The sequence below is a fragment of the Pygocentrus nattereri genome, chromosome 5 (assembly GCF_015220715.1).
Source record: "Pygocentrus nattereri isolate fPygNat1 chromosome 5, fPygNat1.pri, whole genome shotgun sequence".
NCBI lineage: Eukaryota > Metazoa > Chordata > Actinopteri > Characiformes > Serrasalmidae > Pygocentrus > Pygocentrus nattereri.
Genome location: NC_051215.1, coordinates 23,720,417 through 23,788,111, shown reverse-complemented (window position 1 = coordinate 23,788,111; position 67,695 = coordinate 23,720,417). Strand labels below are relative to the sequence as shown.

General features: G+C 40.1%; 1 protein-coding gene across 1 annotated transcript; it reads left to right on the top strand.

The window, feature by feature from the left end:
* Positions 1–7,353: 7,353 nt before the first annotated feature.
* bmp5 (bone morphogenetic protein 5) lies at positions 7,354–54,055 on the top strand. The gene is made up of 7 exons (XM_017694137.2): positions 7,354–8,267; positions 22,818–23,010; positions 45,210–45,358; positions 49,639–49,836; positions 50,312–50,388; positions 50,529–50,639; positions 51,893–54,055. The coding sequence occupies exons 1-7, from the start codon at positions 7,823–7,825 to the stop codon at positions 52,040–52,042; spliced, it is 1,323 nt and encodes a 440-aa protein (XP_017549626.1). The 5' UTR covers positions 7,354–7,822; the 3' UTR covers positions 52,043–54,055.
* The last annotated feature ends 13,640 nt before the right edge of the window (positions 54,056–67,695 follow it).

The window sequence follows — 67,695 nt, the reverse complement described above, 5'->3', positions numbered from 1 at the left end:
GGGAGATGAAGATGCTGAGATTTTCGTTGGGAGTGACAAGGCTGGACACGATTAGAAATGAGCAGATCAGAGGGACAGTGAAGGTGGAGCAGTTTGGAGATAAAGCCAGAGAGGCCAGGTTGAGATGGTTTGGACATGTGTTGAGGAATAGTGGATATATTGGTCAAAGAATGTTGGAGATGGAGCTGCCGGGTAGAAGGAGAAGAGGTAGACCTCACAGAAGGTTTATGGATGTAGATTTCTATACAGCACCATGTGTTTAATGCTTGACATCATAATAACAGAAGAACCCTTTTTGGTGCTATAAAGAACCACTTAGAAACAGTTCTATATAGCATCCAACAGAGTTCATCTATTGTTACAAGCTCGACATCATAACAATAGAAGAACCCTTTTTGGTGCTGTATAGAACCACTTACAAATGGTTCTATATAGCATCCAAATGGGTTCTTCTGTTGTTACAAGCTTGACATCATAACAACAGAAGAACCTTTTATGGTGTTACAAAGAACTGCTTTCAGAAATGTCCTATATAGAACCATATACAATACATTCTCCATCAATCTGAAGAACTACTTCACCATGCGACCATTCAAGCATGAAATGATGCCATACAGAACACTTGATTCTAAACAGAACCCTTGAGAACCATTTTAAATAAGTTAAATTTAATTAAATTTAATGTTTTCCATGCAACTATCCTATTTACATTAGAGGAAATGCATCCAAAACTAAGTAAAAATTAATATTTGTGAAGGACAGAGAGAAAGAAGCTCTCAGCTCTAAATGTTTGACGATTTAAAGACTGTGATGTTACCTGTACTTCCCTGATGTGGCTCCTTCATGCCTCGTTGAATACTTAGCATTAGCTGCTTGCTGCTCAACAGAAAGGGCTATTAGACCAACTCTTTCACAAAACAGCAGAGTTCTGAAGGGAAAATACAGTAGTCTTCATTTTTAGCATGGAAAAGTTTACTGTAACACTATAACAGGTTTCAGTGAAATTACCTCACAAACCAACTGTCACCTTCCTGCCGTCTCAAAAGCAGAGACGTGTCTATTTGCAGCACCGCATGCACAACTAGGCTAAGACCAAAACTGCATCAGAGCCACTGATAAAGGGAAGTAACCGAAATTAATCCTCTCTAAATGTACTTTACTCACGTTTTAAGCTGCTATAGACCATAATGATATCACGAAAATTGCCAAATGAATTAAAGGTGCAATAGCTGTACCTTGGAGATCAGCTTTTCACGCTAGCATTTAGCTAACTATGTTAAGTAAACAAGCTAGCTGGCTAACGCTACTCAGTCGTAAAGGCTCAGTTTCAAATACCTCCATACTCCCTATGTAGTGCACTAGGTAGGTGTCCTAAACCCAAATACTGTTTATATATAATTCAGATATCAGCTCCACGGCCAACATTAGATCCGTGTTTGGGCGCAGAAGTCAGATAGTGATGCAGAGTCGATTGTAAAAGAACCGATTCTTTGACTCCGACTGGGAGTCGGGGTCGACTCTCGGTCAATGACTCGGAGAGTCAAAACGCTTGGAGTCGACTCTTGTTTTTCGTTGTTATTGGGCGGAGGTGTGAAAGAGTCTCACCAGCAATGAACAATAATAAGAAAAACCGGGAACAAAAAAACATCCATCCATCCATCCATTTTCTAAGCCGCTTCTCCCTCAGAGTAACAAAAAAACGAAAAAAAAAAAAAAAAAAAAAAACAAAAAAAAAGATTTTTCCTAGAACGTCGTGTAAAAGAGGATGAAGCTTCTTGTTCAACTTTTCTGTTCCACCTTAAATGAGCTGCAGTTACATCCTGGGGTTGTATTGAGGTAACTGCTGCACCATTTAAGGCGGAACGTTAAAAAGTTGAGCCAGCCATATAAGTTGAGCCATATAAGCCAGCTCCAGATCTTACTTTGTATATTGTACGATTTTTCATCATATCCCTGTAATAGCTACCCAAAAAAATGGGGAAATTACGTTTAGTACTGTTCATTTTGGGACGGTCTTGGTTGAAATAAGGTGAGGTCGAGGAGCCTTTCTCAAACGCTAGAGGGCGCTCCCGAGCGAGTCTAAAATGAATGGGTCGACATGGAGCATTTGAGCAAAATAGTTTATAGATGCTTAAACATTTTAAATGTAAAAGAATACAATCGTTTCTGGAAAATAAAACATTTTAACACCGCTGTTATATTTTTAACAGCTTTTAAACTCGAGTTATAGGAGTTTAAAATGCCGCCTCATGTACGTTCATGATGTTAGTGAGCGCGAACAGCCAATGAGCTGCTCCGCTCGCCAATCAATCATCCCGCTCTAGCAGTAAAGCCCGCCCCCTGATGCCCGAAGCCTGTTTGCTGTAGGAAAAAGGGAAATATCGGTAAGATTACTTTGTTTTTTTAGTGAAACACATCCTTGTACTTTCTCAAATTAAAGAAAAGTTCTGGTCAAACGATTAGAAACTATTTTAACTCTTCGTTTTTAATTTTCGTTTTTCTTTTTTCATTTTTGTTTTTGGTGAGGCTGAACTGCACTGTTACAGCTCCAAAGTCTCGAAGATGGTACTTTTACACTGGCCAATGCTCAAACAAGACCTAGTTTAATACTACAGGAATTTCTACAGGATGCCTTCAAGAATCTTTCATGGAACATGGGCAATTTCTGTTGGTTAGGTTAATAAATATTACGAGTAAATATTAAATATTTTTCATTATATACACATCTAAATCTTGTACTTTCTTACAGCACTACTACAGTTCTTTTTTCGTTAGGAACTCTTTGTTTAACGTGCAACTAGAGGCATAGTCATAAGCGAGCTGGCTGTGAGGCTGGGCACTCGGATACTGGACGAACAAAAATCTGAGCTTACATGTCATCTGTACAAGCCTGTTTTGAATGAAATATTTCCAAAGTCAATGATGTGTGAATGCCTTCAGACTTCCTCAGATCCCCTATTCATCTAAAGCTAGTCAGCGTAAATGTCTGATCTGATCAGTATATGGGCTACAGTTGAGCTGTTGGATGTGGCTGGCTAACGGGCAGAAGTTTATGTATTTATTATCTTTACAGAATTTGAGTGAAAATTAATCTGGAATTTGTGCTTTAATGTGAGTCAGGCTCCTAGCAGTCCAAAATCCCACTCTTGCCTCTTCTTCTTCTTCTTCTTCTTCTCCTTCTTTCGGCTGCTCCCTTTAGGGGTCACCACAGCGGATCATCTGCCTCCATCCTGCCCTATCCATTGCCTCCTCTACTTTTACACCAACCACCTCCATGTCCACCTTCACTACATCCATAAACCTTCTCTGAGGTCTACCTCTTCTCCTTCTACCCGGCAGCTCCATCTCCCACATTCTTTGCCCAATATATCCCAAATAATCCCACTCTTGCCATCTATGATTATTTTTGCAGTTGTACTATGGCCCTTGGCCTTTGTAAGACGTATGAACAGTAGTTCTGAAGATCCATATTCTACAATGACCAAGATGTTTTGGAAAATCTGACCCTGGATCAATCATCATTAAGGTCGTGTTAGACAAACCATGAAGCTGACAAGGTGCTCACATTGCTTTCATATATATATATATATATATATATATATATATATATATATATATATATATATATATATATATTAGGGCTGTCGAAGTTAACGCGATAATAGCGCATTAACGCTATCTCAATTTAACGTGATAAAAAAATAGTGCTGTTAACGCAAATCCTATTTGGCCCTGCGAGTCATCCGTAGTTCATGTTGAGACTTGACCGTGCGTCTCTCATTAAGAGTAGAGGAGTGAGCCAATCAGACTGAAAACAGTCGGATTACAGATTCAGACTGAGGTGTTTATTCTCACTCTGTTCAACAATCTGATGAAAATCTTTGTTTACCTGCTCGCTACAAGTAATCAGATGCAAAAAGACGCGCGTGCGTGGAGCAGCGCTGAGAGTAAACGTTACCATGACAGCGAACATCGCGTGAGGTCCAGTCCGCGCGAGACGAGTTTCCAGTTGACGCGCTTGTGTTTTTAATGGCTTTAAACTGATTTCAGACTCAGAAAAACGTCCTTCACACGTACTTATAAAGGAAGTGGCGAGAGGAAGACGTCATGCTCTGAGACACATAAACTGGACGTCCGTCCCACCGCCGTCTTTTAAAGCTCAGATTATAAACTTCGTCTCTGCAGACCAGTTTCTGCTCCGCCATGTTAAACGGTATAAACCTCTCGCTGACTCACGGACTTAAACTTTCCGATAGGGAGTGTAATCGGATTCAGGCGTTTACTCGGTTATTATTCTTCTATTTAACGGATTATTTAGAGGTTTACCCACCTCGTTCAGTCGGATAGAAACTGTATTCCGAATGGCCTCAATCGGACCAGACTATTCCGATTGAGGTGTTTACATGGACATATTCTGTTCCGATTGAGCTATTAGTCGGATTATTAACAGATTGTTAGGCGTAACAATGAGTAGCCACGTTTACATGCTGTTTACAGTGCTGTAGCACTGTGGTATGACACTACATGTCTTTAATGAAGTCCAACTTTGTGTAATTTATTTTTGACTATTCTATTTATGGTATTGATGGTACCATGGTATGGAATTTGAAAGCATTCATTTGCCCCTAAAGAGGAACTTTGGCTCATTCTGAGGATATAGCAGCAATTACATGCCAGTAACACTCAGCTTGTGGAGTGGGTGTGGCTAAAGATCAGCATACCTCCACTCCAAAATCAGTTGACCAGTAGATACTGAAGGTGAAAGATCTACACACCCTTAAAGTGTCTCACAACGTTTAAATAACATTGATTTCATTCTCATTATTGGAATTTGTAATATATTTTTTTATATTTTCACAATACATTTTTGCTCGTGGGTTTTATAGTTTTGTTAAAAACTTGGCACCAAAATAAACCCATTAATTAAACTGTTTATACCAGGAAATCACAGCATAATGAAAAACTTTCCATCAGGTGCAACTTTATCAGATGACTGACTTTATTTAGTCACAGTTTCTCAAAGTTAAATCTCACAGCACTGTACAAGTGAACTCTGCTGCCCTCTAGTGACTAACTGACATTAAAACTCCATTTAAAATGTGAGCACTTGCTTTATAATACACTGGTCAGCATGGATGGACAATACCACTCACTTTCTCTTTGATCTGTGATACTAAATACCACATTTGTGATCTCCAGCAACACAGCTGGATACAGATTACATTTCAGCAAATAAGATGGGCTGTGAGATGCTTTACAGATTGACTGGATGAAAACCACATTCAGCTTCAATTGGCACATATTGAAAAAACTGAGCTGAACCTGATATTGCCACAGTTTATGGTTCTATTTATCATATGAAGGGGTATTACTTTTTTGGCAGATGAAATTGTCAATATAAAAGCATGTTTTAGATAATATTCCTCCTTTTTAACTTGTAACTTTTTTGTAGAACTGTTGTATAAAAACAGCAGAAGATTGAACATTGTGTGTTATGCTGAACAACATCATGCCTGTAATGGACTACTGCAGTCACCCTCAGTTTATACATCTGCATGATGTTATTCACTATAATTGCTACTGCTTAAGTAGCGCATGATTAAAAAGCCTACAACAGGAGGGGATGCTATGGATAACACTGCCACATGAAATGAGAATTTCAGTGGAATGGTGATAGATCAGAAAAATGGTGATATTATGAGATCACTGCTCCATGTTCCATCATTTTTCAGCATTTGACACAATTTAGAAATGCCTTTTGCTGTTTATATTCTTTGTAAATTTGATGACTAATGGACCAAAAGAAATGGCCAAAATTTACTTGGAAAAAAGTCTTGTTGCATTGACTTACATTAGAAGTACAGTAGGTTTTTTCCTTCTGTAAAGTTCTCATGTTGGAGGCACAAGGTTTTATTTCGACATCAGTGATATGCAATCATAACTACAAGAGAAGGAATCTGAGTAGGGCTGTTTTTGAATATTTGGGAGTCTTTATGCTTGCACCTCATCAACCTCAATCATATTCTCAGTCATATAAACTATAAAAAACAAACAACCCTGGGTAGCTCTGACCTCAACTGCTCATACCACTTATACAAATGTCCGTGAGGCTGAGACTGCATAAGCAAGAAGAAGGATCCTAAAAATCTCAGTTCAAAAAAGTTGGAACAGTTTGTAAAATGAAAGCAGTGATTTGTACATGCACTTTGACAAGATATGATATATTTTACCTCATTAAAGTGTTTTTCTTTTTTTTTTGGAAATAAACTCTCATTCTAAAAAATGATGTGTGCAACATATTTCAAAAAAGTTGGGACAGGTGCAGTTCCAGACTACACTGTTAAATAAAGGTTCTGTGCAGGTACATTTTTTTCATTCATCAAGGTACAAACAATGTGAATGTTCCCTCAAATGTACAGCAGTGGTTCTAAGGTCTGTTTTTTGTTAACCTTAAATCAGTTTCTCTGGGTGAAAAGTTTGTATTTGTATCTTTTCATAACCGAATGTTTTAAAACAGAACAGTAGAATAAAAGCCTGGAGGCGAGACGGGGTGTGTGGAGTCAGTACAGCTTAGAACACATCATTTCAGTGGATTATGGTTCAGTTATGTTCCCTGACTAAAGGCACTGAGATGTACTCTTGAGAGTTCCATCCTAGTGACGAGGGGAATTGCCCCAGTGACGGTTTAGTACCTTTTTTCCTGAGAGTGTATAAATGTTGTGAAGAGTTAAAAAAAAACAAACTTTGACACAATCGCAAAAAGCAGCATCCTCTGTGAGGAACATTGGGCCTCGTTCTACAATATCTTTTATCTTAAATTTGTTCTTCAAGGGTTCTTAAGTAAAGGGAATGTTTCTATTTCTGACTACGAGGTCTATGTAAAACCCCTGCATGCTTAGAGGATTCTTTGCACAGTAAATTGGTTCTTCAAATTGGTGTAGAATGCATGTAACACCGAGACGGGTTCTGCTATTGTTACAATGTCAAGCTCGTGTACAACAGCAGAACCCTTCATGGTGCCACATAAAGCCATTTTCATAAAAGGTTCTACGGAGAACCATATGCAACACACCATTTGCAAAGAACCATGCATGAAATGGTTCTATATAGAACGATGCTAAACAGAACCATCCCCTTCAGTAAACCCGGCTGGTTTCAGCAGCAGGTGTCCCGCTCACAGTGGACACAGTCCGGTTCGGGGCAGTGGGAAGGCATGCTGGGAATGAGGGGGGCAGGTGTGGTTTCAGCTCCTTTTCCTTTAACTGTGCTCTCAGGTGTCGAGTGTCTCTCAGCTCTGCCTCCTCGTCCCCCCTGAGCCTCGGCGCTGCCTCAGTGCTGCTGCCTGGCCGCTAGAGGAGGAACCGAGCTCCTGTGAGCTCCTGCTGGAAGCGCTGCACGAGCTGAAGGAGCAGCCAGGAGAGCCGAGGAGTCTCTTCCTGCCTTTTTCTCTCCTTCTATCACTTCGTGGAGCTCGGATGGGCTGCAGAAGAGTCTGGAGAGCTGACGAGGTGATGGGGCATCGCTGACCGAGGAGCTCCACGTCTTGGCTGGAACTATAGCAGCGGATGTAGTTTCAGAAATATAGAATCTTTTTTTTCATTTTTGTCCATTCTTTTTCATAACGTTTCATTTTTTTAATTCATACTATTCACTTTTGTTTTTATCAGCATCATTTTTGCTTACTTTTTAAACTTTTTTGCTACTTTTGTTTTACATAAATTGTGTCAAATCCATTAAAAAACGCTCAGTATCGTCATTAATGGTTGGTGCGTTATCATGGAGCTCGGTCCCGCGTGCTGAGCGCGCGCCCTCCCAGTAAACGATGAAGCTGCTCGGCCTTTACGGACTCGTGTGGAGTTGTCTTGGCCTCGTGCAGGGCGCGCGGGCCGCGCTGGCTGACCACCATGTGCACTCGAGCTTCATCTACAGGCGCCTGCGGAACCACGAGAGGCGCGAGATCCAGCGCGAGATCCTGTCCATCCTGGGCCTGCCACACCGCCCCAGGCCCTTCTCCCCGGGCAAGCACGCGTCCTCCGCGCCGCTCTTCATGCTGGACCTCTACAACGCCATGACCACGGAGGACGAGGAGGCGGTCGTGGTGGGCGAGGAGGGCAAAGGGGCGCGTGGGAAAGCGGCGGAGGGCGCGCGTAAAGGCGCCCACGGCCCTCCGCGGCAGCCCTCGCCCAGCCACAGTCCGCGCCTGGCCACCCCGCACGACACCAACTTTCTCAACGACGCGGACATGGTCATGAGTTTCGTCAATATGGGTGAGTAGCGGGCGCGCGTAAAGGGGGCTGCTTTTGCGCGCGCACCTCCCGAACCACACGCTGCGAGGGTCTTCAGTGTGGCACTGACCAATAAACCCCTACACTCATAAAAAAAAACAAAAAATGGATCTTCGAGGGTATCCTGAGTAAAGGCAATGGTCCTGTGTAGAACCGTGAGCCCATTCATGGGTTCTTTCCATGGTAAAATGGTTCTTCAGATTGATGGAGACTGTGCTGTGCATGTAGAACCTTTACGAAAAATGGTTCTATCTGGAACCAAAAAGGTTTTCCAATTGATCTTTTACCAGCTTGACACAGCAACAATAGAAGAACCCTTGTTGGTGCTGTATGGAATCGTTTTCAAAAAAGGTTCTATATAGAACCATATACCGTCGATATGAAGCGCTTCAGCATACAGAGAACAACTGCAGCATGAAAAGGTTCAATGTAGAACTCAGAACCACTGGATCCTTGAAGAACCGTCTTTAAGAGCGTAGCTAAGCTGGCTGTAATTTGAAGCCTATTCAAGCACGTTTTGCACACCAAGAGCATGTAGAACTCATGGTTCTAAATAGAATCGTCCCCTTTATTACAGAACCCTTGAAGAACCATCTTTTTGAGAGGGAAGGTTTGTGATTGAGGTGCGGCTTCAGATCTGATGCAAAAAAAAACAAAAAAACAAGCTCAACTCAAACATTTGAGCTCAGATATTAAAAAATGCTTAATAACAGTCTGACACAAAGATCTGATTTAATTCAGAAAAGATCAAATCTGTAGATGTAGGTGGCTTCATATCTGCTGGTTTTATCACACCCTGTCACACCGCTGTCGGAACAAAACTTTCTCCAAACCATCTCCAAAATGGTCACTTTACAGGAGAAGGAAAAACAAACTTTATTTTTAATGTAAGTCAATGGAACCAGACGTCTTTCCAAGGCATTTTGGGCCGCTTCTTTTGGTCCGTTCATCATGAAATTTGCATGCAATATAAAGGCCAACAGGAATTTTCAAAATATCTTAAAAAACTGAAAAATGAGAAAAATGTTTTATTCCGACAGCTGTGATATAAAAAAATGCACATGTTAATATTCCATGCAAAAATGCTTGGTTTAAAAACAGCAAGCGCATTCAGACCGAACTGTAACATCAATGGAAGTTCATCAAAAGCCATTTTAATCTGGCGTTAAGCTTAATCTAAGTGCAGGAGGATCTATAGATGGGACTGTGATTATGCTGTAGCTTCAGATCTGGCTTTTTCACCATGCATGCAAAAATGCAGGCATTAATATTCCAAGAAAAATGATTCATAAAAAATAGCAAGCACTTCAAAAGCCTGCCGCAAAGATCTGTTTAATTTATGAGTGTGGTTTCAGTCCTAGGCTAGGACTAAACTGTGGATTCTGTGGTGATTTACAATTTAAAAGCATGATTTAGTCTAGCATTAAGATTAGTCTGGTTCTGTGAAAATCTAGGGGTGAGGCTGGAATTATACTGTGGATTTAGAGCTGCTTGTTTTTTTTTTTAGCAACTTGTAAACTTGAACCTAATTATTTTAATCCAAAAGAGCTTCATAATAATAGCAAGTACTTTAAGAGTTCTGTTTTATTTATGATTTATGTTAAAATGATTAAAATCAGTGATGATTTACAGTGTAAAGTATTTTAGTCTAGCATAAGGCTTAATCCAGGTCTGGGAAAGTCTACAGATGGAACTGTGAACAAGCTGTGGCTTCTGATCTGAATTTGTAGCAAAATGCAAACTTTAGTCTAATCATTTCAGGCAATAGCGCTTCATAAAAATAGCAAGTACTTTAAGAACCTGTCACAAAGCTCTGTTTTAATTTATGCTTATAAATAAAAGTATGAAAATCAATGGTGAGTTCAATGTTAAAGGCCTATTTTAGTCTAGCATTATGCTTAACACGGCTCTGGGAAAACCTACAGATAGGACTGTAAACCAGCTGTGGCTTCTGATCTGAGTTTTATAGCAAAACCCAAACTTTAATCCAAATATTTGTGCTCAAATGTTCCGGTACCATTTTCATGTAAAAGTGCTTCATTGAAAATAGCAACACATTTTAAGTGCCTGGCAAAAAAGATGTGTTTTAATTTATGATGATTTTTAAAATGATTAAAATCAATGGTGATTTCAATTTAAAGGCCTATTTTAGTTTGGCATTAGGCCTAATCTGGGTCTGGAAAAACCTAAAGATGGGACTGTGAACAAGATGTGGCTTCTGATATGATAGTTTGCAAACTTTAACCCAAATATTTGCACCCAAATGTTTTCACACCAAACCGCTTCATTAAAAAGTGCAAAAAACTTTTACCGTTTGCTGTTTCTGGCACTCTGTTTTAATTTCTGAGTATGGTTTAAGCCTGGCCTAGGACTAAACTGTAATATCAATGGTGATTGTCCATTTTAAAGCCTTTTTAGGCTAGGATTAGGCTCAGCCTGAGTCTGGGAAACATCTATACACATGACTGTAGTTAAACTGTTGCTGCTAGTTTTATAGCAAACCCGAATATGAGTGCTCAAATATTTCTGTACCACTTTCATGCAAAAGTAGTTTATGAATGATCAGTGAAGCTATAGATGGAAGTTGTTGTTTCAGGTCTGCTAGTTTTATAGCAGCAAACCTTAATCTGAATATTTGCGCCCAGATATTATACTACCATTTTCACGCAAAGGTGAATAATTAAAATATTACGATTATGAAGATCCTGCCACAAAGATCAGTTTTCCTCTATGAATGGCCATTATGACCCAGTTTCTTGGTCATGGATAAAGCCTAGTCTAAGACTGGCTCATCAGATCATCCTAAAAAATACTTCAAGAGAAATTCCTAGTTTTATTCAACCTGAATAAATTAAACGAAGGATTCTTTCAATTAACGGAATTTGTTTTTCACCACAGTATTTTTTGAGGTTGCTCTGATGATCCATTTTTCACAGTGTACACTGTTGCAACAGTGGTGATTTACAGTTTAAAAGCCTTTTTTAGTCTAAGATTGGGCTTAATCTGGGTCCAGGTCAAACAGTAGATGGGATGGTGATTACACTGTGGCTTCAGTTCCGCTAGTTTTAGCACCAGGCATGCAAAACTGCAAAGCATAGTCCAAATATTTGTCCCCAAAATTCTAACCACATTGATGGACTTCTGGTGACCCATACAAACAGGTTCAGCATTTGTTCTCTCTAAACCGATGTCCATTAGGAAACTGCTCCATATTTTTTCCCCATTTGTGAGTCTTGAGCGAAGTTACGTAGCACAAGAAGCACACTGCAAAAATGACATCTTAGCAAGTGAAAAACATTGTGAGTCTAGTCTATATATCTAATATTTCTTATTAATGGACTGTTGTTAGAATATTTTAAGATTATTTAACTCATTTCTATACCTATTTTACATGTTTTGGGTTATTTTATCTCATGAAAGTGTCTTATTTCATTGGCAGATCATTTAACTGGTTTTTCAAGCATGATTTCTTGAAATGAGCAAAATTATCTTCATTATTTCTAAAAACATGAAGTGATTTGCCAATGAAATAAGACACTTTCACAAGATTAAATTGCTGAAAAGAAGTAAAAAGGTCTAGAAATAAGTTGAATAATCTTAAAACATCCTTACGATAATCTCATATTGAGAAATATTAGACATGTTGTCTAGATTTAAGATGTTTTCAGTTGCTAAGATATCATTTTTTGCAGTGTATAAATTAAGGCATCTTAAGTCAGTGCCTCACGGGTCTCAAAGCCACTCACTCAATCTGTAACCCTTTATTAAACATCTGTGAAATTGCTCAGTGTTTAAAACGGCCTGAATTGGCTGAAAGTTTTGGTTCATGTAAACAGCCAATGGAGAAAATGAAGCCATGAGCTGGTGACTGACTTTAGCACTGTGTTGAAATGAAGCTGGAGATTCTGCTTCGCCTTACAACACAGCACTTTTTCAGGGAGTCAGAGAGGTGGTCAGAGTACAAACTCAGGTGTACTTGCTTTTACTTCAATGAAATAATGTCTTAAAGTGCAAGTACAGGTAGCCAAAATGTAGGTGAATGTGCCTTCGGTGAAGCAACGCCTCGAGTAGCAGTAAAAGCTCTCGCCAAAACTACACGAGTAAAAAAGTCAGGTTAAAAACTCTCTGTGAAACGGCAGGGAAGCCTCTTATTTCTCAAAACTAGTAAAGTGATTTGCCAATGAAATAAGACACTTTCACAAGATAAAATTGCTGAAAAGAAGTAAAAAGGTCCAGAAATAAGTTGAATATTCTTAAAACATCTTTACAATAATCTCATAGTGAAAAATATTAGACATGTTGTCTAGATTTAAGATGTTTTCAGTTGCAACAATTAGTCCATCCAGCATCGATCAGCAGAGGAACTTACGTTTTTTAGGTTCTGTTCTTCCCCCTTTGGATCCTTTTGTTCTAAAATAAAGGCGAGAAGGGTGGAAACCAGTAAAGTGGTCCAGGAGCTAAAGCAAGACAATAAACCACACAACAAAAAATGGCATCTTGTCAGGTGAAGTGATCCTAAATGTAATTGATATGTTCAATGTTTACCATTTTGAGATGGTTGTGCACTTATTAGACTGTGCACTTAGATAAGATTATCTAGCTTATTTCTAGACACTTTTCACTTGTTTCGGCTTCTCAACAGGAACCTACATGTCGGATGTTCGCATTTAGTGCCTGTGCATTGCAAAAAATCATCTTAACTATAGTCAAAAAATCTAGCTGAGATTGTTGTGACCTTATTATTAGAATATTTACCTTATTTCTTATTCTTATTTTTATTTTACTTGTTTTAAGTCATCATATTAGGTAAAATTATCTCACTACGTTGCCAGATAATTTTGTTTGTTGTAAGAAATGAGCTTGAAACCAGCAAAACCTGCCAGTATCGTGAGATCATTTTGCTTAATGAAATGACTTACATAAGCCGTAAATAAGAATAAGAATAAGAAATAAGGTACATATTCCTAAACTAAGATTGCAGCAATCTCAGCAGGAAAAATATTAGATTTTTTCTGACTGTATTTAAGATAATTTGACTTGACAAGATGCCGTTTCTTGCAATGCACAAGCACTAAATGCAAACGTCCGACATGTAGATTCCTGTCCTCAAGTTGAAAACACGTGAAATGGTCATTTAAAAATTCACAGAAAAGTACAAACAGGTCAAAGTGTCATTTATGTACATGGATTTATGTATAACCAGTATCAGTATCAGTATCAGTGGTTTGCCTTTGCTTACTTGAATAAAGAACAATTATATAACTCCTGTTTGTATAATCTCTGTTTATAGAGATGACAGTGGAACATTTAGGAGGAAGATACTGAAATCAGTGTCCATACAACTCCATACGTGTTCATGTGGCTGTATAGTGAAGCTTTTGTTGCTGCTTGTTATGTATCATTTTAGCCTAAATCTCATTTCTAGGCTACATTAAGCTGAAATTAATTTGGAAAACCTGAATCAACAGTGCTATGATATTATTCTGTAGTATCGCTGATAGAACAAGAATACTGTATGGCTAATAAAACTGCTTAAGTACATTTGTTCTGCATTTATACTCCATAAGTGACCTTTTCTAAGTGCTAAAACAGCAAGTGATCTTACATTTTTCACAAACGTTCATTTTTATAACATTCTCCTGGAGAAAATATAGCCCAACCTTGCTGGCGCAGCCAGTCCTTGAAACCTCCATAAAGCGGATAAAATAGAACATTATGGTCTCTGGAAATGTAGCGGCAATTGCAGGTTAGAGAGGAAACAGAAAACGGCCACTAAAGAGTGTTATTATATCGGATGATTTGTTTGAAAGGAGAAAGATTTCCTTTTAATAGTAAAGCGTCCACCCATATTCGGTTTCATGTATGATACGAGTACGTGTGTAAGCACACAGGGTGCACAGAGGAGCAGGAAACGTTAAAGACGTTCTCAGAGGCATGCTGAAGCCTTTTGCTGAATTCATGCCATGAAAGGGGAAATTCCACTGATTTGTCAAACAGAATTCAGTGTTAAAGGTGTAGTTCAGACTGGGCTGGTGTGAAGTGGCTCAGTGGTGGTGATAGGAACCAGGGGTCACCATGACTACAACACAAACATAGACATTTTATTTACCATCCAGAACCAGCAGTGAACCTACATGAGTTCATATGTGTAATGTGGATCATAATGAAGTGGTGATAAACCTGAAAAAATAGGGGGACTGTTTTGTCTTCGAATGGTCTCCATCATTAATATATTTTAAAAAATATGTTTTCAGCTGAAATACCTTCCCAGAAACTGTCACAGTACAGTGTCTCAGACATCAGGCAGTGAGTTCATAACCATTTCTTGCGGTAACTCTATGTGAGGGAGCTTTTAAAGGTGGACGTCTGGTTCCTATCACCACCACTGTGAGCAGTTCTGACTCAGGAAGTTTCTCTAGAAACCACACCAAACCACTCTGAACGACTCTGTTTTACATGTGAGCCATTGAATTATACAGAAATGTTAAGAAATCAATGAAGCTACATGTCTTATGAGTTATAACTAATGCTAATAATAGCAAAATAGCAGTAAATGAGACTAAACATACTATTTACACACTTTCACTATTGATGTTTTTTTAAATACATTTTAAGCCAAAATATCAAAAATCTCAAAACGATTGTGAAACAGTGTCTCAGACATCAGGTAGTGTATTTATATCCGTTTTATACAATAACTTTATGTGGAGGAGCTTTTAGAGGTGCACGTCTGGTTCCTATCACCGCCACTGTGAACAGTTCTGATTCTAGAGTGGAGCATTTCACACCAAACCACTCTGAACGACTCTGTTTACATCTTAATCAACAATTGAATTATGGAGAATTTTTGAAAAATCAGTGACGCTTCACGTGTCTTAGAGGTAATAAGTAATGCTAAAAATGGTAAAATAGTGCTAAATCAGACTAAACAAATCATTTTACCCCTCGTTACTAATAACATTAAAAAAAATACATTTTAGGCCAAAGTCTCATCTCAAAACGGTCATCAAACAATGTCTCAGACATCAGGAAATATTTGATCTTTTCATAACTGCTTCATGTAGTAACTTGTGAGGGAGCTTTTAGAGGTGGACATCTGGTTCCTATCACCACCACTGTTCTGACTCAGGAAGTTTCTCTAGAGTGAAGCATTTCACACTAAACCACTCTGAACGACTCTGTTTACATCTTAATCACTTAATTATGCAGAATTAAAAAAAAAAAAATCAGTGAAGCTTCACGTGTCTTAGAGGCTATAAGTAAATCAGACTAAACATATTATTTTATACCCTCCTTTACTAATAACATAAAAAAACAGGCCAAAGTCTCATCTCAAAACGGTCATCAAACAATGTCTCAGACAATATTTGATCATTTCATAACTGCTTCATGTTATGACTTTCTGTGAGGGAGTTTTTGGAGGTGGACATCTGGTTCCTATCACCACCACTGTGAACAGGTCTGACTCGGGAAGTTTCTCTGTTGTGGAGCGTTTCACACCAAACCACTCTGAATGACTTTGTTTACATCTTAACCATTTAATTATGCAGAAATGTTGTGAAATGGATGGACTTCTCCTTTAAGTCTTTACAGCAGGCACAGTTTTTTCTGGAATGCTGCGTTTTTTTTCAGGAGAGAGTCATCATGATAAGCATGATTAACACTGTAATGCTCCAGTAGCTGTGACCTCTCTCACCCAGCGGCTCACACAAACTTATCGAACGACTGTCTGACCTGTGGATAATTTGTCTTAATTATTTCCTGTTGCTGTAGAGAGGGCCGAGGGTGAGCGCAGCCTGTTTTCTGTCAGAGACCAGCGAGCTCACGCCAACGGTGGCACTTCTCGTGTCAGCGTTTCGTTTGTCTACAACTGCGTGTTCTATTGAATTTCTCCAGACTCCAGGCTCCATTTACTGCCACGGACTCTTTTCCCGGGCATGTGTTCAGTTTTCGAATGTTATTGTAGTTAAATAGTTGTCAAATGGGAGGGAAAAAACAACAACATAGTTTTGTTGACATGAGAGCGAGGGGAAAAAAACAGCAGGGTTGAAATGTTGGATGGAACTTTGAGAAATTTCAGTTAAGGTAGCCCACAGGGAACGCCATCCCGATGACCGTACCACATATGTTTTCACTTAGAATCACGAGGGCATGTACACAGCCTGCTTTGAAAAAATGGCTCCCTTAATTGGGAGTGAGGAAAAGCTCAGAAATCCGTCCGTGCACTGTACTGTACCCTAAATACACTGGACTAAGCGGAATTATCATCACTTTAGCTAATGTAAAGTCTTCTGATGACATGCTGTTTTAAGTCTAAAGAGGGAGCCGACGTTACTGGCTGAGTTATCGAGCTTAAAGGAGAAGCGATGAAAACTTTTAAGCAGAGTGAAATAGTGAATTTCCAAGCCTTTCTGGCTGGGGAGCCTATTTCTGAGAAATACATGCACTCCCAGCTTTTAGTCGAGCAAAATGTGCACAGTTTTCATGAAGTTGAGCTTATTATCACAAAGCTTGTAGATTTTTTAGATGCCATGAATAGAAAATGATGATACTTGAAGACATTATCACAGTACAAGCTTTGATGAATGGGATCAGGCATTTAAAAGTACTTTGGAAATGTATGAATAAGATGATTTCTGTTCAGTGTTTCTACATGAAATCTGGTTAAACAGGACTAATTATGCTGTCTATTAATTAAATGTGCAGTTCCTCAGTGGTTCAAATACTGATGATATCCGCTATATGCTCAGAAAAGTGTATTGAGATGTAATTTATCAGGTAGCAATACAATATTGTCATACTGGCCCTCCCAAAACCTGGTATCTCCATTTTTGTAATTTTTCAGTTTTTCACTTAATATGAAAAAGCCTGTTGGTCTTTACATTGTGTGTAAATTTGATGAGGAATGGACTAAAAAATGGCCCAAAATTGCTTGGCAAAATTTCAGATTCCATTGACTTACATTAAAAGTAGTGTATGTTTTTCCTTCTCCTGTAAAGTTACCATTTTGAAGGTACAATTTTTTGTTCCGACAACAGCGAGATATTTCTTAAAAAACCTTAACGTTATAGTACAAAAAACTAATAAACACTCCACTGTAATTGTCCTGTGAGTGTTTTAACCATTTCCAAACCTGTCCTCAAGGAAGTCCATTATTTACAGTGACCATCCAGTACCTAGTTTATCTAACTAATCCATAATTTAATAAATTTTATTAATTTATTAGGCTTTATTATTCAGTAACTACAACGATTTCATAATATATAATATAATAAGAATATTATATTCTAATGCTGTTTGCTGTCCGGTCTGGTCCAGAGGAGGATGGGTTCCCCTTCTGAGTCTTGGTTCCTCTCAAGGTTTCTTCCTCTTGTTCTTATGGAGTTTATCCTTGCCACTGTTGTCACAGTCAACGTTTACTGAGGCTTGGACCCGGATTTTTCTGAAAAGCAGCTTTGTGACAACACCTGTTGTAAAAAGCGCCACATAAATAAAGTTTGACTTGTAATAAAACTTTGGGTCCGTGACTCAGTAAGATCAGGTGGGTTAAATCAGGTGTCGTTGATGGAACTGAACAAACGTTGTCAGAAAGTGTTCTAACTGTTTTCTCCTAAACTACATATTAAGAGCTTCATTGAAAACAACACATTCATTAAAGACATTGCATGTAGCCTAATATCATATAGGTTTACTTTTAGGCAATACATTTCATTTCTGGCAGCTGCTTCTTTATTTATTTTATTTTTTTGGTGCCACTTTATATTAAGCGTCTGTAATAACTGTGTAGTTACACATGAAGAACATATGCAACAACACTACTGATGATTTAGTCAGCATTGGAGGTGGTTTACATAAGCACAGCCAATGTAATGATACAAGTGTATCTTCTACACAGGAACTGCCTAGTGGGTCCCACTTTATATTAAGTGTATCTAATAACTGTAGTTACATATGAACAATATATACAACAAAAACATAACTACTAATGATTTAGTCACAGTTACAAATGGTTTACAGCAGTACATCTTATGTAATTACACATGTGTATCTTAATAGTTGTAGCAGCCTATTCTCTCTCATATAATTACAAAAGGGTAATAACAGTGTAATTACATTTGTAATCAGACTGGAAAATAATATTTTCCCTGATTTTTTTTCCCCCTGCAGGAAAAGTAAGTATGTAATAACTTACATTAAGACATTCCTTACACTGTATCTGACATTTAGCTATCATTTCTGTTGCTAGTGCTGTGACACTGTATCCAGTTTCAGCTTTAAACTGTTCTGTACTGTGACAGAACAGCAGACGTCCACTTATATTAACATGTAATGTTTATGATATTAATGAAATATGCCACATTTCCCCCCAAGCAGTGTCTTTATGACCAAAATGTTATTACACAGTACCTACATAATAACTAGACAGGAATTGCCCACTTATTTTAAAGTGTAACTTCAACACTGCACTACAGCAAAGTTCCTGTGTAGAAGGTACACTTGGGTAATTACATAGGCTGTGCTTAAATTAATCTGTAACAGTGACAAAATCATTAGTAGTTTGTGTTGTTGCATATGTTATTCATGTGTAATTGCACAGTTATTACAGATGCAATATAAAGTGGAACAATCTAGGGTAGTGTTACAGTTACACTTTATAATAAGTGGGTTTCTGTGGGTTAAAACAAGTGGGTTCCTGTGTAGTTGTTGTGTAGGTACTGTGTGACTATGCAGTGGTAATATAGACATTGCTCTGCGTTTAATGCAACACATCTAGTTAATGTCATGAAAGTTATATAAGATAAATGCACATCTGCTGTTCTGTCACATTACAGAATGGTGTAAAACTGAAACTGGTTACAGTGTCACAGCACTGGCAACATAAATACTAGCTGAATGTTAGGAAGTCTGGCACATACAGTGTAAATAATGCCTTAATGTAAGTTATTACATATTACAAGTTATTATAAACTTTGGAAAAAACTGTTATTACCCTTGTGTAATTACAGAGAGAATAGGCTGTTACAACTAATAATATACTTGTGTAATTATATGAGAGAGAATAGGCTGTTACAACTAATAATATACTTGTGTAATTACATGAGAGAGAATAGGCTGTTACAACTAATAATATACTTGTGTAATTACATGAGAGAGAATAGGCTGTTACAACTAGTAATGCACTGGTGTAATTATATGAGAGAGAATAGGCTGTTATAACTAATAATATACTTGTGTAATTACATGAGAGAGAATAGGCTGTTACAACTAATAATATACTTGTGTAATTACATGAGAGAGAATAGGCTGTTACAACTAGTAATACACTGGTGTAATTATATGAGAGAGAATAGGCTGTTATAACTAATAATATACTTGTGTAATTACATGAGAGAGAATAGGCTGTTACAACTAATAATATACTTGTGTAATTACATGAGAGAGAAAAGACCGTTACAACTAGTAATACACTGGTGTAATTATATGAGAGAGAATAGGCTGTTACAACTAATAATATACTTGTGTAATTACATGAGAGAGAATAGACCGTTACAACTAGTAATACACTGGTGTAATTATATGAGAGAGAATAGGCTGTTATAACTAATAATATACTTGTGTAATTACATGAGAGAGAATAGGCTGTTACAACTAATAATATACTTGTGTAATTACATGAGAGAGAATAGACCGTTACAACTAGTAATACAGTTGTGTAATTACATGAGAAAGAATAGGCTGTTACAAGTAATACTACACTGGTGTAATTATATGAGAGAGAATAGGCTGTTATAACTAATAATATACTTGTGTAATTACATGAGAGAGAATAGGCTGTTACAACTAATAATATACTTGTGTAATTACATGAGAGAGAATAGACCGTTACAACTAGTAATACAGTTGTGTAATTACATGAGAAAGAATAGGCTGTTACAAGTAATACTACACTTTAGTAATTATATGAGAGAGAATAGACTGTTATAACTAATTATACACCTGTGTGGTTACATGAGAGAGAATAGGCTGTTACAACTAGTAATACACTTGTGTAATTACATGAGAGAGAATAGACTGTTATAACTAATTATACACCTATGTGGTTACATGAGAGAGAATAGGCTGTTACAACTATTAATTTATACTTGTGCAATACACTTGTGTAATTACATGAGAGAGAATAGGCTATTACAACTAATAATATACTTGTGTAATTATATGAGAGAGAATAGGCTGTTACAACTAGTAATGCACTGGTGTAATTAGTAATGCATTTGTTTAATACACTTGTGTAATTACATCAGGGGCAATAGGCTATTATAACTAATAATACATTTGAGTAATTACATGAGGGGCAATAGGCTATTATAACTAATAATACATTTGAGTAATTACATGACTGATGTTGATCCACATCTGCTAGAAATGGTCCAAAATCACAATAAAGTTACAGTAAAATTCTTCTCCTACTGTAAAGTTACTGAGATATTTTGTAAAGACAGTAGTGATATATCATCATAATGTTAAATGCAGCACCAAAATAGCTCCGTCCTGCTGCATTGCAGGTTCACTGCTCAGGCTGCAGATCCTGCTCCAACAAGTTACGGATTAAATTAATCCTGTGAATGAATCTAGTACCGTCTGTGGCCTGACAGCTTCTGTACCCTCTCCCCCCCTCCCCCTTTCTGTTCTTAATTAGCAGGCCAGGCTTGAAGTTGAGCCTGACCAGCTGGTAAAACTCAGGTCTGGCCTCTGACCTCTTCCTGTTAAGTAACTACAGACTTTCACTGTAGATAAATTATCAGGGAAAACGGGGCTGCATTATTTCAGCGGCACCGCAGCCCAAACGCGCTCCAACTTCCATTGCCTCAGCCACTCCTCAGCTGCAGCGCCTGGGCCTGGATGTCACTTGGCACTCCTTTATTATGGTGCGCGATTTCAGGGTTCTAAGAAGACCATTATGCGTGACAGAGCTTATTGCTTAGGTGAACTGCTGTAAGACGTGACTGAGATGACGTTCTATAAACATCCGCCCAGCCAAGTTCTAGATATATGGAACTTTTTTTAGTTGCTAAGGTGCTTCATATCAATCAGGAATGATTTGGCTGTGCTTTAGGGTTATATACAACACTGGGCATAAGTAAGAGACCACCCTTCAAATTAAAACAGCCAAGTTATTCGTTTTTCAGTGTCTGGAAACATAATTAAAGGGTTCATTTGTTTATTTTTGCCCTCTCCGGTACTCTTATAATTATGTGATTGTATGTAACCACAAAAACGAGTTTTTCAACCTTAGACTTTAACCTAAGAACATTAATTTCTTAGAATTGAACAGGCTATGTCTGTTACTGTGCCTTTAAGACTGATATATGTATGATGCCCCTTTTTGTGCCTCATTCTAAAAGTTAGCAATCTGGGCTGAAACAATCCTTACAGCTTCACTGCAAATGGGTGGGACTAAACTGCTGCAGCCTGAGAAGGTAGATGTATTTACATGTATTTTTTAAAAACAGGCAGTTTAGTTTCCATATATGGACGATGTTTACACACTACATCAAACTCTTATTTTTAATAACTGAAGGACAGTTCAGTTCAAACCCATTCAGTGTTGCTGAGGTCTGGACTCTGGGGTGGTCAGTCCATCGTTCAGCTTCTTTGATCTGTCTGTCTCCTTTTCTCAGTGAGGTTCCTCTTGATCAGCTACACATCCTTTCAGATCCACAGCACTAAGTGGTCTTCTTACAGTGGAAGGATGGACAGAAACACTTGTGGATGTTTTCAGAACTGAAGCAGCTTGATTTTCTCCTCTCAAAGATGGAAGCTTTAAGTGCTGTTTCTCTGATGGGAGCAGCTTTGGTGTCTACCAGGTCTTCCAGGTGGTTGTTAGGAGACACATTTTCTCTGGAGCTTTCAAGTAGTTTTTAAACTCCAGTTTGTATGTAAGTGCATAATTTTATGTCTAGTCCTCTCAGAAATATCTACTAGAAAATTAACTTGTTCTAAATGGCTGTTGTGACCGAGTTTCAACAAGCCTGGGAGGTAAACGTGTGCGGTGCTAAAAAATGTGAAATATGTGCGTGCTGTCAGTCCGTCTCTGAGAACAAAAGCTTTATCTTTTGGACTCTGCCCATGCTGAAGGGCAGAGTGTCATTAGTGAAGGCCTGTTTTGCTTAACGGGCAGCTCATTCATCAAACTGAGAGAATAGTGAAGGCTCACAGTGGAGGGCCTGTCCTGAGAATGCTACCTCTGCTCACTTGACTGATTTAATGGACTGAATATTGCTTTTTTTGGTCGTCTAAATGTTTAGCTTGGGCAGGGAACGTTAAAGGATCTTGATCGATGGCCATTGCTTTGCAAGAAAGCAACTGTTGACACTTCGCATGTGTGAGACAATCTCACGCCCTTCCAGCAGACTGCTTAGCTAGCACGGCTAAAGAGAACACCCAGGAAAAAAAAGTGAGAGTCTAAGAAAGTGGATGCGTCCTATGGTATATTTTCTTTTTTCTTATTCATTTTGTGTGCTTTCTTTGCAGTGGAGAGGGACCGAGATTTCTCCCACCAGAGGAGACATTACAAAGAGTTCAGATTCGACCTGACTCAGATCCCGGATGGAGAGGCAGTAACAGCGGCTGAGTTTCGCATCTATAAAGATCACAGCCATGGCAAATACGAAAACGCCACGCTCAAAGTCTCCATATACCAAGTTATCAAAGAATACCAGAACAGGTGAGTTCCCCAATGACACAGCGTGTTAAATCATAGTTCAGTTGTGGAGTTATTGCAGTTATCACCAACCAAACTTGGTGCAATTTAGTATCAAATTCTGGTTGGTTCATAAGTAGAAGCAGATTTACAGTGGTACGCAAAAGTTTGAGCACCCTTTGCAAAATGATGTTTTATTGATTTGAATAAGTGAGAGGGAGTTAAGACAGAGAGCACACCTAGATGTGACATGGCCTTTAGTACAGAAATTCCTTTGTGAACAAGTTCTTTGTTTTTAATACTAAACAGAAACCAAGATGAACAATGACAACACAGATACAAATAACTGCCCTCCCCCCATCCCTTCCTCCCTCCCTCCCACCCTTCCCTCCCTCCCTCCCTCCCTCCCTCCCTCACATCCACCCTCAGTTGGAAAACCGACACAAGAAAATAGCCACAGAAACAAAAGATAAACACCATAAATCAAAGACAGCTTAGTATATACGTCTGTACATATAGATAAACACACATCTATGCCTACATACCCTTACCATTTGAAAAAAAGAGTTAACAGAGTGATGACAGATTAATTTAAAGAGATTAATCTGCTCTCCTTTCCTAGCATGCATTACAGTATGGGAACTCTAAGGCCCAATCCCATTCCACCCCTCGCCCCTACCACTGAGCCCTGAGTCCTCTGTTTTGTTCACGTCTAGGGGTAGGGTGTCCTGATTCTTGTTGAAATAGAGGAGTAGGGTGAAGTGTTAGAGGTACATGGACCTCCAAATGGAGGTTTTTCAGAGACTAAAAATGAAACCCACAAATGTGAGAATTGTCTTTGTTAAAAAATCCGTTACAGAATGATGTCGGTTTTTAATGCAGTGCCGCCTGAGGGATCAAAGGTCACTGCATCATTCTGTAATGGATATTACCACATGGGCTCAGGAACACTTCAGAAAACCATTGCCAGTGAACACAGTTCGTCGCTCCATCTACAAGTGCGAGTTAAAACTCTGCCATGCAAAGTGAAATCTGACTTCAGCCTCATATCACTGAAGAATTAGGAGTGGGTGATAATAAATAATTGCCCCTCTCTTTGAAAGCATACGATGCCCTAAATGTAACTAAAGCCCAGCAATGAGGAGCGGAACTTTACCCTCCTCTGCTGTCTAGGCAGACTGGCAGGATTGCCTACAGAGCAGCGCTGGTTACTGTTAACCAAGTAATGTTCTTTTTATTTTAGGGTCCCATTTCATTGGGCAAGATTTCAACCACTACCCATTGTAACTCAGTTCCAAGGGGTTAGGGTGACACTCGAAAAACAAGTGGTAGGGGTAAAAAGCGAAATGGGATTGGGCCTGTTTCCCTAATATACCATTTTCAAACCTTTTACCTGTGCATGAAGCAGTTCACTAATGTTACCAGACAAATTTTCCCATATTTGGATTGTTGAAGGCATATCAAATACGGGTTGGATTTCCCGGCCGGGTGACCAGGGTTCTTACTGAGTGGAGTCTTCATGTTCTCCCTCTGTCTGTGTGGGTTTCCTCCCACAGTCCAAAGACATGCAGTCAGGCCAATTGAACACACTAAATTGCCCCTGGGTGTGAGCGTGTGTGTGAATGTATATGCCTGTCTGCCCTGTGATGGACTGGCGACCTGTCCAGGGTGTATTCTGCCTTCTGGCCAATGATTGCTGGGATAGGCTCCAGCTCCCCCAATGACCCAGAAGCATAAGCAGCTTAGAAGATGTATGTGTACTATGCAATACATGAGGGGGCATTCGACGCTCACCTATCAGTTATTTTTATTGTTAGTTTTGTTTGATAGTTTGTTAAGTTTAGAAAGAACAGAAGTCACCCTTTTCCAAAATGAATAAACCCTCTGGACAGTACCAAACCATATGTTTCAAAGAACCAAGTATCCCAGGTTTTGATGCCAGTTTAGCATGAAATCCTGATAGTAATGTCTCAGGCACAGTTTCTGTTTCTTTGCTGGATTGGACATATTGAAAACAAATAATGTTTGCCAAAACTTTTGCTCAGGCCACATTTATTTTTTTAACTTCAGCCAGTGAAGCGCATTCTCTGTTGAGGCTGTACTTTGGCCCAAACTCTTACATATAAGTATATTATATTGTGATTTGAATTTGATGAAAAGTTATTAGTTGTGTTTTGCTGTTAGATCAAACATCTGTTTTACACTTTTGTCATTTTGTGACATCTAAACCAACTGAAAAGTGTGAAACATTTAGATTCTAAGCTGTTCATACAAAATTTAATTTGAATGTTAATGTAATTCTTCGTCTCTCGGCTTGTAAGGGTTAAACGTATGTCTACTGTCCATGGCTTCCCAAATGCATCTTAGAACAAAGATGATGCCTAAATGGTAGAGCAAGTACCACGCTGAGCACCCTCTCTACGAGTTAAAGGAAATTCCATTAATTTTTCCAGTTTTACTTTGTACTATAATTATTAAACAGAGCAATTCAGAGTGGTTTGGTGTGAAATGCTCCATTTATGAGAAACTTCAGAGGAACCAGATGTCTGAAGAGTTTAATGCCTCTAAAATCTTTCTCATGGAAAATGTATTATATGAGATGGTTATAAATATACTGTCTGATGTCCGAGACCTGTTTTTTTTTTATGGTAATTTTGAGAAAGTTTTGTCCTATCACTCTTTTACCATCATCAACATTTTATATAAACTCAGAAGGCACGTGTGGGTTCACTGCTGGTTTTCATAGTAAATAAAATGTCTATATTTGTGTTGTAGTCATGGTAACTCCTGGTTCCTATCACCACCACTGTAAAGACATCTGGGTTTCTACAATCAACCACCACACTAAACCATTAAAAAATAAATAAATAAAATAAAAAAAATATATATATATATATATACATATATATATATATATATATATATATATATATATATATATATATATATATATGTATGACATTTTCAGTTTTTGATATAATTTGAAAAGGAATTACCAAAAATGACTGGGGGGGGGTGGTCTGGTTCCATTGACTTACATTGTAAGTAGAGTATGTTTTTTCGTTCTCCTGTAAAGTTACCATTCTGGTGATATGAAAAAATGTATAATCTTGATACCATCAAAAAATAAGTTCCAAATACTTGAAAATGATGTAGTTTACATTAGATCAAATGGATGTGGATATATTTATTTATTTATTTAAGCCAAAAATGAGGCCTATTAAGCATCAAGATCATATGTTTACCCTTGAAGTCCACAAGGAAAAACAAACCCTGAATATCATTTAGTTTGTTTTTACTCGCTGCGTAGATCCACTTCCCAACATGTTGCTCGGAGATTTCAAGGCTGGAAGAGTTTAAACATGAGCCGTCAGAGTTTGGCTTCGTCTGAACATTAGCTCTCTGATGAGGCTTGTCTCTCACTCCACTGACTGCAGCAGTTCTTTTGCCCATGAATGATGTTCTGAGTTTTCATTTTCTCCAGTGAAAACTTTAAAATGGTCTTTTGAAAACCACGGCTGGTCTGTAAAACACTTTGGACAGGCAATCAGGCAGAAAATAAAAGGACATCCTGTTTACAATAGCGTGTGTCTGGAGTCTGTCTGGAGATCGTCTCTAGTGGTGATTAAACAGCGTGTTTCAGGAAGTTTTAAGAGCGTAATTTGTCACCATTGAAATACTGACAATGGACTTTACCCATACGTGGCCGCTGATATAACATTGCTTGGCGATGAATAAAGAGCAGCTAATGCTGAAATGCAGTTTAATTAACCTTTTCAACTTCTTGGGACCACCAGTTCATCATATTCTATATAACTTTCATATTTCATAAGCTACATCCAGAAGGTGGGCGTCATATGAGGCTTTAACTCTTCTTTCCAGTCAAATAGATGGTGATGTCATTTTAAACCCTTATAATAAAAGAAGCTGAACTTTTTCTACTGAAAGTCGACCCATTTTTTCACAAATCTGTAGTAAAATAAACTATAAAGAGATGGTGTCTCTTCAGTTATCTGGTCTGTAAAATTACTTTTATAAAATAATACAAAGAGCATTGAGATATTTGGCTTTCAGCAGTAAATTGTAAGCATATAGCAATATGTCCATCCATCCATCCATCCATCATCCGCTTATCCGAGTCCGGGTCGCAGGGGCCTCTCATTCCCCCTCCACCTCCTCCAGCTCTTCCGGAGGGATACCAAGGCATTCTCAAGGGAGTCGAGAGATATAATCCCTCCAATGTGTCCTGGGTCTTCCCCGGGGTCTCATCCACATCGGACATGTCTGGAACACCTCCCTAGTGAGGCATCCAGAGGCCTTCCTTACCAGATGCCTGAACCACCTCAACTAGCTTCTTTCAACGTGGAGGAGCAGCGACTCTACTCCAAGCCTCTCCCAAATCACAGAGCTTCTCACCCTATCTCTAAGGGAGAGTCCGGCAACCCTGTGGAGAAAGCTCATTTCGGCCACTTGTATCCGCGATCTTGTTCTTTTGGTCACTACCCAAAGCTTGTGACCATAGGTGAGAGTCGGAACGTAGATTGACCGGTAAATTGACAGCTTCGCTTTCTGGCTGAGCTCTCTCTTCACCATGACGGACTGGTGTAGGATCTGCATTACTGCAAATGCCGCACCAATCCGCCTGTCAACCTCTCGCTCCATCCTTCCGTCACTTGTGAACAAAATCCTGAGATATTTAAACTCCTCCACATGGGGCAAGAATTCACTCCCGACCTGGACAGAGCATTCCTTTTTCTGACTGAGGACCATGGTTTCAGATTTAGAGGTGCTGATTTTCATCCCAGCCACTTCACACTCGGCTGCAAACTGGTCCAGAGAGAGCTGGAGGTCCCGGCCTGATGACGCCAACAGGACCACATCAAAAGCAGATGTGAAATCTTCTGGACTGACACAAATCCACTTGGCTGTTCCGAGAAATTCTGTCCATAAAAGTTATGAACAGAATTGGTGACAATGGACAGCCCTGGCAGGGTCTAACCGTAACTGGAAACCAGTCTGATTTACTGCTCGCTATATGAACTAAGCACCTGCTCCATTTGTACAAGGACTGAATGGCCAGTAACAACGAGCCCCCCACCCCGTACTCCCGGAGCACTCCCCACAGGATGCCCCGAATGCCTTCTCCAAACCCACAAAACACATGTGGACTGGTTGGGCAAACTCCCACGCACCCTTCAGGACCCTGGTGAGGATAAAAAGCTGGTCCAGTGTTCCACGACCAGGATGAAACCTGCATTGTTCCTCTTGTATCTGAGATTGGACTATCATAGAGCATAGACCTTGCTGGGTAGGCTGAGAAGTGTGATCCCCCGATAGTTGGAACACACCCTCTGATCCCCTTTCTTAAAAAGAGGGACCACCAGCCCCGTCTGCCATTCCATGGGGACTGCCCCAGATGTCCACGCGATGTTGCAGAGGCGTGTCAGCCAAGAGAGCCCTACAACATCCAGAGCCCTCAGGAATTCTGGAATTCAGGAAAATCTCCTCCACCCCCAGTGCTCTGCCTCCAAGGAGTTTTCCAACCACCTTGGCTACCTCAGCCCGAGTGATGGACGGACCCTCGCCCGGATCTCCAAGCTCTGCCTCCTCTAGGTATGAATTGTTGGTGGGTTTGAGAAGATCCTTGAAGTATTCCTTCCACCATCCAATGACATCCCCAGTCGAAGTCAGCAGCCCCCCAGCCTCACTGTATACAGTGTTGGCCGGGAACCACTTTCCTTTCCTGAGGCACCTGATGGTTTGCCAGAACTTTCTCAGGGCCTGTCAATAATCTTTCTCCATGGCCTCACCAAACTCCTCCCACACCCGAGTTTTTGCCTCAGCAACTGCTGAAGCCAAGACCCACTTGACCCTTCAGTACCCTTCTTTTTGCCTCCAGAGTCCCACAAGCCAACCAGGCCTGATAAGACTCTTTCTTCAGCTTGACGGCTTCCTTTACCCGAAGTGCCCACCAATGGGTTTGGGGATTGCCACCATGACAGGCACCTACAACCTTGTGGCCACAGCTCCGATCCTCTGCATTGACAATGGAGGCACAGAACAATGCCTCGAAGCGGTCGAAGCTTTGTCGGATGTGGGAGTTGAAGATCTTTCTGGTAGGTTCCTCTGCTAGATGTTCCCAACAAGCCCTCACAACACATTAGGGTCTGCCACATCTATCCAGTATTTTCACCTGCCATCTGATTCAACTCACCACTAGGTTGTGATCAGTTGACAGCTCCTCCTCTCTCTTCACACGGGTGTCCAAAACACGTGGTCACAAATCCAATGACACAACTATCAGTAACTATAAGTCGATCAACGAACTGCAGCCTAAGGTGTCCTGATGCCATGTGCACTTATGCACACCTTTGTGTTCAAACATGGTGTTTATTATGGACAGACTGTGGTGGGCACAGAACTCCAATAACAAAACACCACTCTGGTTCAGATTGGAGAGGCCGTTCCTCCCAATCATGCCCTTCCAGGTCTCACTGGTCACTGCTCACGTGTCATTGCTCACATGAGTGTTGAAGTCACCCAGCAAGAGAATGGAGTCCAAATAGGGGACACTGTCCAGTACCCCCTCCAGGGCCTCCAAGAAGGCCAGGTACTCCGAGCTGCCATTTGGTGCATAAGCACAGACAACAATCAGGAAAACAACCCTCTTGTCCACCAGAGAAAACCCCAATGTATAGGTGCTGAGCCTGGGAGCTATGAGTAAGCCCACTCCTGCCTGACACCTCTCATCCTGGACGACAAATAGTGTCCAGGGCTCTGGAACAGACTCTCTCATGAGGGGTTGGATTTTATAGCAATAGGTGTAGATCATAAAATACATGTTCTGTTAATTTGAGGGGAGCTTTTACACAAAAAATAAATAAAATGCAAATTTACATTTATTTCATGCAGTTACTGACTAATTTTCCTTACGATTTGATTCAGATGGACAAACCAAGATATACACTGTAAGCCCAGATAAATTAAGTTTAAAATTAAATAATATGTAATGAAAACTTGAACTAAAATAATTATAATTTTATGTTAGGCTAACATAAAGATATGTTTGCACAACTCATAAGCTTTAATTAATCTTTTTTTGTTAATAATGTTTTAAATATTTGATAGCAAATACACAATCAACACTCTGCATATCAACACCACAGAAGAATGGGGGAGGGGGGTCCCATATATATATGTCACGATTGGCCCCTCCCAGTTCTCCATGTGCTTCTGTTTACCATTGGTCTTGTCCATGTGCTTCCTTGTTTTGATTCTTCCCGGGCCTTGTTTCCAGACCCTGCCCTTGATTGTTCTGACCTGTGTTAACCACCTGTCTCTTGTTAACCCTCATTGTTCTTGTATTTAAGCCCTGTGTTTTCTTCTGTTATTTGCTGGTCTTTCTGTAACATGTAGGAGTGATGAGGTGGATGCACATGCTGAGAGAAGCGAGATTTATTAGGGGCAAATCCAGATTCAAGGTTAAAATGGTCCAGGGTCAGAGAGCCAACATGGATAGATTGGGGAACAGACATGACAAAAAGAAGCACAGACTAAACACAATAATGGAGGCCAGAAGAACAAACACCACTCAGTCCAATACAAAGACCAAACCATACAAAGACCAGCAAACTAACAGAGGAAAACACAGGGCTTAAATACAAGAACAACGAGGGTTAACAAGACACAGGTGATTAACACAGGTGAGAACAATCAAGGGCAGGGTCTGGAAACAAGGGGGCAGGACCAGGAAGAATCAAAACAAGGAAGCACATGGACAAGACCAATGGTAGACAGAAGCACATGGAGAACTGGGAGGGGCCAATCATGACGACATACATGCACATACATCATACATTCATACACATTCCACAAAAGCAAGTATGATTACAGGGTCTTAACATAATTAATGGCCTCAGTCCAAAAGCGAATAGTTGCTGCTTTGGCATTGTGAAATCTGGCAGTTGCCCAATCTAGATTAAGAATATCCAGAAAATATCCACACCATAACTGAGATAAAGAAAGGTTTGGTCCAAACCAGCCTTTCAAGACTGATATCTTGGCCGCAGTCGACAGTCATGACTTTTCTTTGTACACTGAGCATCAAATTAGAATCATCAAGTAATAAAAGTAAGGCAGGAGATGGACAAATAACCAGACGAGACTTGTATCACAAACTTTAATTATTTTAATGTAACATCTTGAAATTGCAATTTAACTGTATGTTTCATTGGGCAATTAAGATTTTTTTTCTAACTCTAATTAATTTGATATTTTCCACTTTGCCAAACACCAAAGGGTTAACCTTCACTGTGAACATGGTCATTGACCAACACAAACACCCACTCATCAGCAAAGAGAACCATAACTTTCACTCTTAGCCAATGACACAATGTCAGGCAGCTTAGAAAGCATATATAAAAGACATACGCATGAGGAAAGGCAGACTGGGTGGAATGAAAGCACACCGATGGTGAGTGAAACAAATGGAAAGCTCAATATCTAAACACTCAATATGTAAATAGATAGATCCATGAGCCAATGGGAAAGAAATTTTCCAACAAATCCAACAAGATTTTGTTAACAAAACAAACAGAACTGTATTTTACAGCTTAGTTAGCTTCACTCAGTTTCCCACATTGGTTCAGCAACTTTAATGAGAAAGAAACCATTAAAACCAACAACAATCTTGTTATTTTTTGAATGTCAGGGGTTCAAAGTTGCCATAGCAACAGATTAAACTAAATAGCTTAATTCAGTTAATTCAACTCAAAAATGTTGTTTGAGTGTACAAACTCATCAAAATTGTTCCCTTAACCTAAAATTGTTGAGCAATGTGTGGGATATACTGAGGTTTATGCACTACAGATTTAATTTATTTGAGTTAAAACAAAATGCGGGATTACTGTGTAGCCTGGTCAATTAACCATACAAGCATGCTGAGTAGAGTTGTTATGGAAAATGTTAACAGTTCAGATTTTTTATTTTTACAGCTCTTTAATTTGCATTGTTACATATTACTCTTTCCCAGTTTCCAGCACAGAACTGTCCCATATCCAGTCTCTTATGGGAGCAGATTTATAATCACTTTTTCTGTTAAATCCTGCAAAACCTCCACATACCAGAGTGGCAACTTTATCAACATATAGTTCACAAAACAAGTCCTATGTGTTCATGCAAGCCTGAAATGTAAACCTATGAATATATAATAAGACACGGCCCTCAACTCTAAACTAGTGAAATAGGTCAGATTATTGTGGCTCTATGGGGCTTGATTTGAACTGCAATTTTGAAATGAAGCAAGAGTCTCCATCTGCACTTTCATTCAAAACCAGAGGCATGGGAGCGGACATAATGCATTGTATTTAACATCATCATCATCATCGTTGACCACTAGTCCAGATAGGGTCACGGTAGCAGTTGAGAGAGCAGAGAATCCCAGATGACCGTATCCCCCACAAATTCCTCCAGCTCATTCCTGTGGACCCCAAGTCACTTCCAGGCCAACTTGGAGATATAATCCCTCCAGTGGGTCCTAGGACAACCCCGGGGTCTTGTCCCGGTAGGCTGTGCCTGGAACACACTCACTGGGAGGCGTCCAGGGGCCATCCGGATCAGATGCCTGAACCACCTCAGCTGGCTCCTCTAAATGCGAAGGAGTAGCGGCTCTACTCTGAGCTCTTCCTGGATGACTGAGCTCCTCACTCTATCAAATAGCATGTAGCCTGTTACCCAACGAAGAAAGCTCATTTCTGCTGCTTGTATTCACTCATTTCCGGTGCTTGTATCTCGTTCTTTCAGTCATCACCCACAGCTCATGACTATAGGTGAGGGTTGGGATGTAGATCGACCGGTAAACAGAGAGCTTTGCCTTTTGGCTCAGCTCCCTCTTCACCATTACAGTCTGGTATAGTGACTGCATTACTGCTGCCACCTGTCCCAGCCTGCAGCCAATCTCATGATCCCTCTTCCCATCACTTGTGAACAAGACTCCAAGATACTTAAACTTCTCCACCTGGGGCAGGTCCTTTCCCCTTACCTAGAGTGGGCATGCCATCCTTTTCTGGGCTAAGACCATGGACTCAGACTTGGAGGTGCTGATCCGCATACCAACCACTTCACACTCAGCTGCAAACCGCTCCAGCAAGCGCTGTAGGCATCCATGTGATTCAGCCAAAAGAACAACATCATCTGCAAATAGCAGAGACTCCACCCTCAAGCCTCCACACATAATGTCCACCTGACCCCGGTTACGCCCTGACACTCTGTCCATGAATATTATGAACAGGAGTGGAGACAGAGCACAACCCTGGCATAGTCCAATGCTAACACTGAAAGAGTCTGACTTAATGCCGAGTATACGGACACAGCTCTCACTCCGGGAGTACAGAGCTTGGATGGCCTGGAGTAGTAGCCCCGGCACCCCATACTCCTGGAGGACTTCCCACAAGATATCTCGAGGAGCACGGTCATAAGCCTTCTCCAAGTCCACAAAACACATGTAGACTGAGTTGGCAAACTCCCATGCCCCCTCAACAATCTGTGAGAGGGTGAAAAGCTGGTCCATTGTTCCACGGCTGGGATGGAATCTGCATTGTTCCTCCTCAATCTAAGATTCAACTATCGGTCAGAGTCTCCTTTCCACGACCTTTGCATAGACTTTCCCAGGGAGGCTGAGCAGTGTGATACCCAGATAGTTGGCACACACCCTCCAGTTCCCGTTTTTAAAAATAGGGACCACCACCCTGGTCTGCCAGTCCAAGGGTACTGTTCGCGAGCATCTTGCAATACTGCAGAGGCGTGTTAACCATGACAGCCCCACATTATCCAGAGCCTTAAGCATTTCTGCACGAATCTCATCCACCCCCAGTGCCTTGCCACTGAGGAGCTTACCAACTACCTCAGTGAGTGAGGCATGTCTCCTGGATTAAGGAGTTCCTCAAAGTGCTCCTTCCACTGACCGACAATATCCTCATTTGAAGTCAGAGTTTCTCCACCCTTGCCAAATACAGCTTGGGCTCAGCTGACCCCTCCTGAGTCACCAGACAGTTGTCCAGAACCTCTTTGAGGCCAAATGAAAGTCTTTTTCCATGGCCTCACCAAACTCCTCCCATGCCCTGGATTTTGCTTCTGCCACCATTGCAGCTGCCACCTTTTTAGTCTGTCGGTACCTATCTGCTGAATCAGCAGTCCTTCAGGCCAACCAGTCCCTAAAGGCCTCTTTCTTCAGCTTGACGGCCTCCCTCACCACCGGTGTCCACCAGGAGGTTCTTGGGTTACCGCCCCGACAGGCACCCACAAGCTTTTGGTCACAGTTATGTCTGGCAGTCCATTCAGACTCCATGTCCCCTACCTCCTCTGGGACATGAGAAAAGCTCTCCTGGAGGAGGGAGTTGAAATCATTCCGAACAGGGGCCTCCGACAGTCGTTCCCAGCACACCCTTACTATTCGCTTGGGCCTACCGGGTCTGACCATCAGTCTTCCCTGCCATTTGATCCAACTCACCACCAGATGGTGATCAGTTCACAGCTCAGCACCTCTCTTCACCCTAGTGCCCAGAACATATGGTCCCAAGTCAGATGAAACAACAACAAAGTCGATCATTGACATTTGACCCAAGGAGCTCTGGTTCCATGTACACTTATGAACATCCTCGTGTTCGAACTTGCTGTTCATTATGGACAATCCATGCCTGGCACAGAAGTCCAATAACAATTCACCATTCAGGTTTAGATCGGACAGGCTGTTCTTCCCAATTATACCTCTCCACGTCTCCCAGTCATTGGCAATGTGAGCATTGAAGTCTCCCAGTAAGACTATGGAGTCTGTAGGAGAGTAGGTTTCCAGAACCCTGCCCACTCGCCCCAAAAAGGCTGAATACTCTGACCTGTTGTTTGGTGCATAAGCACAGACAACAGTCAAAGTTTTCCTCTCTGCGATTTTAATTTGCATTGAGGTGACCCTCTCGTCCACCAGGACAAACTCCAACTGCATGGTCACCAGTCGGGGACTCGTGAGTATCCCCACACCCTCCCGGCGCCTCTCACCCTGTGCAACCCCTGAATAGGAGAGAGATCAACCTCTATCCAGGAGTTTGGTTCCATCACGACACTGTGGGTGGAAGTGAGCCCAACTATATCTAGTTGGTGCCTCTCAACCTCCTGCACAAGTTCCAGCTCCTTCCCCCCAGTGAGATTACATTCCATGTACCAAGAGCCAGTTTCTGCCACAGGGGCCTAGGCCACCAAGTGCCTCCCTGCAATCTCTGCCTGCCAATACAGCACTGCACTGCTCCCCCATGCTGGACCTTGTGGGTGCCTCATGGCCTCCCCATGTTGCCTCTTTGGGCTGAGCCCGGTTGGGTTACGTGGGCTGCCCAGACACCAGGTACTCGCAGTGGAACACTACCCCCAGGCCTGGCTCCAGGGGTAAGTCCCAGTGACCCTTTCCCAGGCAGGGTACACGATTCTTTGTGTATGTTGTGCATGGTGTGGTTTGGATCGCGTTAGTCTGGGTCTTCACTCCAGACCTGTTCGCCCTGGGAGACCCAACCAGGAGCATATTGCTCCCGACGACTTAGCTCTGAAGATCCCTAGACCACACAAGCCCTTCCACCACGACAAGGCCTCAATCCTGGAAGGGTCATTGTATTTAGCTGATTTCAATTTCCACACTAAGAAAAGGAACGCTTGTGTGCATAAGTTTAGGCACCCCTGGTAGTATGACGTGTCATTGTTGATTTTCTCTAACGGAATATAAGTGAGCACATCCTCTACAGAGAAGACAGTCCTGCTGAGCTTTACGTATTGGAAAATAATATGCATAAAACATGGCCTGTGCAAAAGTTATGGCACATTTTTGTTGTTTTTTTTTATGTTAAACTCAAAAAAACAAAAGTTGTGTGTAATTTGACTGAGGGGTAAACTGGGCTGTTTCTGTATTACATTCAAATATTTCTAAACAGTTTAATCATGGAAATAGAGAGAAACAATCATTCACAGTGGTTTGGTCTGAAATGGTGATTATAGTGACTCAGATGTCTTTACAGTGGTGGTGATAGGAACCAGGGGTCGCCAAGACTACAACACAAATATAGACATTTTATTTACCATCAAAAACCACCAGTGAACCTGTAAGTTCATTGCAAAAATGGTATCTTTTGTAGTGAAATGATTTTCAATCTAGTTATCTACTATTTCCCATTTTGAGATGGTTGTGCTCTTATTATAAGCAAAATGATTTCACTATACTGGCAGATATTCTTGTCGGTTTCAAGCTCATTTCTTAGAACAAGCAAAATTGTCTGCCAATATAGTGCGATAATTTGATTTAATAAAATGACTGAAAACAAGTAAAAATTGTCTAGAAATGAAGTAAATATTCTTAAATTAAGTTTACAACAATCTCAGCAGGAGAAATATTAGATTTTTTGACTGTATTTAAGATAATTTTACTTGTCAAGATACCATTTTTTGCACCTGAAACCTGAAATATTTCTTTGGGGACTATTCTGCCTCACAGCTCCCTGCATGTATCCCTCCACCATGAATGGATTTAAAAAATATGTTTTAGGGTGAAATCTTCTCAAAACTAACATGAAAAAAATGTCTCAGACATCATATCCATTTCATGTAGTAACTTTCTGTTACTTTCTTACTTACTCCCTTTCTAAAAGGAAGCTTTTAGAGGTGGATGTCTGGTTCCTATCACCACCACTGTTTGGTTTTTCACACCAAACCACTCTGAACGACTCTGTTTACATCTAAACAATTGAATTATGGAGAATTTTTTTAAAATCTGTGAAGCTTCACGTGTCTTAGAGGTAATAAGTAATGCTAAAAATGGTAAAATAGTGCTAAATCAAACTAAACATATAATTTTACCCCTTGTTACTAATAACATTAAAAAAGTACATTTTAGGCCAAAGTCTCATCTCAAAACTTTCATCAAACAAGTCTCAGACATCAGGAAATATTTTTTTTTCATAACTGCTTCATGTAGGAACTCTCTGTGAGGGAGCTTTTAGTGGTGGACGTCTGGTTCCTATCACCACCATTGTGAACAATTAAGATTCTCAGAGCATTCCATGAAACCACTATGAATGACTTTGAGTTTTTTTTTTTTTCCATTTCTGGAACTGCCCTTTAGGCTTTTAAAAATGTTCTCCACACTGTCATTTACAAACATGGTCCATAAAAAAACCCTTAACTGGTCAAACTTTCTTACTCAACTTTACTAAGAAAAGCTTGCACTGTTGTTGATGCAGTCACTGGAAAAAAAAAACATGAGATGTAAAAAGCTTGTAATAAGGAGCTTCTATTGAAACTTTCTTTAGGACACCAAAGGTGGTTCTGTTGCATTGCTGCAAAAATCCATTTATAGCACCTTTATTTGTAACTGAAACACATTAGAAACAACAATGGAGGACAGCGTTGTTCTGAAACTGTAATCTGGAGTTTAGTCAGCTGTGCTTTGCTATATGTAATCTATCAGCATGCGTTCATCCAAGGCCTTCGCAATAGTCCAGACTTTCTTTGTTCCAGGCAAAGCAGAGGCCATGTGCACAATGTGAGAATGTGTCATCCCCCCCGCATCACTTCCCCTTCCACTCCAACCCTGTTCCACCTCACTCTCACCATATGCACTGTCTGATAAAGTCCCAGGATAAAGCTTTTCCATTAACAGGTCATTTGCAAGTTCCCCCCACTTATGAAGTCTCGGAAGCCCATCAGTTATCACTCCTGCTATATCTCTGCCGCTTTGTCATGCCGCTCGCATCTCAAGGAGGACCATCTGCTCCTAATACGGGCCTCCAGGGGAGGAAGGCCATTGCCAACTCACCCACCTGTCTCTTCTGCACTTATAATGCACCGGAAGAGACTTCAAACTGCAAAAGTTTGATTGCCCCAGGTCAGATTACATGTTTTGTTGAGTTTCTGAAAAAAAAAATTAACACATGCTCCACCGAGAAGTTTGGGTTCAACATATAGGAAAAAATAAAACATAAAATTTAAGATGTGTCATTAACACAGAACATTTTATTTTATGTTAAATACATCAAATAAACAATAATTATGCATTAAATGTGCAGTGTTCACTTATTTCAACAATCAATAATAACGTCACTTGACAAGGGGCACCCAAACTTTTGCATACGACCGTATCTTTAAAGTAAAGCCAACTGATATTAAAATCAAACAGACCAACAGTGCTTTATTGATTGATATGAATGTTAGTTTGTCAACTGTGACTTGATTTTCAGCTCTCAAAAAGCAGCAACTCATAAAGTCTTAAATAATATCAATATTAAACAAACCACTCATAAGTGACTTTCATAACCTAACCTTATAACTTTAGTTTAAAAGTGTATTTGTTGTGTTTTGTAATATGTTGTATTGCAGAATTATATCAGTCATTCTCATCAGTTTTACAGAATTCACAATTTTACGTAGTTTTTGTGTTTTTTCAGTGTTCTGTAAGGAATGGGGTTCATAGGCAGTGCAGAGTAGCTTTATTAGGGCATGTTCAATGCTCACGCTCATCCCAGGAGGGGTTGGAAAACAGGCAGGCAGGTACACACAAGGCAAATCCATTTTCAAAAACCAGGAAACAAAGCAGAAGAAAACACAAAAACCACATTTAAACAACAAACATGGCAGCTGAAATGGTCCCCTAAAAACACTGTAATTGTTACATTAGAAAATATAGGACCGTATTACAGAAAAGTCTCATCTTTTATCTTAAGATCTGACAGGTGAAGATACGATTTTTCACAAATTCATATTACAGAAGCAAATCTGATCTTTATTTAAGAATCTTATCTTCCAGCATCTTTTCTTATCTCAAGTTAGGAAATCTTAACTTGCTAGATCAAAGTTAAAAATCAACTCTCGTGTCTGTTACCTAGCGACCGACCATAAGCGCACAGCTGAAGTGTAAACATGTAATCAAGTCAGACAGATGTTAGCTACCATTACAGAGGTAAAGAAATTCAAATAACACTGACTAAAGTCAAATCACGTTTTTTGTTGTAGATAAATGTAACGTTGTGGTGCCTATAATGAACTGTACTGTCTGAGGCACCCTTCCTGGATCGGGGCCTTGTTATGGCAGAAGGGCTTGTGTGGTCTAGGGATCTTCAGAGCTAAGTCGTCAGGAACAATATGCTCCGGGTAGGGTCTCCCAAGTACTCCCAAATACTCATGAGTCCCCGGTTGGTGACCATGCAATTGGAGTTTGTCCTGGTGGACGAGAGGGTCGCCTCAATGCGAATTAAAATTGCAGAGAGGAAAACTTTGACTGTTGTTTGTGCTTATGCAGCAAACAACAGTTCAGAGTATTCGGCCTTCTTGGAGTGAGTGGGTGGGGTTCTGGAAAGGGTCCTGCTTACAGTCTCGATAGTCTTACTGGGAGACTTCAATGCTCACGTTGGCAATGACTGGGAGACCTGGAGAAGTGTGATTGGGAAGAACGGCCTGTCCGATCTAAACCTGAATGGTGAATTGTTATTGGACTTCTGTGCCAGGCATGGATTGTCCATAACCAACACCAAGTTTGAACACAAGGATGTTCATAAGTATACATGGTACCAGAGCTCCTTGGGTCAAAGGTCAGTGATCGACTTTGTTGTTGTTTCATCTGACTTGGGACCATATGTTCTGGACACTAGGGTGAAGAGAGGTGCTGAGCTGTGAACTGTTCACCATCTGGTGGTGAGTTGGATCAGATAGCAGGGAAGACTGATGGTCAGATCCAGTAGGCCCAAGCGAATAGTAAGGGTGTGCTGGGAACGACTGGCGGAGGACCCTGTTCTGAATGATTTCAACTCCCACCTCCGGGAGAGCTTTTCTCATGTCCCAGAGGAGGTAGGGGACATGGAGTCTGAATGGACCCTGTTCAAAACCTCCATTGTGGAAGCTGCCAGTTGTAGCTGTGGCCAAAAGCTTGTGGGTGCCTGTCGGGGCCGGAACCCAAGAACCTCCTGGTGGACACCAGTGGTGAGGGAGGCCGTCAAGCTGAAGAAAGAGGCCTTTAGGAATTTGGCCCGAAGGACTCCCGATTCAGCAGATAGGTACCGACAGGCTAAAAAAGTGGCAGTTGCAATAGTGGCAGAAGCAAAATCCAGAGCATGGGAGGAGTTTGGTGAGGCCATGGAAAAAGACTTTTGTTTGGCCTCAAAGAGGTTCTGGACAACCTTTGTTGTCCTATTGTCCTATTGTCGGTGGGTGGAAGGAGCACTTTGAAGAAATTCTTAATCCGGGAGACGTGCCTCCCTCACGGGAGTCAGGGCCAGAGGCTCCTGGGGTGTCAAGTTCCTTTTCCCTGGTGGAGGTCACTAAGGTAGTTGGTAAGCTCCTCAGTGGCAAGGCACTGGGGGTGGATGAGATTCGTCCAGAGATGCTTAAGGCTCTGGATATTGTGGGGCTGTTGTGGCTAACATACCTCTGCAATATTGCATGGACCTTGGGAACAGTACCCTTGCACTGGCAGACTGGGGTGGTGGTCCCTATTTTTAAAAAGGGGGACCGGAGGGTGTGTGCCAACTATCGGGGTATCACACTGCTCAGCCTCCCTGGGAAAGTCTATGCAAACGGCTGGAAACGAGACTCTGACCGATTGAGGAAGAGCCATGTGGATTCCGTCCCAGCCGTGGAACAATGGACCAGCTTTTCACCCTCTCACAGATTGTTGAGGGGGCATGGGAGTTTGCCAAACCAGTCTACTTGTGTTTTGTGGACTTGGAGAAGGCTTATGACCGTGTTCCTTGAGATATCTTGTGGGAGGTCCTCTGGGAGTATGGGGTGCCGGGGCTACTACTCCGGGCCATCCAATCTCTGTACTCCTGGAGTGAGAGCTGTGTCCGTATACTCGGCATTAAGTCAGACTCATTCAGTGTTAGCATTGGACTACGCCAGGGTTGTGCTCTGTCTCCACTCTTCTTCATGATATTCATGGACAGAGTGTCAGGGCATAGCCGGGATCAGGAGGGCATTATGTGTGGGTGGGTGATGGGAGGGTGGAGTCTCTGCTATTTGCAGATGCAACTTTGGCTTTTTGGCTTTTTTTGGCTTTTTGCTTTTCTATGAGGGAAATTTCACAGGCAGAAATTAAGTTTTTTGTCTAGTCAGTGATTTTTCAGATACATAACATATTGAATTACTATATATACAGTAGAACACTATTATAAGGACCAGTAAATTGTGATGCACTGCAAAAAGTAGTATCTTGTCAAGTGAAATTATCTTATTCTAGTGGAAATATATATATATATTTAATAATATTTCCAGTTTTGAGATGGTTGTGCACTTATTTTAAGATTATCTCGCTTATCTCTAGACATTTTTACCTGTTTTAAGTAATTTTATTAAGTAAAATGATCTCACTGTACTGGCAGATAATTTAGTTTGTTTCAAATCTTTCTTACAAAATTTGCAAAATTGCAAAAAAAAAGCAAAATTGTCTGCCAATAAATTGTGATAATTTTACTTGAAAAAATAATTAAAGCAAGTAAAAACATGCTTGGAAATAAGGTAAATAATTTTAACCCTCTACTGCACAACGTTGCCTCAGGGCAACAAACCCTTTACAATAACATGATCCATATTTAAAGACGATCACAGAATTAACAATAAAGGGAGGAGTTTGAGTAAGTCAATAAAAAGCATGTTCTTGGTCAAACTGTCTCTTAGTGGGCACTTTTAAACCTCTTTTTAACATTCAGCATAATATATATATATATATATATATATATATATATATTTTTTTTTTTTTTTTTTTTTTTATTATTGTTCTCACAACACATGCAGAAGAGGTTAAAATAAGTGAAAATAAGAAGGTTAAAACAACAACCTTAACAGGAGAGATATTGTATATCGCTGCTGTTAGAACAAAACCGTGAATCTCCAAAATGGTAACTTTACAGGATAAGGAAAAAACCTACTTAACTTTTTATGTAAGTCAATGAAATCAGACTTTTTTGCAAGTCATTTTTGGTCATTTCTTTTGGTTCCTTCATCATGAAATTTACACACAATATAAAGTGTACCAAATATTTTCAAATTATGTCAAAAACTGAAAAATGACAAAAATGGAGATACAAGGTTTTGTTCTGACAGCAGCGATATATTGCTAGATCATTTTATTAGACAAGCTACTATTTTCTGCAGTGTAGTAGCAATTCCAGACACTACTGCATACAGGTTTGCTCTTTGCTGTGCAACAGCAGATTCTGTCACATAAACACTTCAGACGTCCTGCAGTCAGTTCACCATGTCTGACTGCATACATGAGAAAAGCTGACTTACGTCTATAACAGGTCTATAGAGAGCTCTGTGGAGATCCTGCCAGGCTAGCTGAGCTCAGTATCCTACTCAGCGAAGCCACACGTGAATCTTCAAACCAAAAAATGCAGTGCATTATGGGTATCCCTAGGGTACTTTAGTTGTACACTACTTATTGCTTTGCATTGTGGGATTGTTGAGTGCACTGGATTTTCTGCACTGTAGTTCTGGACACCACAACAAAATGATGCACTTCATCGTGACTGTGGTGCAGTTTGGACACAAAGAAAAAGGACAAACTCAGAGATAAAAGCAGGGGTTGTGGTCAGTTCATAGAATGAGTCACAGGTGAACAAGGATAATAGTGGGTGGAGCTCAAGCAATAGTGAGCCAATATTTTTGGCCAAACAATAGCCATGTTTACTGTAAAGCTGCTTTGTGACAATAAATAAACTTTGATTGATTGAATAATTGATTAATCTAACTAATGGCTCAATCTGAAAAGATTACATCCATGTAAACACCTCAACTGGAATAGTCTAGTCTGATTCAGGCTCATTTCACTCACGTGATAGTGATTGTCATGGTAATGTTTACTCTAAGTGGTTCTCCACGCATGCGCATCGTTTTGCATTAGATTACTTGTAGTGAGCACGTAAATGAAGATTTCCCATCACATTGTTGAGTAGAGTGAGCATAAACACCTCAGTCTAAATCTGTAATCACAATGTAGATTTCTTTATCAGATTTCTTAATCAGATTTTTATATTGGTGTATGGTGTTTACATGACCATTTGAATAATCGGATAACTTCAGAAATCTGATTATGATTGGATTATTGAGCGCATATATACGCTCTCAATGTATTGGTCAGGCTCTAATCTGTGACCAGACCATAGCTGTGGCCTGCACTTAACCTAGCAGGCATGTGATGGAGAGATGGAGGTGGAGCTATGGTTCTTCAGGCGCTCTCAGGAGGTGCTTTGAAACAACCGTGGCCATCCAAGGGCCCAAAGTTACCAGTCCACTCTGCTTTTATGAGTCTGGGTCTAAGGCCTTCACACGCTCACTTTCTCTTTCCTAGCTATGTTTTTTTCCTTGATAAATGAAATTTCACAGGCAAAAATTATGTTGTTTTCCTGTCAGTGGTTTTACAGACACATTTCTTCTCTTGCACTATAATAAAAAATATCAAAGTATTTAGATTTTTTCATGTTTTGTCAGTTCAGGTCCCCTCACATCTGACTATTTTCTAAAAGTTAGCAACTTTACTGAAGGGCTAGCTCTGTTCACACTCGGATAAATGACTGTCAAGCTTGTTTTTTGTGGAATCTAAATAGAATATTCATAAATATATATAGCAGAGTTCACACGAATGGTGCACTGTTTCTGAGGCTGCAGTTGCTAATACAGTTCTGAGGCTGATTCTTAAAATGAGAATCACCTTTTCTCTGAAATGAAAAAAAAAATCTCAGTTTCTACAAAACCTGCATTCATTAAAGATATTGCAGAAGAATTCCTTAATGGCTGCATTTACGGTAGATTTTGTGCTACAACATGACCTGAAAAGCAATTTATAAGAGCAGTACTTTGTGTTTTCTTGATTAAACAATAAAACGATGAGATTTCAATAACCTGTTGTGTAAAATCAATGTGTCTTTACAATGAAATAAATGTTTTGACTCTAACATCATCCAAAGGCTAGGTTTTGTGGTTTTATGTCATTTAAAAAAATGCATGGTGATTTTACAACCTGTTTTAGTTATGGTGCCTTTAAGACCAATATATGTAAATGAGCTGTACTCTAATTGGTTGTCCTGTATTGCGCCTCATTCAAAAAGCAACCTGGACTCCAACACTACTTATAACTTTAGTGTGAGTGGGCGGAGCTAAACTGCTATAAGATGAATAGGTGACATATGGAAATGTTTTGTGACATCACAAAAACAATGGATCACACTTTATTTGGATGGTCCCCTGCAGATGCTCTACAGATACTTAAATCACTAACTAACTTTTTAGTGGTGTTCAGTTGATTATAAACAACAGTATGGTTGTGGTTAGGGTTAGGAGTAGGTGAAGGTTTTGCCTTGAGGTTAAGGTTAGGGTTAGGTTTACGGTTAGGAATAGATTTAACAAAATCTATATATAATATCTATATATAAATATAATATTTAATAGAAACTTAGTTGAATGTTATTTAAAGATATACTGAGCATTTACAGAACATCTACAGTGGACCATCCAAATAACGTGTTACCAAACAATGAATTATAAAATGACTGTTTTTGCATTTTACTATCCATATATGGACTGAGTAATGAACAGTGCTTCAGAACCTTAAACATATCTTCATAACTCATATAAAAAGTGATGGAAAATTCATTTTCCCATGGTATAGACCCTCTAAAGTCTGAGCTGAGGTCATGAAATGAGTCGTGCTCTGCGGGTTCTTCCTATTAATATGTTGAACTTGTTCAGAAAAAGCTGCAATGTGGTGATAAAAGTATTAAGGAAAGAAAACATCTGGAATATGATCTGCTTGAAAACACAAACTAATCATATTGGATTTGCATGGACTATGTTTGAAATATAAAAGGACCGTGACTCAAGAGAACAGTCCGTGGCTGAGGAGCATTTTGCTGTGGTATATAATCAGAGCTGATGTGTGTAGCGTGTCTGGGCCTGTTAGAGTCTAAGATTGGCTTCCTTCTGCCCTCACAGTGTGTGGCCCATAGGCTGTTTGGAACATCACATAAGTAGATTAACTAGAATTGCCTGTTGACAAAATTGAAGCCAAGATGACAAAGGAAGGCTCTGAGCAGAACATGGCTGTGTTCATTCTGAAGCTTGTGTTTGATCAGATCGGCTAATTTTCCTTTCAAGTGTGCGAATTAAAAGACCCTCTGTACTCACAGCTGCTTTCTCAATTTGTTATTCAGGGATGCCGAGACATTTTTGCTTGACTCAAAGAAAGTCCGCGCCTCAGATGGAGGATGGCTGGTGTTTGACATCACAGCTACCAGTAACCATTGGGTGCTGAACCCTCAGCAGAACATGGGCCTTCAACTCTGTGTGGAAACCATGGACGGTGAGCATGTTGTGAATTATCAGAACGTTAGCAAGGCCTGCTAGTTACTAATGCCATGTGACTGATACACTTTATATGAACTCAGCTTTGAATTGTTTTATAATACTGTGTAAATGTCAGAGACCGCCCTTCGTTTATTTGCTTTATTCTGTCTTGATGACCAATAAGTTATTCAGGAAAGAGGCAGAAAACATTGTAACATCAGCAGAAGCAGAAACACATGTGTAGCCATAATTCTGCTACAAGAAGTGATCTTTATTAAACACACTGACATAAAGGGGCACATACAGGTCACTCAGTTCAGGGGGGGAGGTCACCTTTAGCTACACGCTTCACCCCAACAGTGACCCCCACCACACACACACAAACTACAGCCCAGACTCTAAATAAGACAAATAACATAAACATTACTTAAAGCGCTAGTGTCAGCCATTAGCAGGAGGTACTTCTGACCCACCACTCACTCTGCTGGCCTCACCATTGTGCCTTGCTGCATTAAACACAATGCAGAGCCTCCACTGTAGGGTCTTCCAGCTCCTGCTCAGGCCTCCAGTCTTGCCATGCAGGTCTTCCCTTTGGAACCTTGCCATTCTTCTCCAAATCAACTCTGACACCAGTGTAGCATTGGCATTGAAACAGCCATTATTCTGCTGCAAGAACCCCACCCCCCACCCCCCAACACACACACACACACACACACACACACACACACACACACTCATAAAACCCCCGGTCCCTGACATCAAATCACACAAAGAACATGTACACATCAGTTAAACTAACAGGCAATAACATTGACAACACAAGTCCTTTTGTTGGAGGACGTGTGCATATCATGAACCTTTGCACGTGGCCATCTGCCAAGCCACATCTCCAGAGTCTCTTGGTGCCAGTGCCAGTGCCAGCCAGTAGCAGCACACTACAATATATATAGCAGAAAATTACACATAAATGTATAATTTTTTTTCAGTATTTAGTGTGCCCATTCTTTAAGAGAGCATATTACTCCAGTTTTAGCATCCTTACAGTGCATTACAGAATCCAATATAAAAAGGTTTTTAAAGCCCTGAATGGTCAGGCACCTGCATATTAATTAATTAGATTAAGTGACCCTTTTTAGTCCCACAATGGGGAAATTTCACTTCAACATTTGACCCATCTGTGCAGTGAAACACCACATACACACTAGTGAGCGTGCACACACACACATGCACACACGCACGTGCACATACACACACACGCAGACACAAACACACACACACACACACACACACACACTAGGGTACAGTGAGCACATTTGCCCAGAGCAGTGGGCAGCCCTATCCTATGGAGCAGTTGGGGTTAGGCGTCTTGCTCAAGGGCACTTCATTCATGTACGGCTTGGGGGATCTGATGGTGGCAGTCTTTTTTGTGTTTTATTGTAAAGCACTTTAAATGTGTTTTAAATGCACTATATGCTTAAATTTACTTACTTATTTACAACTTACCTTTGTTCCAGCTTTCATTCTTTTCAGGAGACTCACTTTCAGTTCCTCAAAGAATCTGCAGACACACCTACACAGTTCAGTCTTAGAAGTTGGTGGATCATTTTCTGAAGTAATCAAACACATTCTGTGATGTTGGGGTCTGGAGAACACCAGCAGCTTCTTTGTATAATTTGCACATTTGCTTCTTTTCCTTGTTTGGTAGCAGTTTTATGTCCTGCAAGGTCTTCAGGCTGTTAGGAGTCCTATTTTCTCTGTAGCTTAAAATCATTTTTAACTACAGTTTTGGAAACTCTTGAAAAGTAGTTCACTTGTTTTCCTTTGACTTTCTCCTTCCTTATGCAAATGGATTATCTTATATCTGATCTCATCAGTAATATCACCTAAAATTTGTACTTAATTGCAGTTTTGATGGGAAATTAAAATAATGAAAGGTGATCTCTGACTATTACACAGTACTTTATATGGGTATTATTTTCTTGCATTCTCACGACTGGTCTATACTGTTATGTGTTCCACAGCAGAGCGTTACATTTCAAATAATGACATTTTTGTTGACATATTGAAGACTCTACTTTGGGATTTCCATGTGATTTGGTGGTCTAAATCTCTGAAGACTGTTCAACCCAATTCTTTAGTCTTGGAGAAGCCTTGTATTTGTTTTGCATTGCATTTGGTTCCACACAATTTTATGTGTACAATACAACGTTACACAAGTACTTTAACATAGTAACTTTATTAATGTAACAAATTTCATTCATGTTTAGCCAACATACACAATCTAAAGCAACCTTTAAGAACCTTTTTTGTATATTTTTGTTGTTTATGAATCTAAATTTTTTTAAGTAAATGACCTCACTTGGACGTGCTTTATTCGTAATAACACAATACAAACCTCCCTCACTCTCAGCGACTTTTAGCTTCCTACACCAAGAAGTCACTATAAGTCATTTTTGCACTGTTCATGTTTCCCCACAGGAAATGGAGCTGATTTGTTTCTTTAACTCCTGAGAAGAAATTTTAGAAAGGTTATTACTCACTCACAGATTAAACCCTTAACTGACCAGATCCCACTGGTGGCTCAAAGTGTTATTACACACTTCTATGACCTAAGAAGAGCTCAGGAGGTTTTCAGTGTAGTCCCTTTAGTCACCAGTTATGAATGAAGTACACAAACCATGTACTAGAGTTAAAGTAGAGACACCCAATGTAAAATATTACTCCAGTAAAAGTAGAGGTTCCTCCCTTTAGACCTCCACTTGAGTAAAAGTACTAAAGTGTTTGCTTTCAAATGTACTTAAGTATCGAATGTAAAAGTACTAAAAGATTAATTATGGCTCTGATGTCCTGTTATCATTTTTATGATTTTACACGACTCCAGTGTCTCTCTTGGTAAACCAGTCCTTCAATAGAAGGTCATTAATTAGTGACGCTGACGTCTATTAAAATGATCATAAGCACAAAACACTGAAGGTAAACAGTTTCCATCAGGGAGAACCGAGTGGCTCTGAAATCACTTTTACACACAAGCAAAGCTTCAGTTTAAGATTTATTTACAACTTAGTTCCAAGTTTAAGTTTAATAAAAACTGGCTTTAAACTCAGGATCACAAATGAGCTCCTTTACTATATTGATCTGTAGGTCTCTGTTCATAAATATAAACCAGCCCAAACTAATTTACTATAAAATGAAATGGTGTTTGTATAAATTCAGAAAAAAGCCGCGTCAGTCACGACTGCATATGTGGACATATTTCTATATTGTGCTCTATTTACACAAAGTTAGGTTAGTTCATCATTTATGTTGAATAGACTCTCCCGAAATTTTATGCTGCTGCACTGACGTTGAACTGTGTGCTGCACTGGGTCGGTATGACCAACAGGTCAAAACAAGTTCAAAACAAAGTGACCGCTGTGCCCTGATTGGTGTTCTGATTGGTATCAACTTTGATGACAGTTTTTCACATGTTTAACCAAATCTTTTTTTCTGTTGAATAATTGCACAATTAGTCTCTCAAGCCAGATTTCTGCCTATCTGGTGTTTTGTCGCTCAAAATGATAAAGGACTGGCTACGCTAACAGAACAGGCCTTTTGACTCACGTGCAAAATAACCATCAACTTCTAAAGTTTTTGTGTGATGTGTAATGACAGCGATCTTCCAAACATAACCAGACCCATGGAAAACAAAGTGGTATCAGCCAACACGTGAGGATATCTCACTTACTAGCTTTTAAATGTTTCAAAGAAGACTGCTTAATGAATCTTAAAGATGTGATACCATGAACTGCACACAGGTTTTTCAATCCCGTTGCTATATCTTGCTCCAGAGGGCTCGTCACAGAGCATCTGCTTCCTTGGACTGATCAAAACCGGTGTACGGAAGTGCATGTATGTGGATGTGCGGATAGCCAATGGGAATGGAACTGACAAAATCCCAGGGGTTGTGGCCCGCTTAGCATGCAGTAGATATCAGACGTCCGAGGCTGAGACTGTTGCATAATTAACCTTGATAATATTGTGGAATCATGACTACACCAAGTTATTTCTTGTTTTTTAGTGTCACATGACACAACGCCAAGAGGTTTTTTAGGCCGAATCATATTTCAGCTCATTTCCCCACATGCTAAACTAGCTCCGCTGCCAATGTGCACAAAAGTCCCAGGAGTTTGTAAGATATAAAGACCTGTTTTTAAGTGTGGAACAGTACATTAGCTATGACTATGGCTGAGAAAGAAGCACCTCTACCCTGAAAACCTTCCTTTCGATGTTTTTAACTTGTGTCTTTTTTGTTTTCAGGTCGAAGCATCAACATGAAGTCCGCTGGGATCATTGGAAGGAGCGGGCCACAATCCAAACAGCCTTTTCTTGTTGCTTTTTTCAAAGCCAGTGAAGTGTTGCTGCGCTCTGTAAGGGCCACCGGGGGCAAGAGGAAGAATCACAGCAGAAACAAAAGCAGAAGTCAACAGAAAACCTCACAGGCTCCCAGGAGTGGAGGTAGAGTTCTCTTACAGCCAGCGTCGAGGCAATAAATTCCACTGTGTCTGTGGAATACATATCACACGCTATTGCAAGCACAAAGCTTCTTCAGGCAACTTTTGCTCGTCTTAGTGGACTTTTTCTGCTATTGTATCAGCGTAACAGTTAACGCTTTTGAGGCTCCAGTTTCAGAGTCTTAAAACATGACGGAAGTCGTTCTTTTAGCATGTAACTCATCTACTTTTCATGCGGTTGCTTTCTGTGTTTCAGTTGAGTGAGTAGGAACAGCCTTTAGTAGCAAGATCATATGATCTTTGGGGATATTTACCTAATTTCATTACTGGGTGAAGACCTTCTGGCAGCTGCAAATACAGAGGAAATGCCCATGAGGGTTGGCCACTGAGGCCCACCCATGCAGAAGTAGACTAAACAACATTAAACGACTATGCTAGTGTTTGAACACTGATGGTGGGTTTTTGTTGTTTTTATCTAGATCAAAACACCAGCGAACAGAAGCAAGCCTGCAAAAAGCATGAGCTCTACGTCAGCTTCCGCGACTTAGGATGGCAGGTATGGGGCATATATGGAAAAGTCAGAGGAATAAACAGAGGAAAAACAAACAGATAACTGAAATTCCTGACTAAGACAGTTATTTCATCCCTTCTTTTACCCTTTCTTCTTCTCTTTCTCTCTCTCTTTGCTATGTCAAGGACTGGATAATTGCACCTGAGGGTTATGCAGCTTTTTACTGCGATGGAGAATGCTCGTTCCCACTCAATGCACATATGAATGCAACAAATCATGCAATTGTACAGACTTTGGTGAGTATGCATCGACTGTTTAATGCGTTGTTTTTAGGTTTGCACTGTCAGAATTGGCCTAAGATTGGAATCAGCCCATTTTTGCTCCAAACACACAACCAGCAATTGGATAGTTTATTATTTTCATTCAGTTTAATGTGAGTTGATTTATTTCATTTCCAGTCAAAACAGCCATTAGGTATTTTCAGGAGATATTTCTGGGGAGATTAGATATTAAATGATACACTCACAACTGGAGTTCATTGGCCTCCTAACAACCACCTGGAAGAGCTGGTCGACACCAAAACTGCCCCCATCAGATAAACAGCACTTAAAGCTTCCATCTTTGAGAGAGAGGAGAAAATCAAGCTGCTTCAGATCTGAAAACATCCACAGGTGTTTCTGTCCATCCTTCCACTGTGAGAAGACCACTCAGCACTGTGGGTCTGAAAGGACGTGTAGCTGTTCAAGAAGAACCTCACTAAGAAAAGGAAATGGACACATCACAGCTGAACAATGTGCTGACCACCCCAGAGTCCATACCTCAACACCACTGAATGGGTTTGATTACTTCAGAAAATCATCAACCAGCTTCTCAGACTGAACTTTGGAGGTGTGTCTGCAGATTCTTTGAGGAGCTGAAAGTGAGTCTCCTGAAAAGAATGGAAGCTGGAATAAAGGAGAAGAGTGACTCACTGAACACTGAAAAAATCTAATTTTTTTGTGTAATTTTCTGCCTGCTTTTTTCCCCTGATACTGAAAAATGAATCATTTGTACTCAATGGCTGCTTTGAGTGGAAACTAATTACATGAAGAGTAGTTTTTGACTTTTGCACAGTGCTGTATAGTAACTTTGGCTTGTATAACATACTGAAAATGTGCTAATGTGCTTCATGTGTTCATTGAGCCTGCTCAGTGTGAGCTTTTAGTGAAAAACAAGGCATGCCTAGTTGTAAATGACTTATAGATGCACACTTATATCGCTGTTGGAAGACAACCAAATTGATAACTTTACAGGAGAAGGAAAAAAAACAACTTTACTTTTAATGGAAGTCAGTGGAACATGACATTTTTATAAGTCATTTGAAGTCATTTCTTTTAGTCCATTCATCATGAAATTTTAAAACAATGTAAAGGACAACAGGAATTTTCAAGTTATGTCAAAAACGAGGTTTTCTTCCAACAACAGTGTTATGCTACTCATGTAACTATTTAGAAAATATTCCTGTATTTCCATCTAATTATGTGCTTGATTTTGTCTGTTCTATTCCCAGGTCCACCTCATGTTCCCTGATAATGTGCCAAAACCCTGCTGTGCCCCTACCAAGCTGAACGCTATATCTGTGCTCTACTTTGATGACAGCTCAAACGTTATTCTGAAGAAATACCGTAACATGGTAGTCAGGTCTTGTGGGTGCCACTGAGGGTGAACCACACACAGTTTTGGGAGCTGGTTTTGCAGGCACAGACTAATCCCAGTCTTGGGCTAAATTACATTGCCACTGGGGATTATCCATTGAATCATTTTCAATCTAGGACTCTGGATTAATCTGTGGCTGTAAAACCTACCATGTTGGTGATATGGCTGGAATCAAATCCATACTCTCCAAGTAGATAGTTTTGACATTTGATGTACAGTGTTATGTATATATTAGCTCATGAATGCTCTTATTTATTTGCCTTTAACTGTTCCAATAGAAGGTATGTAGAAAGTTACCACTTGCAGATACACATCTGATGCTGAGAACTGGTTTCCCAGACCTAGATTAAGCCTAGTTCTAAAACAGATAGTTCTGGTCCTGAAATCTTATTGGCTGAGCCGCGTTCAATGCTGTTGTAGAATCCACGATATGTTAACACCCATGACCGCCTCACAACATCTGAACTCTGTATCACTGCTCTAATGCTGCACGCAGGAACCACCAAACGTACTGACGAAGTAAAAACAGCTCTTTGTTTAAACTGAGCGGCTAGCAACTTATGTTCTTAACTAGAACTAGGCTGGACAGCTGGGTAACAGGCTAAAAGATAGTAAACAGCCTAAACACCTCCATCATTAATATGCTGTTATGCCATTAATATGTTATTAATCATACAATATGATTTACTACTGCAAAAGGGCATTATAAAACACTAAAGAATGTGACTTGAATGACTTGCACGCTTGAAATATTAATGTATATGCTGACTGAAACACAGATTTGTGTTTGCAGGCTGAATCCCAAATGGCTCTGTACTTCCTAAATAGTATGCTAGTTATGAAAGTTTTGAAATTCTAGCCTCTACAGCAAAAACAAAGATGTGCCTCAGCCCCAATAACTACTTTTTAGCTATATTATTCACTGTAGTGGTGTAGGAGCCGGTATGTAAATTAATACGTAGTGCACTATGTAGGGAGCAAGAGCTGTTTGAGATTCAGCCCCAGCATGAGAAGAGGGGCCCCACTGATTGATGCTAAACTCGCGGCGATAATTTGGTGACCAAAACTTTCTTATAGATGCAAAAGTTTTTGCATTAAACTGTGTCATCATATGTTCATTGTTATATGACAACAAGCTGAAAAGTTCATGAACTGAAACTGCAGTTTACAGCGATAGGCAACCGAACGTTCTCCTCATTCAGCGGTCTATGGTTGCCTGGCGATGACATCATATGTTTAAAGAACTACATTTCTTGGCGGAATACTTGTTAATGTATTGTATTATTATCAGTAATCAGTAAGTTTATATTTGTCGCGTCATGTCTAAGAACACCCTTCTCCGTGATACAATCACAGTAATGCATGGCCTCTCGTGGCTTAATACTTTAATCTAAAAATAATTTACAATAGAGATTCACCGTTGGCACTGTAGTTTAGTCCAAGACTAGGCTTAATCCATGTTTGGGAAACCTGATCTTTCCTGAGGATTTGTCTATTATACGAGGCCAGTACAGCAAGCAATATCTATCATGGTTGTAACAATGTACAGTGATGTTTTGGTTTCAGATCATTGTCAATTTATTAGAGACCACTCAAATAAGGCAGTGCTGCTATTTTAAGATATGAAAATATGCAAAATTGTGTGCAGTCATTGTAACTTTGGATTATGGCACAATTACCTGGTTTACTCATTGATAAGCTAAAATGAACCTGCTCTCATGTGACTCAGGATTGAGTATGTCATAGAATTATGATCATCAGATATGCCCCCCACCCTTCCTTCCACCAACCCCACCACCACCCCCCCCCCTCTAGAGTCACTTTATATCAGTTGAGATATCAGTGAATGCAAATGCCTCTGGAAAACATGGGGAAGATTTGAGGTGATAGTCTTCCAAGATGCTCCTGAGTTTCTTATACATTTACATTAGTAATTTGAGTAATATATTTTTGGAAAGTATTTCATTTACTGTATTAGAACAGTGTTTATGTGTCAGTAAATATATTTTCAAATATATTTTCAATTGTCTTCTTTTTCCTTTATTCCATATTAACAAGACGTTAAAGTTTCTCCAATGTGGTGGGTGTTGCTCCACCCCATAAATGAAGGCGCTCTGTTGCAGATTGTAAAACTGATTTAAAAGTAGAAAGTAGATGAGTTTCTTGTTTATTTTGCATAATCTATTGTAAAGACACTAAATGAAGCAGTTTTGTTTGCTTATATCAGCTTTTATCAATCTCCTTTTAGACGTGTTTTAAGAAAGAACAACTAATTCATGATAAAAACAAAGGCTCTTATGAAAATGTTTGAATTTGTATTAGATTAACTAGATTAAGTGACCCTTATTAGTCCCACAATGGGGAAATTTTGCCTCCGGCATCTAACCCATCTGTGTAGTGAAACACCACATACACACTAAGACACACACTAGGGGGCAGTGAGCACACCTGCCCAGAGTGGTGGGCTGCCCTATCCACAGCGCCCCGGCAGTTGGGGGTTAGGTGTCTTGCTCAACGGCACCTCTGTCACGTACTGTAGGCAACGTGGATCAAACCGGTGACCTTCTGGTCGCAAGGCTGGTTCCCTAACTTCCAGTCCACAACTGCCCCCATGCAATATTATGTCATGTGAAGGTTCTTTAACCTTTAAAAAGGTTCTTCTGTCTCTGTCACTTGCGAATCTCAAGTGATTCTTCAAAGAGCCATACACTGAAACGTTAACCAAAAGTAGCTCTTCTGTGGTGTCACTCCAAAGAACCCACTCCAAAGTGTCACTCCAAAGTTTGAGAGGAACCTGTACAGATGTGGGAGGAAACTGAGAACTTGGGCTGAGGTTCTGTGTTAACTCCTTGCATAGCCAGGGCTCGCCAGCAAGCCCCAAGTTTTATTACACACTTCAATAACCTAAGAATAGCTCAACCAGTTTGCACTGAAGTCCCTGTAGTTACTGAATAATAAGCCTTAGTATGTAAAAAGCCTGTGATTCTAAAGGGTTAATCTAGAACAGAGGTCTTTAATTAACATTCAGTAAGGTCCAGTCAAAGAAAATGTCCTCAAGCAAAGGTCCAGAAGATCATAATGTCTAACCTGCATCATGATTCAGTGCCTTATACTGTTTACTGAAGTAGCCTAGTAGGAATATCAACATCTTATACAGTCAACAACTGAATGTCAAATTGAATAAATAATGAAATATCAAAAATCAAATAAATACAGTTTAGTAACATTTCCACATCATTTACTGTCAGTTTTCTCTTACTGTCAGTCTCTCTGACTGCTGTTTCTCGTCTCATCCCTCCCCTGTGTGGCATCACTCACTCGAGTCTCAGTGCTCATCGTAATGCACAGATCTGATTGACTGAGTAGTGTGACGTATGACACATGTGATTGGTCTGTGAGTTTCCCGGGCCACTAAAGCCATATTGTAAATGCTAGAAAAGCTACACGGATTAAGATATGACCACCCAGTCAAAATGAAATATATCTCCTTAGTTTATTGTTTATAGTCCCAGGTCCGCATAGGACAGTGTCTGGGTCTGGACTTGGACCGTGGTCTGCCTAATAGTGATCTCTGATCTAGAAAGTTGCCCTTAAGGTGGGATTGAGGGATAGGACTGAGAGACAGGTAGGAGATGGAAGGGGTGGTGGTGCAGTGTGAGAACTCCATCTTGGGAAACAGAAGGTGGAGATGGAAATTTCTAGGATGTCCATAACTCCATTTTTAGCACCTTAACAGTCCTGTGCAAAAGTCAGAGACTTTCTCTCCTGATAAATGAATACACAGTACTGCATGTTTAGGCATGTAGTTACATTAATTGAATGCTTTTACATGCAGTTAACAATCCAATCATAATCCTGAACTCCCGCAGTTATCTGATTATTCAAATAGTCATGCAAACGGCACGCTCTGATTTCTTAGATCGGAGTGAGGTCTGGAAATCTGATTAAGAAATCTGAAAAAGAGAATGGATTTTAGCTTGGTAATCAGATTCCGCAGTGCATGTGGACTTTTGGGTTTCTCAGTCTGCGCATGCATGAAAACAGACCACAGTACTGGAAATCAGCAAGCAGTGTTTAACACAGCACCCTGGACCGATGCTGAAACCCAAAACATGCTTGACAAACTGAAGGCTTTAAATATTTTTTTATCTTCTAGATGATGTGTGTTAATATTTTCAGGGTAAGTGATTCAGGGTTTTAAAAAAAAGCGGCATGAAGTTTGAATTTTACGTTACGCTTACATCACAAATTCTTCTGTGAGTTCATTGGCTGGTTGCAAAGCAGAAATCTGATAACTGTCTGACTCATGTAGACCTGGAGTTTCCCCATTATCTGTGCATCTAAACATATGGATTACTGACAAAATCTGATTTTTTGCAGCTATTGGATTATAAAGTGCATGTAAGCGCATTATTTATCTCATCATCTCTTGGTGGACCTGAGTGAACATTTCTAAAAGAGCTTGGCAATGTGTCAAATCCAGCTTAAGTTTAAGGATTAATGTGTAGTTACACTACTATGCTGGCTCATTCTGAATGGTCTGTCTGAGATGCGTCCCCTTCTCTGGGCCCTTGCCTCCTTCTTTCTTTAGGGTCATCACTTTTCTCGTGGCCTGTTGGAAAGCTGAGTGACTGCATTTCATGTAATTAAAAGCAGCGGCGGAGGCCGTCCAGATGTTACGCAGACTGGACCTAGAAAGAACACTAACGTGGGATGAATAGAGGAGGCCACCTGCTAACTTAACTTCTGGCGACGCGGATGATTTGCATTCCTGCGGCCTGCTGCCCTGTATGATTACTCCTGCCACTTCACAATCCCATCTACTGTTTAATATCATGGATTCCTTCCAGTTCGGGTAAATGTCTTCCTTTCTGCAACACCAGGGTCCGGATGAATGGGCTCCTATTTGAAGCGATTCTCTGCCAGCGAGCGGACCTCTTAGCCCTAAGCCCTGCAGCCACATGAAAGCGTGAAAGGGAACAGTCGCCGTACTGAAGGTGGATTGATATAGTGGCCTGTGTCCTCGGGGGAGACGTCCTCCACACGCAGACGTAGGGCTAGAACAAGGTTCTGAAGTGAGTCAGCGATGGTCTGACACCCATTTCATCTCCTCTCCCTCGCACTCGCGCTCAAATGGCAGCTTCTCTAAACAGCTGTTAAGCTTCTCAGGAAAGTCAATGTGAAGTAGTATTTGGATTTGGGGTTTCTTAAGCCATAACACCAGGGGACATTGCCTGGTAAATTACACAGTGTTAGGCCTGTGCTCCGTAAATCATGCTTTTTTTTCCTTTCTTTTTTTTTTAACCTTGAATCGAGGCTCTGTTCCTGCTCTTTGACTTCATTGTGCTTTATGAACTTCACCTACTTTTCGATATGTATGTTACACTGGGTCACTTGCCAGAACTCTTTCTTAGTCCCCCCCAACTACAACCACATTGTGACCATGAAAAAACCTGACATGCTTGAACTGAATCCATGACCCATGGTGGAAAGCTCACTGCTCAGTTCTTTTTCACTTTCAGCTGCCAGTCTTGACTTTAAGCACTCACAGCCATGCATGTTCAAGAGGAATTCCACCAATTTTACAAAAATATTCTCTTAATTTAGTGCGATGTAACTTGAGATGTAAATAAAGTCATTCAGAGTGGTTTGATCTGAAACGGTTCACTGTAGAGAAACTTAAAGACTCAGATTTCTTTACAGTGGTGGTGATAGAAAGCAGGGATAATGATGTCTACAGCAAAGATATAGCCACTTTATTTCCTATGAAAATGGCTGGAAAGCATGTCTTCTAGCTTGCTAGATGTAATATGAATAATAGTAAAAGCAAAGAAAAAGAAATAACACCATGCATCTACTTCTCTGCCATTAAAAGATGTAAAGAGATAAGTTTTAGGCTACAACCTAAAATCTCAAAACTGTCGTAAAACAATGTATGATGGATCTGGCAGCATATCTCCCCCTGTCATGGGACTAATAAGGGTAACTTAAGTTAACTTGAGATACTTTTGACAGCTGATGTTTGAATTTATACAACAGTTCATTCCGGCCATGCAAGCTAATTGGTTGAGAGGTGTTCTAACTGTGCTGTTATTTCACTATAACATCTCGTGATAGCTGTCAGGAGACGCTAAAGCCATTTGAATGTTTTTACGTCTTACTTTGCCACAAACAGCAAATGGACACTTTTAAGATCACATTTGATCGACAGCCAATTTGGTCAGACTCTGAAGATGAGACTACACTAAATTCACAAACTGTCGTCACCACTGAGCAGCTTTTCAGTCGGCAGCTAAAGAACCTGGAATCAGCCAGAAAGGAACCCAATACCATTTGCCAAACTAAATGGGCCGTAAGATGTTTTACAGATTGACTGGAACAAAACAACATTAATACTGATCTGGAAAAACTGACAAAACTGAGCTGAACTTGATATTGCAGCAGTTTTATGGCTCAGTTCCGGACTTCAAAAGGCGAGGTTTACAGCAGACTGTCCAGTGAGTGGGTGAAGATGGTTACTCTGACAATTTTGCGGAAGGAACTGCCAACACTAAAACATATAAAACGCCGCGTTCACAGCCGTTTATTAATTTCTTACTTTATTTATTTAACTGTTGTATAAAAGCAATAGAACACCTGAAGAGTGTGTTATCACCAATAACATCATGGCTGCGATGATCTATGGCCAACAAATCACAGCTGTGATGTTATTTCACGATAACACACTCCCTCTCATCTTCTATTGATTAAATGTACGATCTTAATACTGAGCTGAGGGTCATGGGTAAAATGAATTTTGATTGTTTTTCCCAATTTCATCAGCTGCACTGACTGGACCACAGATACAACCTTCCAAAAGCAATTTATTATGAGATTCTGAAGAAGAAACCACTTTTCACTTTTTTAAATACAGACTCTACGATGTTCTCACCACAGCAACAAAAATCAGCACTAAATAATTAACTATGTATAAAAATGACAAAAATGTCAGCTAGAACCTTGTAATTCTGAGCCTAAAATTTGCACGCAGAACCTGACTGCATGTGAACGGTAACGAGTTCCACAGTTCATGAGCAGAATCACAGAAACAGACCTCTCTTGAGGGAACTTACATGATTTGATAAACATCACTGATGGTGTTCTTTGACTGATCCTGTACACACTTTAAAAATATGCATCTTCCAGGGTTCTTTATTAAAGGTAAGAGTCCTACTTAGAACATGTCATGCTTAAATGGTTCTTTGCACTGTTCTTCGGATTGATGGAGAGAGAATGTGTTGAAGCATGGCATAGTTCTATATAGAACTCTTGCCTTTAGTAAAGAACCCTTGAAGAACCTGTTTTTAAGCGCACAATAAAAAGATGGTTCTTTAGTAAAGAAAATGGTTCCATATAGAACCATAAACACTCAAAGAACCCTTTGCATGAATAATGGTTCTTTGCATGGTAAAATGGTTCTTTGGGTTGATGGAGAATGTGTTGTATGTCGTTCTCTAAAGAACCTTTTGAAAATGGTTATGTGTAGCACAAAAAAGGGCTGTTCTATTGTTACAAGCTTAACATTGTTGCAGTAGCAGAACCATTTTTGGTACTAAAAACACAGCACTTTCTGAATAAATCTGAAGAACCATTTTACCATACAAAGAACCATTTAGGCATGATATGGTTCTATATAGAACTTTTGTGTTTACTAAAGAACCGTTGAAGAACTTGATTCTAAATAGAACCATTACCTTTAATAATGAACCCTTGAAGAACCACCTTAAAAGATCTTGAGTTCTTGAGTGATGAAAATGACTCTATATAGAACCATAAACACTCAAAGAACCCTTTGCATGATTAAATGATTCTTTGCATAGTGAAATAGCTCTTCAGATTGATGGAAAATGTGCTGTAGATGGTTCTATGCAGAATCTTTTTGAAATGGGTTCTGTACAGTGCCAAAAAGGGTTCTTCTATTGTTACAAAGGCAGATCTATTTTTAGTGCTATATAGAACCATTTTCAAAAAGGCTCCATATAGAACCATCTACAACACTCTGCAATCTGCAGTCTGTAGAACCATTTCATGCTCTTTTTGGCGCTGTATAGAATCCATTACAAAAAGATTTTGCATAGAACCATCTATAGCACATTGCTCCTCAATCTGAAGAACCATTTAACCATGCAAACAATTCTTTGAGTGTGCATGGCTCTATACAGAACCGTTTTCTTCACAAAAGAACCCTTGAAAAAACTTTTTTTTAAGAGTTTGTGTACAAAGTAATTTTGTAGCAAATGAGATGCCAGTGGATGTTATTAAGCTCACACTGCCTATACCTGAAATATATATATATATATATATATATATATATATATAAAATAAGCTTGCCATGACAACTGACATAACCATACATAAATGTTTATTCCAAAAGGCATCATCTGTCATAAAGGCTACTTTAGCTAACTGATCAAATTTGGCAAGTACAACCTTTATAGCACATGACGTCTGTTGGAATAGGCATTTATAAACATTCATGTACGTCTATGTCAGACCTCATGACAAGCTTATGTAGATGTCATGTAGCCTTATTAACCATACCCTACAGTAAAGTGTTACCAATATTAGTTTAATGTTTATGATAGTCATAAATAATTTTTTGAGGACAACTGCATTTTGATTTCCAATGGGTGGAACCAAATTTGTGAGAAGACAGGTCATGAAGTTCTAGATATATCACTGACTGTGAATAGTCCAAGCAGGTTTCGGTTAGTTGTAGGGACAGAAAACAGAGGTGGCAGCTCTATGCAAACAATACTTTGAGTGTTCATGGTTCTATACAGAACTGTTTTCATTACAAAAGAATCCTTGAAGAACCATCTGTTTGTACAAAGTAATTTTGTAGCAACTGAGAGACCAGTGGATGCTGTTGTGCTCACACTGCCTATACCAGAAATATACTGCACCATATTGTGCAACTAGCCAGTTGCAAAAGGTCGCTGTGATCATATAGGTCTGTCATCATTTCGGGTTGTGAAATTCTGCTCCTCATGGTACACAACATATTTTTTCATGTTCTTCCACCTCCCCCTCTCTTTTTTCTTGCCCTGACAGTTTATTTTCATAGTGTCGGATTGCAGTCGGTCCACAGGGCTGCTGAAACTTTATCTAATCAAAATGTTTTGCAGTTTACCTTATTCATCTCTCCACATATGGTTATTCCTATTTGTGTTCCGTGGGTGGGCTGCTTGGCCTTCCATTACACCCAATCACAATCCCATGGATGGTGCGACCATCTGGGTCAAATTTTTACACACTTGTTGGGATCAGGGCCACGAACAGGAGACCAAAAGAATGCATCCTTCTACGTCACTGAGACGCCATTCGTGTGTGACCTGCAGCATTTGTTCAGCTACAAAGGGAACGTGAGGTCGGCAGACTGCGCCTGACCCCGAAGTCACATTAGGCCAGTGAAGAAAGGAGCACACAGAAAATATGGTATCAATCCTCAACTAAAGAGGATGTCAAGCTCATCACTGCGGCCAGCGTTCCATGCCTGCCTCATCTTTTGTTCCATCCTTAGCCTCTTATTCTCCAGGGTATATCTTGGTTTGTCCATCTGAATCTACATGAACAAATTGTAAGGCAAATCATTCAGTAACTGCATGAAATAAATGTAATTTATTGTATTTTTAATTGTATTGTAATTTTTAATTAATTTATTTGTTTAAAAATCTCCCCTCAAATTAACAGAACATGTTTTATGATCTACACATATTGCTATATGCTTACAGTTTAGTGCTGAAAGCCAAAAATCTCAGAAGCTCTTTGTGTTACTTTATAAAAGTAATGTTTACAGAGCAGATCACTGAAAAGATGCCATCTGTTTAAAGTTTATAGCCCAGATTTGTGGAAAAAAAGAGTTGAGTTCAGCTTTTATTACAAGGGTTTAAAATGACATCATCTATTTGACTGGAAAGAAGACAGTTACAGCCTCATACGTAGCTTATGAAATATGAAAGTTATGAATATGACGAAGTGCATTTTGGAACCACCAGTGGTCTCAAGGAGTTTAAAAGGCTACATGTAGCCGTCCAGGTGTCTTTGCACTGCACACTGAACATGAAAACACAAGAATCCTTTCAAAGAGCCGGGGCAGACAAATATATTACCTCACGCTGCATTTAGAAGAGCTTGGGTTTTTAGCATTGTTTACTTTCCTCACCATACTCACATATTTCCTCTACATATTTGGGTTTAGAGGGGACTTTCCATGCAGTTCACTTTGCCCAGTGTTTACTGAAAGCTTATACAAAGAGGGATCTTTTACTCCTCGTCGTGGCAAGAACACCTTCAAAAAGACTTCCAAACTGGATATGTATGGATGGGGCAAAGTGGAGCTGCGTTCAAGAGCTGTTAGGCCTTTCAGGCCTTTAGAGAAGTCCTAATAATTTTTGGGGACAAAAAAGAAATGTCCAATATTTTGTTTTAGAGACATGTTCAGGAAACTAAATTCTAAACCCCAAATACTTTAAATTCCAAGAATAGTTAGTAGGAATAATAGTTCAGGAGCTCAACTGACGGCCTGGTAAGTTAGGTTAACTACCATCATTAGGAACTGACGGAGGAATTGATCAAATACATTTTGGTGTGAGTTTAGACCATGCCTTCAACATGCTGGTGATAGGATGAGGGAAGACAGGAAGAGGGGAGAACTCTGAAAACGTGGGCTGGAGTTCTGGGCAGCTTCTGCGTGTCGCTAGGAGGCCAGACTCCCTCACAGCTGTAGTAGGTCTGATGTAGGACTGAGGAACGGGGAAGAGACGGGGTGGTGGTGGGAATTGCAAACACATTATCATTAGAACGAAAAGATGTGAATTTATAAGGCATTAGATTAGAAGAAGGAGGGATTTCGAGCAAGTTCCCCCCAAAACTTATATAACATGAATGCATTTCGATTTCCAATGGATGGAACCAATTTTGTGAGAAGAAAGGGCATGTACTACTTTAAGAAGTTCTAGATCCATCACTGACTGTCTAAGCAGGTCAGTCCAAAGTCAGTTGTTATGAACAGAAAACAACGGTGGCAGCTCTATGGCAGGGGTCATATGCAAAAGTTTGGGGACCCCTGTTCAAGTGACATGTTTTGGTGATTTTCTAAGTGTAAATAAGTGAACACATCCTCTACAGAGACACACTTCTGCACATTTTAATAAACCATTACTGTTCATTTGCTGAATTTAACTGGGTAAAAGCAATGAAAAAATGGCCAGTGAAAACATTACAGCACATTTTATAGTTTGTTTTCTTTTTATCTAAAAATGTTCACATTAAATTTTTTTTCCTTGTTTGATTTCCTAGGTTTCAGCATTTATTATCCAAACAGACCGCCCAGCTGTGAGAGGTAACCACTTCTAATTGATGTGTTTGACTTTAATGGTTTGATAAAATGATAAAACATTCTACATTCTTACACCCGCACCCCCCCCCCCAACCCTTATCCTTTAATATTCAATGTCAGCCAATAAAGAGAGACAGAATAACAAATAACACAAAGCAAATTCAATGTGCTTTACATAAATAAAAGCAAAATGAACATCAAGGAAAAACAGAGATGAAGTTCTTGAGAACCAATATTTCTATTATTCCATTCCAATTTCCTCAGCACATTAGCCAAGTGGATAGAACAAAATGTACCAAATGTCTGTACATGGATGAGGACCACACATAGGCTAAATAAGGTACTAAACTGTCGCTAGGGCAGTGCCCCTCTTGTCACTGGGGTGAGGGGGAACCTCTAGGGTCCATCTCAGTACCTTTAGTCAGGGAACATAACTGACCCATAATCCACTGATATTATATGTTCTAAGCTGTACTGACTCCACACACCCCGTCTCACCTCCAGGCTTTTATTCTACTGTTCTGTTTTAAAACATTCGGTTATGAAAAGGTACAAATACAAACTTTTCACCTGGAAAAACTTACTTAAGGTTCACAATCAGACCTTAAAACCACTGCTGAACCTTTGAGGGAACATTTATAGAGTTTGCATCATAATGAGCAAAAAATGTACCTGCACAGAACCTTTATTTCTAACAGTGTGGACAGGTCACCAGTCCATCACAGGGCAGACACACTCACACCTAGGGGAAATTTAACATCTCTCATTGGCCTGACAGCATGCAACCGGAGGAAACACATGCGGACACGGGGAGAACATTCAAACCCCACTTAGAAAGGACCCTCGGTAGCCTGGCTGGGGAATTGAACCCAGGCCCCTGTTGCTGTATTAACATGCTAGCTAGCTAATTTTTATACATCTTGATAGACAACATAAACAGAACCCTGTGAGAGCGAGAAAGAGATTCAGAGCCATTGTTTACTTATAGGTCATATTTACTGAATTAATCTACTTCCTGAACTCACGCAAGATGTTGATTCCAAAATATTTGGGAGTTTGAAGGTAACACATAAATAATGAACTCGTGTGGGGCAGAAAAATAGGTTATTCAGAGATTCAGGTTTCTGTTCCAGGAAGTTTACATTTAATCATTTGCATTTTTTTTTCTAGCAAACACTATTCATTTATAGTTCATAGTTCTAGTATATTAAAATAAATCCAATGGTACGACATATTCTAAGATGTCAGTTAATTTAATTAGTTTGAAAGGTTTGAGCCCCTTTTAAATCCCCCAACAGCATTTCTAGACCATCCTATAAACCTCCATTTCTTCCATTTGAGACATTCCTTTGTCCTTGGTAAGTTGTATGTTATCATTATTCTGTTGGAAGACACATTTTCTCCCCAATTTTGTCACATCCCACCAGCATTAGGATGAGGCTTCCTCAGCTATTGAACTGCCACTAACACAACATCAGTAGACAGCTCAACAAATGCCCATATTGGCTAGCATCCTGCTGGGTGATGGGGGGAGAGACCCACCCAGAGAGCATGCTTTTGGACTCTTGGCCACAGATGGCTGTAGCATCACCAGGTATTGAACTCATAATTTCTTGATGATAGGACCAAGGCTTAGATGATTGCACCAGGAAGGTGGTCCCATTCCCAGACTCCTAGGCATCTACAGCCTTCTTTCTGAAGGCCACAGAGAGTGCTTGTGATCTAGGCATGATGATACCACACACCAGAATAACAAAGAGCAAACCAGACCAGATATCTGAGGTTTAAATAAGCCAGGTTCCCCCAAAACGTCTCAATAAACCAACCTGCTCTCAGTTCAGCTGACATCTTGGGTATAGTTACATACTGTAGGACACGTAATTGAAGGAGGCTAGCTAGATAAATCACCCCTAAATCAGTAGACAGTACCTCTGTCCTCCTATATCTTCAGGCACAAGGTTATGGGAACCTCTGCTTGGTAGCTAGCAAGTACACAATCTGCTTTATCCACCAAACTAACGTTATAGGAGAATAGCCCCAGCTTTTCATTTTCAAAGGCAAAATAATCGCAATGTTACATTAAAGTGTAAGCTTCTCTTTAGCGCCCCCAGCGGACATTTGTTTCTTAAAAGTGCAGCAAAATGTACTCGAGGATACGTATTTGTGGCTTTGCAAAAAAGTGGTCAGAGGTACATATATATTCCATGAGACCAGGGTGCAATAAACAATGTTCTAATCCAGGGGTTCTCAACCTTTCCAACCTCAAGCCACACCTGCTCATCATTTGAAAGCATGAAGGCCCACAAGAAAACAAAAATCAAGTTTTTGCTTACAAATGTCATTTTCATGAAATTTTTAGAGTGATATTTGGGTACCTACAAGCCCAATTCCAATGAAGTTGGGATGTTGTGTAAAACACAAATAAAAACAGAATACAATGATTTACAAATCCTTTTCAACCTATATTCAATTGAATACACTAGAAAGACAAGATATCTAATGTTCAAACAGATAAACTTTATTGTTTTTTGCAAATATTCACTCATTTTGAATTTGATACCTGCAACACATTCCAAAGAAGTTGGGACAGGGGCATGTTTACCACTGTGTTACATCGCCTTTCCTTTTAACAACACTCAATAAGCGTTTGGGAACTGAGGACACTAATTGTTGAAACTTTGTAGGCAGAATTCTTTCCCATTCTTGCTTGATGTACAACTTCAGTTGCTCAACAGTCCGGGGTCTCCGTTGTCGTATTTTGTGCTTCATAATGCGCCACACATTTTCAATGAGAGACAGGTCTGGCCTGCAGGCAGGCCAGTCTAGTACCCACACTCTTTTCCTACGAAGCCACGCTGTTGTAACACTGTGCAGAATGTGGCTTGGCATTGTCTTGCTGAAATAAGCAGGATGTCCCTGAAAAAGACGTTGCTTGGATGGCAGCAGATGTTGCTCCAAAACCTGTATGTACCTTTCAGCATTAATGGTGCCTTCACAGATGTGCAAGTTCCCCATGCCATGGGCACTAACACACCCCCACACCATCAGAGATACTGGCTTTTGAACTTTGTGCTGATAACAATCCGGACAGTCCTTTTCCTCTTTGGCCCGGAGGACACGACGTCCATGATTTCCAAAAACAATTTGAAATGTGGACTCGTCAGACCACAGGACACTTTTCCACTTTGCATCAGTCCATCTCAGATGAGCTCGGGCCCAGAGAAGCCGGCGGCGTTTCTGGGTGTTGTTGATATGTGGCTTTCGCTTTGCATGGCAGAGTTTTAACTTGCACTTGTAGATGGAGTGACGAACTGTGTTCACTGACAATGGTTTTCTGAAGTGTTCCTGAGCCCATGTGGTAATATCCGTTACAGAATGATGTTGCTTTTTAATGCAATGCCGCCTGAGGGATCGAAGGTCACGGGCATTCAATGTTGGTTTTCTGCCTTGCTGCTTACTTGCAGAGATTCCTCCAGATTCTCTGAATTTTGTGATATTTGATTTGATATCTGATAATTGTGATATATATCAGTGGACATAAAATATCAGCAAAATACTGGTGTGAGTGGACAACTGAAAGGTCAGGTGTTTCTAGAGAGAAAAAAAAATACATAGCTGCCTTTGTGCACTGCTTGGGGCTTGTAATAATGTTGTCACCTGTCTGAAAACATTGTATATTTCTTTTTTATTGCTAAGTCAAATATTATTTCACTGATTTTCACAACAAAGTGCCATAACAGTCCCACTACGGACTACTGCCTCCCTGAATATAAGCCCAAGTACCACAAAGGCATGCTATGTGGCCCATTTGTGGCCCTTGGCCAAGTGGCTAAGAAATCCTGTTCTTATGAGCTGTTGAGGTACACATGATTTCAATTTAACACATTTGATGTAGTGGGATATGAAGGGTCGTAGTTACTTTTCCAGAATTTTTTCATTCTGAATTGCATTTCAGTTTATTTCAGTGTGACATGCGCCTGTCCCCATGCCCTGATGATGGGCATGAGAGCCGGCAAGAAGTCAGCGCCTGAACTCCGGGCGAGGACAAAGCACGGCGAGGATGTTGGGGAGATGAGAACCGTGAGTGGGTGGGGGATGGTACGCAGGTCACAAGTCCTACTTTCTGGGCGTCAACTTTGGTCCTACAGCAAAGTCACTTTAATTTGTCTCACACTCGATCCAGGTGGCTGAACTGTTGAGTGGGAACAGTGACAAGGAGTATAGTTTGAAAAATGTCCAGCTTTGGTTTGCTTTCACTGTTGTATTCATTTGGTTGC

Bases quoted from the DNA above. Each gene is read 5' to 3' on its own strand.
- bmp5 (XM_017694137.2), top strand. From the start codon at position 7,823: ATGAAGCTGCTCGGCCTTTACGGACTCGTGTGGAGTTGTCTTGGCCTC. The intron at 50,389-50,528 runs GTATGGGGCATA...TGCTATGTCAAG, and splicing joins TCCGCGACTTAGGATGGCAG to GACTGGATAATTGCACCTGA. The intron at 50,640-51,892 runs GTGAGTATGCAT...TTCTATTCCCAG, and splicing joins ATGCAATTGTACAGACTTTG to GTCCACCTCATGTTCCCTGA.